Here is a 72089-nt window from a genome sequence, read left to right on the forward strand (position 1 = left end):
TTCAGCTCTGCAATCCCAAATGCAACCTCCACCCTCGATCGTGCCTCTTACGACACCCCCTTATCCTCAAAACCCAAATCCGATAAATGTTCATTGACCCCCAATTTATAAAATTCAAAAGTGTGGGGCTAAAGAATTTAGAGGTAAAAAGGATGATAATCCGAATAAAGTTGAATATTGGCTGGAAAATACTGTGAGGGTGCTCGATGAAATGATGTGTATACCAGAAGATAGGTTGAGATGTGTTATATCATTACTAAAAGAAAAAGCTTATTAGTGATGGACGATGTTGATAGTCGTTGTTCTGAGAGACCAGTTGAATTGGGAGTTTTCTAGATTGAGTTTAGAAAGAAACATGTCAGCCGTTTATACCTCAAGAAGAAAAATGAGGGAAATTATAACATTGAAATAGGGTGATATGGCTATTACTAAATACAAAAGTGAATTTTTCTAACTCAGCAAGTATGCCCGAGAATTGGTATCCACTGAGGTAGAGATGTACACCCAATTCGAATGGGGTTTAAATGAAGACATTCGAATGCTTGTTGAGGCTTTAGAATTGAAAGAATTTGTAGTGTTGGCAGAACAAGCTCAGAAATTGAGGAAATAAGGAATGAAAAGAAATGAGCCAAATTAAAAAGTAGGGATACTGAGAAATGCAAAATGATTAGATCATTCTTGACTCCTCCGTCCAAGCGAACTAGAGATTTCAAAAGTCAATCTTTTGCTTCTATAGGGAATTTGAAAAAAGACATGTTTAGGCAGAATTATCCAATATGACAAGCTACATCAATAGCTAGTGCTAGTAGTGTCTAGATTATGAACAAACCTGTTTACGATCATTGCGGCAAAAACCATTTTGGGAAGTGTAGATTGAACAAAGGATCATGTTTCAGATATGGTTCTTTTGATAATTTATTGAAAGATTGCCCAAGTAAAGTTGAGACTAATTTAGAATAGATTACAAAATCGATGACAACTCTACAAAGAGGTAGAAGACCGAGATCCGAAAACAATGTTGGAGCTAGTTGTGGTGGAACTAGGGATACAACTGTGAGATCTGAAGCACGTGCACCAGCTAAAGCCTATGTAATACGAACCAAAAAGGAGGCTACAACTTCTGATGTGATTACTGGTACATTTTCTCTTTTTGATGTTACTATACATGCTTTGATAGATCTTGGATCAATGCATTCATACATATACACTGCATTAGTAATCGAAAGAAATTTATTAGTAGAGTTGACTTACTATGATGTTAGAGTGTCAAACCTGTTGAGTCTAGAAATGAATTGCATGTTGAATCAAATGAACAGAAATGGATAGAAATGGTAAAGTTATAGAAATAAGAAATATTTGGAAATGAACATGGTTTTCTCTAAATGAAAATTACATGAATAATTAACTTATGGTTTTTTGAATTATTATTTAATTCATTAATTAAAGAATTGAAGTTTGAAAATGGAAATAAATTAATTGGTCATAGTGAATCTATTGAATGCAGAAATATTAAATATATTTTCTCATAGATTCTTTTACGGTAAAGTCATCATGATTTTAATGGAACTAGAATTGGGTTGAGAAAATTATTTAATTGGGAAATTAATTTAAAATTTTAAAATTTTTATTTTGGGAAATAGAAAAATAAGTATTACGTTGGATTGATTTATAAAATACTAGGTTAAAATTCTAGGAAGTACTTGTAATTTGACTCGATATGGGAAATGCCTAAAATTCCTTCATGATAATGCTAGGGACGACAAACCCTAGTTGTAACCTCCCAAACCCGGCCTAGACGATATGACTGAATCGTGAAAGTCAAATTGGATATCTAAGTGTCGAACCTACTCTAACGATAGTTAAAAACCTTCAAGTACTCTCTGATTATAAAATTGTGGTTTCTATTTTTAATTTTGGAAAAAAACGTTCATTTATTTAACCTAACCATGTTGAGGACAAATTAGCGAATTAGGTGTAGTTTTTGGAAAAAAAAAACCCATTACTCGACATTGCCTTTGAAAAACATTTTGATTAATTTCTTTGCAATGAGAAAAATTACTATTACTAACCAAACTATTAATAACTTAGCCCAATAAAATGCATAGTCCAATTTCAATGTATATAAATTCGTTAGTCTATCCTAATAATGAAAAACATGCATACATGAAAATCCCCAAAATAAAAAGCAGTCCCAAACCACAGCTTTAATAATTTTATAATCCAAAAACTGTATAATAATAATGAGAAAATAAAATAAAATAATAATGAGCTTAACAAGATCAGTGTGAGACTAAACAAACAAGCATTAATCATTCATACAAGCAATTTCACATGGAATCCAATAGCATAATCTAACATCAATAATAGTGGAATTAGTGAACATGATCATGACAAAATGCACATGTGAGATCCTGCCCATACCATCCGTTACACACCACAAGTTCCCCGAAACCCGTATGCCAAACTCCAACAAATGCGAGCATAGCTCGATGTGGTAAAACCACCGATAATCAATAATGTAGTGAAACTGTTGAATATCAAATAATGCGATATAATTGCCAATCCCCTCGTACTCCAAATACAGTGCACTGACTACGAATAACTGCAGACTTAATATGCTGCTTGTACTTCATGGAACTCCTCCGTCAACCACAAAATATCCTATCCCAATGCATATACAATATGTCATGTAAACTCATACATAGCCACAATTCAATACTTTTTACATCTAATTGACATTTTCAACAAGCCTTCAATAAATAAATACATTCAATGAATGGAAACAATGTTCCAAATTTTAGATTACCATTTTGATGGTGCCTATCAATATCATTCAGTTTCACATACTTAACGAATTTTATTATGCATGTATAACAACCTTTTCAATATATCATATCAAATGTCCCATGCAATTACATAATGACCAAACTCAATATTTTAGCAAATCATGCTACTCAAACAACTAATCTCATACTATATAACACAATCATGCATCATAATCTCAATCATGAATTCACAGATAAACTAGCAACTTTGCTTACACATCAATTATTTAGGCTCAAAATTTACCTGGTTCGGTCACTTGTAAAACTAATTATTTGGCTATTAGGCAATTCCAATCAGCAAGCTAAATCATCAAATATAATGTGATAATCAACAATTTCAAACAACCTTGCGAGTTTAGGACTCACACCTCATCTTTTGCTTTTTCACAACACACTAGAGAATCTTTTGATTTTCCTTAATAAGCCTTAAAACGAACCTAAGTAAAAAATTAGTATAAATTCCTTCAATTTGTATCTTAACCAACCCTTAAACACCCACTTATGGGTTCAAACCAATCATCAAAATTACTACTATTTTACGAATGCAAACTAGTTAGATTTCTTACACTATTTTGATGCGAATCGCACGAGCGAACATTTTTTGGCTTTACGGTTGATTTGGGGCGTTCAGGTCAGCACCTAAGACATTTACATACTAGAAAATCAGTAGGAAATGTTGATTAAAATCCTTCATTTAATCAATCTATAACCTTTACCCAATAACTATGTCGAAACAACAAACTTAGTTTACCTTTAATCCCACTTATGCTTCTCAATTTGAGAGATCCGAATGACCAATTGATCAAGAATGTTTTTCCCTAATTGATATGTAATTAAAGGATGATTAGGAGGGTTCAAGGACACAAATTAAGGCTATAAAAAAATGGTTAAGATTTAAGAAACAAAATATCCCCCTTCTTACACATAGGCGCACGCACCACTATCCATGGTGGCCAAAATTAGGGCTGATTTAAAAATGATTTAAAGATTTATTAAAATATGGAATCTTTAAAATCATTAAAATTCCCCCAAATTCTATACCTAGAAATTTAGGTTTTTAACTGGTAAGATTAATTAAGAAATTGAAGAAAAAAAAGATTTTACCTAAGCTAGTTGAGAGAAATGATAATGGCAATTTCTTTGCAATGTTTAGGATCGATATTAGAGTTCAAGATTTTAGATTCGAGGCTGATTTAGTTTAAATGAATGGAAGAAAAGTAATGGAGAGGATGATGCTCAATCTTTATGACAAAAGATTGAAAATCAATGGTGAATGGTGGTGGTAGGGCCGACGGCAACAATGGTGGGAGAAGAGAAAAGGAAAAGAAAAAAAATCAAGAGAAGGAGAAGAGGTTAGGGACAACTAAGGTAGGGAAAGAGAGGATTACAGGCTGATTATTTGTGAAAATTTTGTATTTAGACCTAGGTTTACTAGGCTTGGGCGGCAAACACACTTAAAAGCAAGAGATTTTTGCAAAAATAAATTTATTTGCAAGAGAAGGGATTTGAACTTGGGACCTCTAACTAACTTTCATGCTTACACATTTAAAACTAATCACTTAGCTAAATCCTTATTATTTTTTTATTATATATTTTTACATTTTTATTAACTTAAATTTTGAAATGTTACAGCTCTACCCCCTTAAGAAAATTTTATCCTCAAAATTACCTGATTCGAAAAGATTAGGATATTGAAGCCAAATTGAGTCATCCAGTTCCTAAGTAGCCTCTTCAATGCCATGATTTCACCAAAGTACTTTAACTAATGGAATTTTCTTTCGCCTTAGCACTTTGATTTCACGATCCAATATTTAAACTAGTTCCTCCCTAAATGTCAAATCCAGTCTAACATTAATCTCCTTAACTAGTACAACATGCAAGGGATCCAATCAATATCACCTCAGCATCGAGACGTGAAACACATTGTGAATACAATTTAAATCAGGTGGCAACTCGAGTTGATAAGCTACGGGGTCAATCCTTTTAAGCACTCGATATTGACCAATGGATCTAAAGCTTAACTTTCCCCTTCAACCAAATCTCAAAACTTTCTTCCATGGAGAGACTTTAAGGAAAACCAGATCCCCCATATTAAACTCAATGTCCTTACGCTTCAAATTTGCATACGGCTTCTGTCAATCAGAAGCTTCAACCTATCTTGAATTAACCAAATTTTGTCCTTGGTTTCTATAACAATCTGAACCAATCAACTTTCTTTCTCCTATTTCAGTCCAACATAAAGGTGAATGAAACTTATGATCATAAAGAGCTTCATAAGGTTCGTTCTTGATACTTGACTGAAAACTATTATTATATGTGAACTCCGCCATCGGTAGGTGTTCTTCCCTACTACCTTGGAAGTCGATAACACAACTCCTCAACATATCTTCCAATATCTGAATGACCCTTTTGACTGACCATTGAATTGTGGATGAAAATTCATACAAAAATCCAACCGAGTACCCAATGTCTCGTGCAACTTCTTCTAGAACTGAGACATGAATTTAGGATGTAACAGCCCGTTTTCAGTAAAATCAGAACAGTAGTTTTGAGACCAAAAATATAAAGTTAAAAAATTTATTTTATTATTATTTTATTTCTTACAGCATGATAGTAGTACCGCATAAAAATTTTGTTAAGAAATTTTACCGTTTACATGCTCAATTTGATAAAAGGACTAAATCGCATAAAGTGCAAAAGTTGAGTTCTAGTAGCTAAAAATATTAAATAACTGTAGAACCTTAAATTAAGAGTCCTTATATGGTAATTGGACCTTAAATGTTGATAGTGGATGAACATGGTTTGGCATTATTGAAATTTTGATTAATTTTTAAGGTGATTTTGGTAATTAGTAAATAAAGTTAAAATTTAATAAAACAAAAGACAAAGATGTCATCTTTTACCTTTCTTCAACCGATTTTCATATGAAGAAGCTAGGTTTGACCAACACAAATCCAATTGCATATCAAGATAGACCTCGTACAGCTTTAGATCGGGGCAAAAAAAAGTCTTGGATTAATCACTTTCGTATCTACGTATTCTTGTTGAGGTAAGTTCGTCTAATTAAATTGTGTATATATGTTTTCAAATGAAATATACTTGTGTTGTAAATTTCTATACATATACACCAGTTGCATGTCCAACAACATACGACAAATACCGAGCCTCATTTGAAACTTAAGAATTCGTAGGATACAAATGACAAGTCATTAGGGTTTACATGATTCGAATGTTGGTCCTGAATGTCCTACCGATGGCTGAGGTTCAGCATGTGTTGTGCATTTTCCATAGCTCGTGTGAGCAGTATCGTGTAGCTACGTTCTGACCCACAGCTCATGTGAGCAGGCCTATATTGATAGCTCGTGTGAGCATTCTGTAACAGCCCGATTTTGGGCCTAGTCAGAACAATGGTTTCAGAACCACTATTTCAGGCTGAAGAAATTATTTTTTATGATATTTTATGTGTTATAGCATGATCATATAAGTGCATGAAAATTTTGGTGAAATAATTTTAGCGATTTCATGTTTAATTGAGAAAAAGGACTAAATCGCATAAAGGGCAAAAGTTTTGTTTTGCTAGCTAAAGGTGTCAAATAGTTATAGAACATTAAATTAGGGTCTTTATTGAGTAAATAGACCATAAATATGTTAGTGTTTGATCAAGGAGACAAAAAAAGGTTGAAAAGTCAAAGTTGACGTGCATTCGATGACTTTTTTGGTAATAAAATAAAACAAAAAGAAAAAAATTGTTGAAATATTTTCATCTTCCTTCTTCCCCACTGAAAATACCAGCAAATAAGGGGTTTTGAAAGCTTTTAAAATTTCAGCAACTTATATCCCTTACAAGTAAGTGATTTAGATGCCTATTTTTGATAATTTTTGTACTTTTGGAACCCTTGTGGCATGAACTAGCTAATGGGAAATGGTTGATAGTATAGGAATTTGTCATTAAAGGATTTATGTTGTTTGCTAAATTTTTATGGAAGAAAATGAGTCTTGGTTGTGTAATAAACAACTTTTATGAAATGATTTTCATGGAAAACACCTAAAAGGGCCATTTTGTAAAAGTTATAAAATCGGTTGTAATTGTGTGAAATAGTGGAAATTTCAGGTTGTTATAAGAGTAATAATTGGTTGGTTAGGCTTGGATAATAATTAAATTCGATAAAAATCGATTTCTAGGCCTAAGGGTAAAATGGTCATTTTGTAAAAGTCTAGGGGCAAAATGGTCATTTTTCCAAAAATGTGAATTTTGATTGTCCAAATTTATTTAGTGATTAAATGAGTGAATTTCATCATGTTAGATCAAGAAAATCGAGATTTGGGCTTAAATCGAAAAAGTGCGTGGTTAAAGACAAAAAGAGAATAATTAGTTGAAATTGCATTTGAGGTAAGTCCGTGTGATTAAATGAGCATGATATTTATGCCATTGTTATTATACTTAAAAATATATCTTGCCATGATTGTGTTAAAGTTTATATTGATGATATTGTATATGAGAAAGTGATGTTAAATGTAAATAACATTTATGTGTTGATTGAATGCTTGGAGATTTGATGGAATATGATATTCCATTGAAACGAGTAAGTTGTATGTAAATAATACAACTACATTGTTATTATATGTGTTTAAATTGATATAGCATGAATTTCTTGGTTGTGGAAATGAATATGTATGATGAATATTAAGATAGTAGAATTCCCGTTTGAACCTTAAAGAACAATTCAGATATTCATGCCATGACATTTGGGTTATTTGTGTGCTAGTGTAAGACATGTCTGAGACATGGCATAGGCTTTGAGACGAGAGCTAGTGTAAGACATGTCTTGGACATGCATCAGCCTTGAGATGTAAGCCAGTGTAAGACATGTCTGGGTCATGCATTGGCTACGAGATGTGTCAGTATAAGACCATGTCTGGGACATGGCATCGGCACGGATATGTGAGAGCCAGTGTAAGACCATGTCTGGGACATGGCGTCGGCCTCGATGACGATAGTCAGTGTAAGACCATGTCTGGGACATGGCATCGACTTGATGGATGAGCCAGTGTAAAACCATGTCTGGGACATGACATCGACATTCTACCCCATGTTTGAGGCTTATTGAATATCTGGTAGTATTCGGAATGGTTCAATAGTGAGAGTTACGGTTTAAGCTAAATGAGAAAGGTTATGACCATATTGTGAGTGGTACAGTACTTACATAAAATTGATGAGATGTGAATTCAATTCATGTTATATTATTAGTAAGGAATGAATATGAGCATGTTGAGTAACACAGGTATGTATGCCAAGCTCATGAGAAATGATTTCAGTTTATGATGCACATTTAGTGAAGATGTAAATAGGTAATTCATGCTTATGAGAATGATTTTGTGATGGCCTTGTGATTATAGGTCTATACTTATGATGTATGAATATGTAACCTTACCAATATGGTGAAAATGAATTAATATGGTGTGATAAACGTAGTATCGTTAATTTACACTAAAACAGTTTTGGACAGCAGCCATAGTCCGACTTTAAAAATCCACCAAAAATTATGGAAATTGAGTTAGAGGCCGAAAAAAATATGAAATTAAAGCCTAATAAGTCTAATTTCACATAGAAGAAATGTGTAAGCAAAAGAGTTTCATATTATGAAATATTTTAATTGTTGTGAGACAGAGTCAGAATGAATTTGAAATCCCTTGTTCTGATTTGAGAAAATCATTGAAAGTTATAAAAAAATATTTATGAGTTATAATTTATATGATTAGAAATGAGTCTATTTTCAAGATAAATAGACGAGAACATCATCTGAGTCCCATATTATGAGATAATTAATTTTTAGTGAAGAGGGGTCAGAACTGTCAGATAATAAAAAATGGTAACTTTAAGGAATAAACTGTAGTAATTGGCTGAACCAAAAATTCTAAAAATTTTATGGTAAGAATATATATCAGTCTAGTTTTAGGGAAAATTAGCGAAACTTAATTTGGAGTTCCATAGCTCTAGATATAAATAATTTAGTGACTGTGAATCAAGAAAACAGCTTGACTGGAACATGAGTAAAAATGCAAATAGGGTTGTATTACTATGAGAAGCAAGTTGATAAATTGCTTATTATTTTCATACGGTCTTGCTAACCTATAAAGCTTACTCCCTTCCCTTCCTTTCCTTTAGTGTTTTCAGGTTAGCTTAGGGTTGGAGATCGTCGGAGACAGCATCACACAATCAAGTCGCTACCTTTGGAAGAATGAAGCATATATTAGAAATTTCAAGTGAGTGGCATGTATAGGGATCTAGTTGATTGACATGTATTATTTTTCTTTGGCCAAATGTGTTGGCTTATATTGAGTTATATGGATATGGTCATGAGATGTGGCTCATATTGATTTTGGCTTGTAAGGCTAGCTATTCATGTCATGTCTAATGTTTATAAAGTGGTTATATTTGTTTGTCATGCATGGTTAGTAATATGATATGTGTGTTGGATGTATGCTCTATGACCATTTGAGGTGGTCATAGCCATGTAGTAATCGCACGTTATAAACACAACGTGATAACGATTGAACTTGAGTGCTTGATGGATAAGTTGGTAACCATAGCATAATGGTAAAAGTAGTCATCAAAATGACAAGTCTTATGAATGTGAAATAAGGAATTTAGACTTGGTATTGCATGAGTAGATGCATTACTTGTAAGAGGACATGTTAATGTTAAGGATATGTCTTAATAAAGAGTGTTTAATCACTAAAATGATGCCATAATTTGCGATTTTGATATGCATAAGGTTGTAAGAGATTATGGGTTACATGAAGGCTTGGAAAATAGCCTAAGTGTTGGCCACACAGGCTGAGACATGGCCGTTTGTTTCAACCGTGTGAGGGACACGGCCTGGAGACAGGGGCGTGTAGCTCGGCCGTGTGGTTCGATGTGCATCCTGACATCATAAACAGAGAGTTACATGGCCTGAGGACACAGGCATGCCAAAGGCACACGGGCATGTGACCTTGTTTCATGGAAAAACTTTTTAAGTTTTCCTAAAACTTCTCAAAGTTCTCGATTTAGTCCCGAATAGATTCCAATGAATGTTTTGGGCTTCGTAGACCCAAATAAGGGATGACATGCATGTGTTTGAAATGTTTTGAATTAAAAGAGATTTTATGGCCTGATTTTTGCATGAATGTGTATGTTTAAGTCCGATAATGCCTCATACCCTGTTCCGGCATCGGAAATGGGTAAAGGGTGTTACACATCCTGATTCACAGCTTGTGTGAGCATACATGTATAGGATTTGACAGATTACAGTTATATGATTTAGCACACTATGTGTGAGCTATCCCGGGTATCCAACGGTATTCTAAGTTGTTCAACGGACATTATTCTGAAACGAAATGGTAAGGGTTCAATACAGATTATTACAGGAACACATATGAATTACATGGAAATGTTATTACATGGTATATGGAAAATTGAATTGGATGATACATGTAACATCCCATTTTTAATGAAATCAAAATAGTGGTTTCTGGACCACAAATCCAAGGCAGAAAAAAAATTATTTTAATATTATTGCATGGTTTTTATTTTGATAAGAATGTTATATGAAAATTCTGATAAGAAAATTTTATCAATTATGTGCTTAATTATAGAGAGGACCAAATTGCATAGAAGGAAAAAGTTGAATTCTAATTCAAAACTTGAGGTCCTTATATGGTAATTAAACCATTAAAGAAAAGTTAGTAAATATTTTTGGTGATTCATCCATGGAAAATTAGAAAAAGGTTAAGGACTAAATTGGAAATCAAAATAATTAAAAATGATAAATAATTAAATAGAAATATCATCTTATATCATTATCATCTTCATCCCCAAATTCCATGGAAACCCTAAGAAAGAGAAATGAAACTAATCAAAGCTTAATTGGGTAAGTATTCAAGTATCGTTTTTAGTAATTTTTATATTTTTGAGATCGAGATAGTTTAATCTATCTATTTTAAGGATTAATTTAAAAATTTATCAAAGTAACAAAGTTTTTCCATGGATGAATATGCTGAAAATTTGAAATTTACTGTAGAAAATGAAAGGTTGTTGATAGATAACAATTTTTACAAAGTAAATTTTGATGAAATTATAATTTAAGGACTAAATTGTAAAGATGTGAAAGTTGAAGAAAAATTATGAATTTTATGGAATACATGTGTTGTAAAATTTATATGAAAATTTCGGCTAGACTTGGAATAAGGATTAAATTGCATGAATTTCATTTTTCGAGCCTAGGGATGAAATTGGAATTTAAGAAAAGTATAGGGGCAAAATGGTAATTTTTCCCGTAAATTGAATCCAATTGAATATGACATGTGAGAAATTGATTATTAAATTCATTTATATAGATCCGAGCAACACAAATTCGAAGCTAGATCGAGGAAAAGAAAAAGTTTCGGATTAGTAGAATTTATTGTACGAACGACTATTTAGGTAAGTTCATGTAACCGAATTGTGTTTATTTATATGCTTGTATTGAATATGTTATGTGATTTTATAAATTGTAAATGTTTAAAGTATGAAATGAATTATATGCCCGATATAACTTGAATAAATGTCAAGTTCCGTTTGAATAATGAAATTCGATGAATATAAGTAATTTCCCATATTGAATGTGATAATGCATGTGTTGCAGACAGGATTTAGCTCGGACGAGTAATCCTGAATATAGCCCTCTTGAGCATCCTGTTATATAGTTCCTGTGAGTATCTTGATCGGTAGTGATTTTGCATGTGTTGCACACTACCGCAGCTCTGTGTGAGCGTCATGTTACATGGTTCGATCGGTTGTGATCCAGCATATATTGTGGACACAAAAGCAGCTCTACGTGAGCGTCCTGATATAAGCTTTATGGGTTTCCTGACATGGCTCGCTTGAACTCCCTGTTACCTTATCTGGTGCTCCCTGATATTAACTCTTCGGAGTTATTTGTTAAGCTCTATGAGCTCCCTAAATAAAACTCTTATGAGTTTCCTATTTAGTTCGGATAAGTGTCATGTTTCGTTGCTTAACTGAGCATCCTGATATGTGGCTCGAGAGTGTGCTTCCTGATTAAGTGCCCTAATGGGTACCCTTGATTATGAGTTGACGGTTTATAATTTTGTACACCTTGAGAGTACTACCTGAGTATCCATCGAAATTTCAATGATTCAACGGATAAATTCCTGAAATGAGAATCTATGAGATTAAATGAGTTATATCTCGAATGTTCCTACCATTTCTAAAAATTTGTAACATGATGAACTCATCCATGTATTTAATGTACATGTGAATTATGTGACTAACATACTTGTTTGAATGTATGTGATTTGTCAAATTTGCCAAATTATTGGGTATCATGTTCTTGTATGCTTAATTGAATGAATGTAATTGGTAAGTTTAATTCTTGTTATATGAACTTACTAAGCATTAAATGCTTACTAGGTTTGATTTTCTCTATTTTATAGTACTCGAGAGCTCGCAAAGGTTGGAGGTCAGTCGGAGCATCATCACACTATCTACTATCTCTTTTGGTATAAATAATAAAATTTATTTTGGTATAATGGCATGTATAGGTTAACTTGACCAAATGATGGCTTGTAAATGGATGTTTGTAATCTAGCCATTGGTATGGCTAGTGATGTTTGATTTTGTATATTATTACAAAGTTATATCATGTTAAAAAATATATATGTATGGTATGGTTAGATTAAATTAAGGCAAACCATATGCCTTAACAAAAAGGTAAGTTTAGCTATATAAATATAGGTGATGTTATGTTATACATGTTAATGATATTTGCTTGGTTTAATGCTTGGAATTGGTTGATACATGTGTATAAGTGTTTTAGTAGATTGATGGAAAAGTTTGGGTGAAAAATAAGGCTAGGAAATGGCCATATTTTGTCCATACTGGTAGACACACGGGCATGTGTCTTAACCATGTGTGACACATGGCCTGGTACATAGCCATGTGGATTGGCCGTGTGTCCCCTGCATCTTAAATTTGAGAAATAGAATGCTCAGAATTGAGTACACGGGTGAGTGTCTTGGCCGTGTGAACCCTGCACTTAATTTTTGTAAATTAAATTGACCACACAGTCTAGCAGACGGGCGTATGGCAAGCTGTGTGGCACAAGTCAGAGAGTTACATGGGGTCAAACACGACCTGCACGGGCGTGTGCCTTGACCACACGGGCGTGTGTGCCCTGCATATGAGAAAAATTTCTAAATTTTGCAAAATTTTTTTTGAGATCTCGATTTAGTCTCGACTAGTTTCAAATGTTTAAATTAGACTTTGAGGGTTCATCCAAGGGACAATATGATTAGTTTCTGATATAAACAGTAAATGACATGAATTACATGAAATTATTCTATAAAACTCTGGTAATGCTCTATAACCCTATTCTGGCGACGGATACGGGTTAGGGGTGTTATAATACATGTATATGAAACATAATTTATATGTTATACTCATCCATATTTGTTTGGTTTATGTATATGTTTACATGGCTAACTTGCTTGAGGTATATGCATAGGCATTGGCAAAATTATGGTTGGAATATGCTATGTCAGCTTACCTATTATGTAATGAAATGGTAAGTTAAGTTTTATGTTATATGAACTTACTAAGCTTAAATGCTTACTTTGTGTTATTTTATGTGTCTTATAGTGCATCGGAAGCTCATTCGAGTTAAAAGCTTGTTGAAGCTATATCACACCATCCATCGGCTCTTTTGGTACTTTCGGTTGTTTTGATTTTGGTTATAATGACATGTATAGTTATTTTAGCTAATGTTGGCCTACATGTTTTATTTGTTGAAATGGCCATTTGGTTTGGCTTGAGTTATGGTATTTTGGTGTTCAAATGAATTTATTCTTGGCATGTAAATATTGATCTTAATATGGTGGCTACTTGGCTTGATATGCTTGAATTATGGAAGATGAAATTATAGTTTGAATATGCATATTATATATGACCTGTAACATGTTGGAAATTTGGCGAATTAGTATCTTATTTTGTATGATTTATATGGTCATTTGATACTAGTGATAGAATGACATTTTGGTACCAAATGGTTTATGTTTTGGTAAGTAAATTTTATGGCATGTATTGATGCAAATATTGTTGGAAGTTAATTGATTATTTTGGCTAAATTGAGTACATGGATTTACATGTTTTAATGTTGTCAATTGAGGTGCCTTTGGGCATATTGGTTGTATGTGATTATATCATATGTGTATAGCTTGATTATGCATGATTTTGATGCCTTGTTATGACTTGTATATATGTGCATTTTTTGTTGTAGGTACATACCAAGATGGGTGAGAAAAATGGCTTGTAAAATGACCTATTTTAGTCCATATGGGTAGAGACAAGGACCACTACAGGAAAATTGACTTTTAGCGGCGTTTTTTTTTTGCCTTTAGTAGAGCGCCGTTAGAATTATTTGCGGCGTTTTCACAAGCGCAGCAAAAAATGCCGCTATAGAAAACACCCGCAACAATTTGTGGCATTTATTTGAAAAAAATGCCATAAAAGGTAACGACTTTTAGCGGCGTTTGTGGGGAAAGCGCTCCGCTAAAAGTCATGGCCTTTAGCGGTGTTTGCGGGGAAAGCGCCACTAAAAGTCATGGCCTTTAGCGTCGTTTGTGGGAAAAACGCCGCTAAAAGTCATGACCTTTAGTGGCATTTGTGGGAAAAGCACCGCTAAAAGTCATGACCTTTAGCGGCATTTGTGGGAAAAGCGCCGCTAAAAGTCATGACTTTTAGCGGCGCTTTTGTTACAAACGCTGCTAATTTTGGCAGATTTGCAATGTACATTTTTCACCAATATCCAATCCTTCCTGCATTAAATCCAACCAAAAACAACAAATATAGCATTGAATCCAATCAAATACAAAAAATGTAACATAAAAAATACAACAAAAAACATTAAATCTAAATGATACTTCAAATTCAATGAAAGATATATGATGTAAATTAATGGATGAAGTATAACTTAAAATATTCTTACAATAATGTTAAATATGACAATGTTAAAAATATTCTTACAACTAGAAAACAAATGTCTAAGATGGCGGCTTTTGCGACTGGTGAAACATCTACATCATATGCTGAAGCTGGAGCTGGAGCTCATCTTACTTTTTGCTCTGCTTTGCTGCCATCGCTGCTGCCGCTGCCTCCCTCGCTTCTGCATCCGCTCTAAGTTGTTGCTAGAGTTCTTCATATTTTCTTTCAACCTCGGCAATTTGCTCAACTGTGCTCGCTTGCATCTGAGCTATCTGGTCCCTAAACCTCTGAACTGCAGCTCGAGCTTGACTCCTGGAAGACATGTATTGCTGGGAGCCGAATCCAAAATATTGGGTCGGGGTAACACCAGATCCTTGAAATCGAACCTGACCATACCTTTCAAGACCCAAAACTTCAGTAATAATTCTGTTATCATTGTTCTCAAGATTAACAGAATTATCAGTCGAAGCAACCGCTTCATACTCCGCCTTCTTCTCCTTTAGTTTCTCCTAATAAATCAATCAAAGAGTTAGAAACAAAATATATAATAAAAAGGAATGCAACATAACTTAACATTATTTAAAACTACTAACGACGAATTAAACCATTATAATTAAACATTATAAATATTTATAATAAATCAAATTTTATTAAGTAAATATCCCATAATTTCTCCAGCTTTGGATGCCATAGGAGTTCCATCTTTCTTCTATGAGTAATCTCAAAAAGCTGAAGGCGTCCAACTTTTTGACCAGACGAGACTTCCTACAATATAGTAGTAAAATATTATTTAATAGTAGAAAGTCATTAATATTTGATAGAATTAATAAATTCATAATACCTCAGCCTCAGCTACAGAAGCAAAACTTCTCGACCCTGCCGTGTGCGTGAATTTTTGTTTTTGCCTGCTGCTTGTTCCAACTCGCTCACGGTCCTACATAATGTAATCATTATTACGTATATAGTAAACACTATATACCAAAAAATTTATAAGAATTTGGAAGTACGTAATACCTCTCATTTCTTTGAATTCCAGAATCTAGCCGCATCTTCCCATTGGTACCTCAGTATTCCCGGCGGGACATTTCGCAATTTTTATTCGAGGCTTATGTCTTTCTTAAAATATTGTTTTTTCAAAGTGCTTTTATGGTCTCTCCAGAGACCATTTTTTACCTAATGCCTTCTTGATATAGTCATCCGAGACCTCTAAAGCAAATCTCTCCTAAAAAAACACATGTTTAGAATGTAAATATAAATGAAACTTAAACCAAAGTATTATAAATAACAATTAGATGTTTTGTTACCTTAATATTATCGAGAGCTTGATTTTTGTTGCTATCAGGCATGTGATGCCATGATTCGTAGTTGATGGGCAACATATTGGCATTTCGTGCTATAATGCCCAAATAGCCTGCTAAAAGTCGAGCTTCAGATCCAACAGGCTGACCATAACTGTTTCTACTTACTTGGACACGCTTGACAGGATTTAAGTCGTATAAATCTTTAAGTAGCGTACGTCCTTGACCTCTGCGCCTCCCACCACTTTCAGCTGAAAAACGATATGTTATTATTTATATTAAAAATGAAAAATAAGTCAATAATAAAAGTCAACACACATGTAAAATAAACTTAACATTACTTTAAAATTCTGTAGGCTCGTCAAGTGTCTCTGGCACATTCAAAGATCCAATAACTGTCTGCTGTTCACTATTTGCTTCTTCCAAATTTGGAGTATTCTGGACAATACTTAAATCTCATAATCTTCTTCTACGCATTTTTCCTGCAATACACATAAAATAGTTGAAATTTTAGTTACAAATCACAACAATAATAGTACATATAAAATAGTTAAATTATATAACATGAGCAATATTAAAATTATAATATTACATATAATTAAAAAATCATAAAATCTTACTACATCATATTTCGTAAATATCTTCATCCACATCCTGACGAATCCATTGAAATTGTGTACTAGTACTAAGGATATTTTCATTTAAGTTTTGTTCTGGAAAAGGAAAAGTTTCTGATCTTTTGACGATGTCATCTCTACTTCCATTGCCCATGTCAAACAAGTCTCTAGGAGTGTTTCAGAGTACAACGTACCAACCCTCATCAGTTGGATCTTTCGAGTAAAAAACTTGTTTCACTTGAGAAGAAAATACATAGGGCTCGTCTATCAATTGTTCTCCAGTGTGAATCAATCGAGAGAAATTCACCATTGTAAAACCAAATTGATCGTTTTTAATTCTGCGAGCAGTATTAACATCAGCCCAATCACATCAAAATAAGACAACTTTTCATTTTCCATAGTAATCTAACTCAATAATATCAGTAAGAAATCCGTAATACTCCACATTTCCCTCAACAGGATTACTGTCCCTAGCACTAGCATAACTTGTAATTGAAGAATTAACAACTATTCCACAATTTTGAGTTCTCCTCAATCTCTCGCGATATTTTGTATGAAATCTGAATCCATTGATGATGAAGGCACTATATCTTTTTGCTACTCTATTCGGGCCTTGGGAAAGCCATTTAACTTCGTCATTAACGTCCTTCCCACTCCAAACCTATTGAATCGAAAGTAAATTGAGTAATTATAAATGTTATGAGAAAACATTATTATTTGTCAATAAAAGGTTGAGTTGCATACCGTTTGACTTAACCATTCATGAAAAGATTCTGTGAATAACTTATTAATCTCTCGTTGTTGTAATCTTCGGAAGCGTGAACGAGATCTCAAGATTCGTTTGCACTCACTATGTTAAAAAGAGGTTTAATTGGTTAGAAAATAAACAAATAAAAAAGATGAATATTTATCATATGCTAGAACTTACTTGCATAATGGTTCAATTGAATCATGATGAAAAAGAACATATCTATGTGCTTGTACCCAAGATCTTTCTTCTAATTTTGCAATTTCAACTTTACCGATTAATTCTCCATAACTTTGAAATAAATAAGTTTCGGCAAAGTTGGGATCATTGAGCCCAGCATTTCTACTTTGTCTATTCAATCTTGTTTCAACATCTTCTAAATATCTAGAATAGAAGGTCATACACTCCTCTACCAAGTAGCCTTCAGCAATTGATCCTTCTGGATAACGCTTATTTCGACAATAAGACTTCAATTTGCTTAGGAACCTAAAAACGATATACAACATTATCAAAAGTTGTAACTAAATGTATAAAGGTGAATGAATGAATACTTTATAAATAAATTAGCACATTTCTATCGGATACATCCATCGATAGAAAACCGGTCCTCCAATTATTGCTTCACAAGGGAGATGGATTACCAAGTGCACCATAATAGTGAAGAATGAAGGTGGAAAGATCTTCTCCAAATTACATAAAGTCAAAGCGACTCAATCCTGTACTTTCTCAAGTTCTTCAACATCCAAAACTTTGCCATAAATAGCTTTCATTATATTGGAAAGTTTAATTATACAGAACGTAACCTTTTTTGACATACAGCACCGTAAAGCAAGTGACAGTAAATCTTGCATCAAGATGTGATAATCATGTGATTTTAAAGAATATAATCTCCGATCTTTAAGACTCACACATCGAGATATATTTGATGCATACGCATCTGAGACCTTTATATCCTTCAACACCGTGCAGAACACTTCTTTCTCTTCCTTCGACATTGCAAAAATTAGAGGCGACAATTGATATTTCCCATTTGGAAGTACTTGGGGATAAAGATCACGCTGAATTCCCATGTCAACTAAATCAAGCCGACTCTGAAGATTGTATTTTGATTTTCCATTAACATTCAAAATTGTCCCGATGATGTTCTCGCAAACATTCTTCTCAATATGCATAACATCAAAATTGTGTCATAAAATGTGATGCTCCCAATAAGGCAACTAAAAAAAATACTTTTTTTTTCCACAAGTCCGCCTCATTAGGATCATCTTCTTCATCAGATTCAGCATCAGATTCATCCCTTGATCTTCTCCTTATTTGTATGTTGGATGGTTGATTCATCTTCCCATAACTGAAATCCATATCTTTTAACATGAACAAGATTTCAGATCCAATGGTCTGCTCAGGAGCTTCTTTAAACTCTTCAGTGCCATCAAATAAAGTCATCTGAAATCTAAATCTATGATTTCTATCCAACCACCGACGATGCCCCATATAACAGAACTTCTTCCCATTATATAACCATTTCGAACATGTTTGGGTAGCACAACAAGGGCAAGCATAACGTCCTTTGGTACTCCAACCAAATAAATCAGCATAAGCTAGGAAATCATTAATTGCCCACAACAAAGTTGCACATAAGTTGAAGTTCTCCTTTCTCAAAACATCATATGTCTCAACCCTCTATCATAATTGTTTTAACTCTTCAATAAGTGGCTGCAAATAAATGTCGATATCATTTTTAGGACCATTCTCTCTAGGAATAATTATAGATAATATAAAAGAAGATTGCTTAATGTAAATTCATGGAGGCAAATTGTAAGGAACAAGCACTACAGGCCAAGTACTGTAGGAAGCATTTATGATTTTAAAAAGATTAAAGCCGTCAGCTGCTAGCCCAAGCCTCACATTCTGAGGATCGCTTGCAAAGCTTGGAAATTTGGTGTCAAACAATTTCCAAGCTAAAGAATCAACAGGATGCCTTAATAATCCATCATCGGTCTGTTCATCATTATGCTACCTCATAGAATCGGCTGTCTTTGACGACATGAAAAGCCTTTGAAGTCTTGGTATTAGGAGAAAATATCGCAAAACCTTGACTGGCTTCTTTCTTAACTGTGCCCCACCTTCATCCGTATTCACATTTTTTGTATTCCTATTTATCCAACGAGACTTACCGCAAACATGACAAGACTGTTGGTTTTTCTGATCATCCCAGTACAACATGCAGTCATTTGGGCAACTATGAATTTTATCGTACCCAAGGCCCAAATCTTTTATTAGTCTCTTCATATCTTGACAAGACTGGGAGATTTTTGCAAACGGAAACATCTCTCTCAGAAACTCTAGCAGCATTGTAAAAGAGTTTCTGGTCCACCCTCCTAAACATTTTAAGTGGAATAGACAAATGCAAAAAGATAATTTCAAATATTTTGATCCTTCGTAAAGTTCTTCGTTCATTTCATTAAGTAAATTGTAGAACTTCGTCGCTTCTTCATTTGGCTCCTCATCTGGTGCACTTGTTCCCTTTTCGCAAAAAACATTTCCACCAATATTGCAATCATCGGATGCAATAAAGTCAGGTGAAAACGATTGCTCACCATGACTGTGCATATTAAATGCATCCCGCAACATACCTTCCATGTTATCTTGTCTAACATAATGATGATAAGCAGTATCAGGATAAGTCGGATTAATCGTTGAAGAAGTTCCACTAGATGTACACTCTCCATGGAAAATTCATTTTTTATACCCCCGAATAAAACCATCAACAATTTGATGTTCATAGAAAACTTCACGAAAATGCCAATTGATGTTGCCACACTTCTTACACAGGCAAAGAATCATATTCTCTTGGCTTGCATTTTGAAATGAGAAATTTAGAAAAGTTTGTACTCCATTTCGATAGGCGTTGCTTACCCTTGACAAATTCATCCAACTCCTATCCATTTCGCAGTTCTTTAAATCTAAAGTTGACAATAAATTACACGGGTAAGTTGTTTATTTATAAGTATAATTAAGTTATGTAAGTTATGATATGATATATATTTATGTATTATGTATGTTATGTAAATTATGTAAGTTATCTGAATTATGTAAATTATGTAAGATATGATATATATTTATGTTGATGGGATTGTGATTGTGTTGATGGAAAAACACAAGGGAAGTGAAGAATTGGTTATTAGATTAAATTTACAAGTTTAGGGTTAATTATTTATTTTGAATTAACTCCATCATGTGTGCTGAATTATGGTTATTTTTTATTGAGTCACATGAATGCTAAATCAACTCAGGAATGAATGGGCTAATTCGTTAAAATAGATTAAAAAAAAATTATTTTCCAAGTAAGTCAAGTCTAATTTTTTTAGCAATATTTAAAAATACAATTTAATTTAATTAGGTAATTTAAAAATAAAATAAAAGTAGAAAAAATATTTTTTTGTGATTAAATTAAATTAAAATAAAATATTTAAAATAAAATTTTAAATACAATTTACTTTAATTAGGTAATTTAAAAATACAATAAAAGTAGACAAAATATTTTTCATGATTAAAATAAAATAAAATAAAATAAAATATTTAAAATAAAACTTTAAATACAATTTAATTTAATTAGCTAATTTAAAAATAAAATAAAAGTAGACAAAATATTTTTTGTGATTAAATTAAATTAAAATAAAATATTTAAAATAAAATTTTAAATACAATTTACTTTAATTAGGTAATTTAAAAATACAATAAAAGTAGACAAAATATTTTTCATGATTAAAATAAAATAAAATAAAATAAAATATTTAAAATAAAACTTTAAATACAATTTAATTTAATTAGGTAATTTAAAAATAAAATAAAAGTAGACAAAATATTTTTCGTGATTAAAATAAAATAAAATAAAATATTTAAAATAAATATTTAAATACAATTTAATTTAATTAGGTAATTTAAAAATAAAATAAAAGTAGACAAAATATTTTTCGTGATTAAAATAAAATAAAATAAAATATTTAAAATAAAACTTTAAACACAATTTAATTTAATTAGGTAATTTAAAAATAAAATAAAAGTAGACAAAATATTTTTCGTGATTAAAATAAAATATTTAAAATAAAACTTTAAATACAATTTAATTTAATTAGGTTATTTTAAAAATAAAATAAAAGTAGACAAAAAAATTTTCGTGATTAAATTAAAATAAAATAAAATAACATATTCAAAATAAAAATTTAAATACAATTTAATTTAATTAGGTAATTTAAAAATAAAATAAAATATTTAAAATAAAGCCATATTTGTGTTATTATCCAATTTACGTTTGTATGAAAAATAAGAATAATAATAATTGATATTAAAAATAAAATAACATAATCAAATCTTTATCAGGTAATTCAAACAAATTTATAGGTGGAAGCTGTATTGTTTAGTGAATGAAATGATTTCTATGGCATCAAATTCAATTTTGCTTCCATATTTCATTTCAAAACTATATATTATAAGAACATGGTAATAAAATTTTACCAAAAAAGGAACATGGCAAACTGAATGGCAGATAACAAAAAACGTAAGGCAGAAAACTAGATGGCAAATGTAAAGTAAGTAAAATGATCCAATATTTGAAAGGAAAATCAGCAATTAAATCTATACAAAATCGGAGCCCCTGAAGATTAATTTTTCCAAAAGCATCATGATGAAACATACCTTAATAATTTCAACAAGCTGGTCTACTCTACTCTCACCAAGAAACAGAGGCTAGAGTCAGAAAAATAGTATTTGTTAAGTAATTTAAAGGAAAATGCATAGAAATAAGTTAAGTAATTTAGCAACGAAACATGTACCTAGAACAGATGTCAATGGCTGTGGTGTATTTATTTACACCAAATATTAATTTAGGTGCTCGATAGTACTTAGAACAGATGTGAGATTATAAGAGTAGCACCAAATATATTTCAGTTCAAGCAAATATAAAAACTTTATCAATATCAGTACCAAATATTACTTTGAAGATTAAATGACAGCTTCCGTTAAACCAATAGTTGCGGGAGGAGCAGGTAGCAATAACTATAATAATATTGTTTTAAATATATCAGTACCAAATATTGATTCTTTTTCATTAAAAATCCAGACTTATGTTTTAAATCTATATATCCTTAGAGTTCTCGATAGCAACAGCTTTTAGAATTTGTGAATCAACTTGTGCAGTAGGTGTAAGAAAAAATACTTTCACTGCATGTTTGTTACATTTCTTTTTATGTTATACACATACATAAATCAAATACAGCATGGGATTAAAAATGAGTAAAAAGAAATACCTGCGGGAAAATATCCATCAAGCATTTATAAACCTTTTTAAACCCAATAGTGAAAAGCTATTAACCTGCAAATAAAGTAACACAAATTTACATGAAATCTGTAATCAAAGTCAAAAATAAATTAAAACCACAAAATCAAAACAAAAGGAAGTTGTGCTTACAATTTGCAGTTAAGTTTTTCAGTACTAAGTTACCAACATGATATGGTTTCAATCTCTGGCCATCCAACTGCTCATCAAGAAATAAGAAGTTAAATATATTAGTAATTCTCTAGAAAACAACCAAACTGGAGCAGTTTCTGCTATGTTCAATCTAGTGGAAAAATATAACCCCACAAGGAGTATCGCAGTAGATATGTTAAATATATTAGGCAATGATATAATATATGTATTATGTTGAATATACTAATTTTATTTAAAATAAATCATATTGTATTACCATATTATAAGATGCGTCGTTTTCATACTGTTGCCACATCTAACTAATCCATCCTTGATTATAAGAAATTTGTGGGGTTTAGGCATACAATAGAATCCTACTGGAAAAGAATCTAAGAGATAGTTAAAGCAAATCCCATATCGGATGGGTTTTTTTTAATTACTAGTTTCCGAGTGTTTATTTATTATTTAATAAAATTATTTTATTTCTTATTTCTTATAAAATTAATTAATATATAATATTCAAAAAATAAGGATTTTAAATCATAATTAATTAATTGTATAACATTAAAAAGCAATTTTAAATTATATGAAATATAATCAAATTAAACTTTATAAATATTCTTAACACTTCATTTATATTTTAGAATGAGATTATATATAATTTTTTTAAAATTTTATAATAATTTATTTTCATAAACAAATAACTATTGAGATTATTAAATCGTATTATTAAAAATGAGAAATGAATTGTAGATGAATTGAAAAACTTGGACCTCCAAAAAATAATTAAAATACAAGTACATGTAGATAACTCAAAATATCCAACTTCCTAAAAAAAGTAAAATAAAATTTAATTTTAAAATAAATACTAATAATATTATAAATATATTTTTAAAAAATAACTTCCTAAAAACTTAAAATAAAATAACCTTTTGCTTTGATCATTTTCTTCATCATTTTCGGTCAACATTGAACTTCTGAAAATATAAATAATATTACAAATATATTTAAATTTTTTATTTTAATCTTTTGCTATAATTTTTTATTCTTGCCATCATCTTCTGTTTTGATCTTTTTATTCAATTTTTCATCATTGTCATCATCTTTAGTTAATATTAGACTTCTTACATATTAATTACCTAAAATATTATAAAATTATAATAATAAATAATAATAAATTGTTGTTGTAAATTGGAGATATTATAAAATTATAATTATAATAATAATTAGAAGAATAACATAAAGAAAATTAGAATGAATAAGAATGTACAATTATAAAAGTAAAACTTTCAACAATAAAATAAAAGGAAAAATAAATAAGAGTGACTTTAAATGATAATAATTGGTATATAAATATAGCCCTAATTAAAAGATAATTAATTTAAAACAATATATATCATTAATAATGAATTAATATACTTATGTAGTTAAAAACAATAAAAATTGTATGTAAAATAAAAATAAAAAAATTTATTGATGGGTGCCAAATTCACCAAAATAAAAAATCTTACATTTCAAATAGAATTTAAATTCAGTTAGAGAAGTAGAATCTATCTCACAAATATCGAATTGATAAATTTTATGATTTCTCGCAAACAAAAATGTGTTATGGGCAATTTTGTGCCCAAGACTTGTGCAAACCTACGTAAATAAGGTAAGGGGTTGAAACAAATAAAAATAATAATAATTGCGAAATAAAATATAAAAATTCAAATAAAAGTAGATTAAACTAGAAGGATAAAAACTCTAACCTCATTTGTGACTTTACTTTCGGTTTCTGAGTTGATCACGGATTATAGATGTCTTCCCATTTGATGATAAGCCTATTAAAGTGATCAAGGAATAGTCTTAGATCACAAATTCTTTCGTAATAGCAAATTAATCATGAAAACAACCCAACAATTAATTCTTATCAAATGAATAACTTTGAGATCAACTCTCACAATATAATTCTTCGATAACCTTGTGAATGAGAAGACTGTGACTCTAATTAATGACCTCAATTACATGAATCATTTAAATTAGATAGTTAGTTTTCATGACATCACCCAACTGTGTATCTAATCGAATCACGTTAACTGCATACGTAATTAAATCGCACTAATTTATTTTTCGGTAAAATAAAACAATGATTACAAATTAAATTATTTTTACCAATCATATATTTTTCAAAACAACGAACAAGTGACCCTTCTCGAAACAATGCCAAAAAATAATCCTATATTTTTAATAATCTCGAGAAAAGAAAAAATGAATATTAAAATAAAGAGAAGAGGAAGTATAATTTTAGATCTCACAATTCAAATACTGCACCGTGAAATTTTTGTTGGCTTTAAGCTAGAATAGAATTTAATTATGCAATAATAGAAAAATAACAATGAAAAATAAAAAAGAGCTTTTACAAAATAAATGGAGCACGTCTTCTCCTCTAATAGTTTAATTTAAAAAAAAAGAAAAGACTGAATCCATTTTTCATGGGTTGTTTTTCAGGCTTATACCCGTGTGAGAACTTGGCAATAATATTTACTATTTATCTAATTAAATAAAGATGAATCTAATCTTGGTTAAACTTTCAACAAAATATTTTTATAAATTCTAAGTTTAAATAAAAGTAATTAATAATTTATTAATCTTACTTATAGGTTTAATTCAATTTCAACTCAATTATATAATTCAAATAAATAAAAATTGTTATTTTTTTAAAAAAAATTTATCTCTTTTAATATCAACTTGGTAATAAAATGAATAACAAAGGATATTCTCATTGATTTAAAAGTTTTTCTAAACTCGTGCTTTTATTTTCTTAAAATGAAATTTCATTAATTCATTCTATGAATGAGACCATACAATTCGAGGAAAAAACAACAACAAACATTCGTCATAAGTGATGAATGACAAACTCCATCAACACAACAAACTCTTTAGCCTCACAATCAATATAACATTATGACATGTTGACAATTGACTATGTCACAACTCAAGCACGACATATCTAGAGTGATTGTAAGCAATTAATATGATAAGAAAATCAGCTCTGAATGGTCTAAAGTGGCGGGCAAAAGTCACCAAAAGAATCGAGCATCCACTAAACTAGAGAGGATGGTGAAAAAATTATCCCTAAAAATCATTTGCAAAAACAAGACTAAAAAAGTGCTACAAGAGTAAACAAAAACTTCTAAAAGTCACGGAACAAATTATCAATGCCAACATGATTCCATGCACTTCATTTTCTTCCTCGAAAGAGGCAATAGCATTGAGATCGGCCCCTAGCAACCACGGCTCATCCTCCTGGGGGCCTAAAGATGCAAGATGGGTCTACACAGATTTCTATTTCACTACATTAGGGCTTGCATAGATAGTAGTGAAGAAAATATTTTGCTTCATACCTTAACTGAAACATCAGTAGTGAATAAACTAATTTGAAACCTCGAGAACATCTAGCTTCAGTTTATGCCTCCAAAGAAGCCAAATACCACCCGAAAACCCCTTCACTTCAACCTTATATGAGCAATCAAAACTAGTTCTCCATATGATATCATTAGCTTTTCTACCACTCACTTTTGTTTCCATCAAAAACAAAATATCAGGTTTTTGTAATTGCAGAAGATTCTTTAAAACAACACCAAATTTGGAGCTAGCAACTCATTGACAATTTCAACAAATAATTTTAAGGTCCATAAAAAATAGAAAAAGAAAAATCACACTTATTGTGATGTTGATGATGGCCCGCCTTGTGGAAATTCCAATACACCTTGTTCAACAAACTCTCTCTAACACATTCGATCATTCACAATTAGAACCTTCATCAACAGATTCATACCAGAACCTTCAATCTCCCCAAATGCCACTTCTATAGGGACCTCATCCACAAGTTCTATTTCGAGAGACATGCTCGATTCATCAAGCTCCTTCAAAAAAAAATTCAACCCATTTTGCTACATTGGAGTTAAGGAGTGGAACTTCAACTCTTTTGGTCACACTGGTAGTAAGAAAAGATTGCTCATGGTTAGACTTAAAGGAATCGAGAAAAAGCTTGATCTATATCCCTCGGAGCTCCTACCAAATTTAGAGAAGCAACTTAGATTTGACCTTGAGGAAGTGCTTACTCAAGAGGGACGCTTATGGCAATAAAATGCTCATTGTAAATGAGTATGTGATAGGGATTGAAACACTTAAGTTTTTTATTGCAAGTACTATTAGTCGAAAGAGTTCTAATTTGATTAGCATGTTGAAGACGATTCTAAAATTTTACAACAAATGATCATAAAGTTATTCAAGTCTCTTTTCACAAATGATTTATCAACTTGCAATGGCTCTCTCCAACGAGGGTTATTCTATAAAATGTCTGAGGCTGAGTTTGAATCCTTGAAGGTCACAATCACGAATAAGGAAATCCAGAAGGTTGTTTTCAAGATGGCATATTTAAAAGCTCTTGGAACTGATGGGATACGTGCAATATTCTATAGGAAAAATGGGCTGTGGTTAGGTATAGTGTTTGCGAATTTGTGAAGAATATTTGGAATAGTGGTAGGCTTGAGAGTTGGCTTAACCACCCATTACTAGTTTTGATTTCGGAGTGGAGAATCCTAAATCCTTTGCTCAATTTCAACTAGTTAGTCTTTGCACAGTGCTCTACAAAATTGTGATTAAAGTTATAGTTAATAGATTAAAGACATTGATGCAGAAATGAGTTATTCCAAATCAGTCAAGCTTTGTTCCTAGAAGGAGCATAACGGACAATATTATTGTTGCTCAAGAAATCATCCATTCCATGCCAGGAAATCTAGAAAGAAAGGATGGATGTCTATTAAAATTGAATTGGAGAAAGCCTATGAGATTTTATTGGGGCTTCATTAAGGATATGTCAGAGGATATTAGAATTCTAGGTACTATTCAAGAACTTATTATGCATTGTGTTAGTTCTTCGACCATGCAAGTTATCTAGAATGGGAATTTGTTTGGTGTCTTTACCCCATATTGTGGAATAAAGCTAGGTGATCTTTTATTGCCCTACCTCTTTGTTCTTTGTATGGAGTGTCTGGCTCAAATGATTAATGTTGAAGTCTAGAAATGAAGATGAAAACTTGTAAAACTATTTAAGGATGGCTCCAATATCTCCCATATCTTTTTTTTATAGATGATTTAGTTTTGTTCAGTGAGGCATCTGTTAATCAGATGTCAATTATGAAAAGAATGTTTAAGAACTTTTGTGTTAGCTCTAGACATCGAGTCAATGCACAGAAAACTCAGATCTTTTTCTCTAAAAATGTTCCTTACGAATTAAACGAGAATATTAGTTATGGACTTGGTTTCTCCCATATGGATAATTTGGAGAAGTATCTAGGTGTGCCACTTCTACATCAAAGAATGACAAAAGATATGTACCAAAACATTATGGACAACATGAAGAAAAAGTTGGCAAGGTGGAATGCTAAATTGTTTCGCTAGCAGGTAGAATCATGTTAGCGAAAGTATTCATGGATTCTATTCCTATTTATGTTATGCAATTGACGGTTATTCCAAAGGGATTTTGCTCGAAAATGGGGAAGATTATTCATAAATTTGTCTGGGCACACACCGAGGAGAAAAAAAGGATAAATCTTGTCAAGTGGGATGATCTATGCAAATATACAAAAAATGGAGGCATTGGATTCAAGAAAATTGGCTACCAAAATAATGCTTTCCTAATGAAAATTGGCTTTAAATGGAAAGTGTTGTATGGAATGTAAGAAAGGGTTTGAATGTTGATTTTTGGAGAGATAATTGGGTGAAAGAATGGGCCCTTTTATGGAAATTTGTACACAACCCAATTATATACCCATTGACCACGTACCCGTAATGGATATGGTATCGTGAAGTGGGGATTGGAATTGGAATGTGATTAAATCTATTTTGCCGCCTCTAATGGTTTTGAGCATTTTAACCTATAAACCTTATTCTGTTCATGACATGGACGATTTTGTTGGATGGGATAATGTAAGAGGTGTACATTTACAGTTTGTTCAACTTACGTGTCAATTTGTTGGATAGAGAGGGATAGGAGTGATAAAATTTGGCATCAGAAGTGGCACTTACCTGGACCTTAAAAGGGATGGGTTTTCCTTTGGCTTACATATTTAAATAGGGTCCTTACTAATGATGGTAGAGCGAAAAGGCACCTTACTTCTGATGCAAGTTGTAAGGTGTGTGGAAATTTGACAAAAACCATTAATCATGTTTTGAGGTTTTGTTCCCCAACTGTGGCGACATGGTTGGTGGTGATCAAACCGAATAAAAGACACTTTAACATAAGGATTGGTTCAATATTAACTTATTAAATCTCAATTATTTTACTTGCAATCCTATTGTTTAGCGAACCCTTTTTGGTGTCATTTGTTGGTATTTCTGGATCAGAAAAATAATTTTGTTTTTAATGTAGATTTTATTGAATGTGATAGTGTCTTGGAGAAGAGCTACAAAATGAGAGATTTTTATCTTCATTCTAACCATGGGATGGCGAATTGTTTAAGGCATAGACAAACAAAATTTTGTAGACTAGTTAGGTGGATTCCACCTAAGGATGGATGACATAAGGTGACCATCGATGGTGTCGTTAGTAATGTGTTTCAAAATGCTTAAGTTGGTGGTTTAATTCACGACCAACATGGCAATTGGATTGCTGGATTTTTTAAAAGAATTGGTTGATGTTTTTTACTCAATGCTGAGCTTTGGAGTGCTATTGAGAGACTACAAGTAGCTTGTAATCTAAAGTTAAGAAGGGTGGTGTTTGAGATGGATAATATTGCAGGTATTCATTTGAGTCAAGCAACTTCAGTAGAACAACATCACTCAGCTTGGTTACAAGTTATTAAAGATCTATTCCAACTATCTTGGATGGTTCGGTTTACACATGTATTTAAAGAGGGTAATAGGGTAGCCAATAGTTTGGCGTCAATGGCATCCTCAAGGCTTCTAGGTAGGTATATCTACATGCAATCGTCAGATGAAGTTCTTCAACTGCTACACGATGATTGCTATAGAATAGCTTGGCCTCGCCTCGCCTAGTTATTGTTTTTATCCATCTTTTTGTACCAAAAAAAAATTCTAAAAGTGAAAACTTATTAAATAATGAAAAAAAATTAAAAAAAACATATAAAATTTAAGACAACACGAGTTCATACATACATGTCAAGCTGACTCTGAAAATGCAGTCTTGTTAACATCAACTTCCTTAACCTTAAACTGATGATACCCAAAATGGAGATCTATTTTAGAAAATACAGAAGCCCAATGAAATTGATCAAACAAGTCATCAATCCTTAGAAGTGGGTACTTATTCTTCACTGTTAACTTGTTTAACTAACAATATTCGATACACATCCTCATGGTACTATCCTTTTTCTTTACAAATAATATCGGTGGCCCCCATGGAGACACAATAAGATGAATGAACCCACGATCAATGAGTTCCTAAATTTGAGCCTTTAACTTCATAAGCTCCCTCGATACCATATGATAAGGAGCGATGGACACCAGAGTTGTAGTTATAGCAGAAGTTTGATATCGAACTTAACTTTCCAATTCGGAGGCAAACTAGGTAATTTCTCGGGAAAAACATCCAAAAATTCCTTAAATGTTCAGATGTTCCCAATAGAAGAGTCCACAGAAGTTGAATCACTTACAAAAGCCAAATACGCTTCATATCCTTTCCAAACTAATTTTTCAGCCACAAGAGTGGAAATCACATTAGATAAGTAATCTTGACGCTCACCGATCATAACCACCTCCACATCATTCTCAGATTTCAGAACTACCCTCTTAGCAGCACAATCCAAACTGACTCGATGCTCCATAAGCCTGTCAATACCCAGAATTAGATCAAATTATCCAAACGGTAGTTCCATCAGATTAACCGGAAATACAACCCCTTGTACCTCTAATGGCACATTCCTATACAGTATATTAACCCCAAAAGATTGGCCCAACGAACTAAGAACAGTAATTTCACTGAAAGTGCTCTCAATTGAAACCCTCAAGTTTACAGAAATAGAACTAGCTACATAAGAATGTGTTGACCCTATGTCTATTAGTGTAAAATAAGGGGCATCATAAATAAAGAACGTACCCGTAATCACATCAATGGCATCTCTGTCCTTACGACGTCTAGCAGCATAAACCAACGCAGGCTGCCTCGCCTCAATCTGATTAGCACCTCTACCCAATGCTCTCTGCCCCTTACCCATTTCATTACCACCTGGGCTGGACCACGGCCTCTAGGCGGCTATTAAATTGCCCGTTGAGGTTGAACAAAACCCTAAACTAGAGCTTGCATCTAATCAAAACGCTGTGGGAAATCTCTAATACGGCGCTCCATCGACTCACATCACAAACACACTTCTAACCTTGTCCAACACTTGCCCGGATAGTGTCTACCACAATCCTTACAAGGCTGAGCCACAGTAGGATCAATTGGCCCCCAACTCTAGTAAACCCGTAAGACCTGGCCCTTTTTTAGGCCTTTGAAAAGAACTAAAGGGCTTCAAATCCCTCTTATTCTTACCTCTATCAAGGTCACTATTCTCACACTCTACGTGCTTAACCTTTTTAGCAATCATCGCCTTGTTTACGAATTTCTGCTCCCTCTGCGGAGTAATCAAAACTCTTAGATTATCCTTTAAACTATCCTCAAAGCGAACACATTTCTCATACTCAGTTGCCACCATCTCATGAGTGTAATAGCTTAATATAAAAAATTCAGCCTCATACTCAGCCACAGTCCTATCCCCCTGAGTGAGGTTTGCAAACTCGAGTCTACGAGTATCCACATAACTTGTCTCTACATATTTACTCTGAAAGATAGTATTAAAATACTTCTAAGAAATTCGATCCAGCTGAGTACCCTCCTCAACTGTTAACCATCACTGATACACCTCATCATGAAGCAAAGATATTGCACCGTTCAACTTCTGCTCAGAGATGTAATTGATATTGTTCATTATCCTCTCGGTGACCTCTAACTAGTATTCGATCATAGTCGAGCAGCTCCAGTGACGTCCTTAAACAGCTCAGTACCATTAGACCAAAGTCATTCAGTTACCAACCCATGGCTCCCAAAACCAGAATAGGCTCCAACGGCCCTCTCCAACACTCTAAGCATAGCTTGGGACAATGCGTCGTCCCCAGTCGAGTGACTATGGAACCTAGTCTCAGCAGTAGGTGTAACTGGTGTCTCACTTGTATCTAGATTAGGCATACTGCCCATTGATGACTACTCAGCTCAAGTCCCTTTACGGAGTTCGCTACGCCCATGAGTACTATGACTACATATTCCACGAGAACTCATCATATTCATAGCTTTATCTATATTACAAAGTTTTATGTATCAGTTTCAGTGTTTATTAGCAAGTATTTTATGCTTCAAATAATTATCAGAAGTAGTTTTATAAATTTAAGAAATTTTCAGTCTTTAACTAACTCAGTGTAGTTTTAATTGTTTCAGAGTTTTCTAACTAAATTATTTCTAAACTAGAAGTACTTACAGGATCGGCTCCGGAAACTCGATATTTTACAAACTTACATTTCAAAATGAAACTAAACTTTACTCAGAAAATAATTTTTACAAATATAATTGTGAACCCAAAATTGTCACATCTTGAGTTTTACATCCTGGCTCTGATACCACTAAATGTAACACTCTAAACTCAGTCTAAAAGTTATGGCCGAATTCAGAAGTGTTACGAAGAAAAATTATAAACCCGACTTCTTTCTTTTTAAAATCATCGTAAATCGTTGTTACTTAGTAAGCCCATTTTGTTTGGAAAGTCTGTTGTCATACTTATTTAATTAAAACTGTTGTTTGTTTATGTCTTTCAAATAAATCGAATGTTTTGCAGCGAAGTTTCTTAAAATGTTATATCTGGTAAACTGGGTTTGTTTTCTTGAAAATAGTTAATTTAAGAAAAACAGTCATTTTCATAAAAATTGTTTTATCAATCGTCATGCTAGAAAATCAAAATAAAAATTCGAAACCAAAAATAGTCTCAAAAGTCTAGAGAGTCCAAATTATACAAAACTCTCAAACCAGAAATTTAAATAAGCCAAATTTAAGTAAATAAAATTTTACAGCAATGTGGACACAACTGAGCTCCTGTCGCACCGACTCGCCTAAGTCTGAGGGTTACTTGAAATTATCAGCCGTACAAAGAGTGAGTTTTCTCTTAAAACTCAGTGTGTAACCCATACATATATAGAAATTTAGATTTGATCACATAGCTGAACAAATACAAACATACATTTAATACAAAATTGTATCAGCACAGTACATATGCGGATAAATAAATCCTACTTCCATCCTCTACACGCCAACTCCAACCATCCTAACACACCACATGGGGTATAAAACACTCACTCAACCCTGCACACCACACAGTACCTGTAATGGCCTAAATTCAAGGTTATCGGAACAATAGTTTCGTAATCATAGATCCAATTTAAAGAGAAATTTATTTCAATATTTTTTCTTGAAAATTTATATGATAGGAAAATCGTATGAAAATATTGATAGAAAAATTTTACTAATTTAGTGATTAGATAGAAAAAGAAATTATTGAAGAAATTGGGTAAAAATAAGGTATTGAGACCTCTATCTCGTAAAACCGAGTCAAAAATAATTTCATAAATATTTATGAAATGTTATTAGTGTGGTATTAAAATTTCGTTAGGAAATTTTAATGTTTGGGTAGTCAATTAAATAAAAAGGACTAAACTGTAATAGGTGTAAAAGTTGCTAGAGTGATTAAATAGCTTAAGAGTCTAATGAGAAAGGATTTAAAAGGAAATTAGACCCAAAAGTTATTTGGGCTGGACGGAAAGGGTATGAAATCAGCAGAAAAATTGATAAATTAAGGGTAAAATTGGAATATTGCAAAATTAACTAAATAAAACTAGGACTAAATAGGAAATATCTAGATTTCTCTTCATTTCTCTTCAATTCCAGCAGCTAAAAACGCCATAGGAGGGTTCTCTAAGCTGTTATTTCATAATTTTTGCACCAAGTGAGTTAATCCTTGCCTTTTTCTTGTAATTTTTGTGTTTCTAAGACTTTTACAACTAGGTCCTACTATTAAATTCATTAGTTTTTTATTTCATGTATGAAATTGAAAGTCACCATGGTTGATTTCTGTAAGTTTATGATGAAATAGAATGAAATTAAAGCTTTAATTTGTTTATGAGATGATTTTATTAGGCAATTTCAATGGAAATTGATTTTTAGGACCTAATTGTGAAAATGTTTGGAATTAAAGTATATTGCTGAAATTCTGATTCCTAAAGGTTGTAAACTAGTTTAAGGTGATAGAACAAAATGTTAATTGAGAAAAATCAGCTCAATTGAGAGGCTAATTGAGTAGGGACGAAATTATCATTTATTAAAAGCTTAGGGGAAAAATGGTAATAAACAGCTTGCACTAAAACAGTTTGGACAGCAGCAGTAGACTAACTTTGAAAAATCACCATAAATTGTAGAAATCTAATTAGATGATAAAAAAATATGTAATTAAAGCTTATTGAGTCTAGTTTCTCATAGAAGAAATATTGTAAGCAATGGATTTGTAAATTTTGAGATATAATGAATTTTGTGAGACAAGGTCAGAATGAATTCGGGTTCCCCTGTTCTGACTTTGAAAAATTATAAAAAATTGAATAAAAATAATTATGGGCTTAAATTTATATTTCTAGAATCCTTAATGAGTCTATTTTTAATAGAAACAAACGAGAACATTATTTGAATTCTGTATGAAGAGATAATTAATTTTTAGTGAAGAAGGGTCAGAACTGTCGACAGCAGAACAGGGGTGACTTTGAAGAATAAACTGTACTAATTGGATAAACCAAAAATTCTGAAAATTTTATAGTAAAAATATGTATGAGTCTAGTTTCAGGGAAAATTAACGGATCTTAATTTGGAGTTCCTTAGCTCAAGTTATAAATAATTTAGTGACTATGACTCAAGTAGACAGCTTTGAATGAACTATAAATAATAGTTGAATTATAGAGAATGTTGCATATGAACATGAAATGTATTAAATTGATAATTAAATTTATTTATTTAGATCCAGAAGATTCAAATACAAGCTAGATCGAGGAAAGGAAAAAGTTCGGGATTAGTAGATTTTTACTGTTTACAAACAAGTATCAAGGTAAGTTCATGGTATTGACGAGCTCATCAATCATAGTATATATTATTGGTACATGGAAATTATTGTACTAACTTGAATGTTGAGTTTGTGCATATTAGGGTAATAATGCATTGAATGGATATATGGATGTTTATTGTATTGTATTGAAAATATTAGGTAAGTATAATTCTTGTTACATGAGCTTACTAAGCACAAAGTGCTTACCCCGTTTCCTTTTTCCCTATTTTGTAGTGTTAAGAGCTTGGAGGTCGGATTTGGTCGGAGACACATCACACTGTCAACCTCAGGATTTCGGTATATAAAGAAACTTTATTTTGGAAATCAATGGCATGTATAAGCTAACAAAGTAAATGTTAACGTGAAATGAATGTAAAGTTAGCCATTAGTATGGTTAACAAACCTGGTTTTAGATATGTGATGACGTTATCTTATAAATATGCATGAATTTATCTTGAAAATATGTTGAATTGATTTGGTTGATGTGGATTGGTCTCGATTTAATATTGTAGGGAAGATTAGATATTTATAAAGGGGCTATATTGAATATAAAAAAAAATTAATTCGTAAACTCCGGTAATGCCTCGTACCCTATTCCGGCAATGAATACGGGTAGGGGTATTACAGTACCCTTATGACACTTTCCAGAATAATTGCAGCAGTGCTACCAGTATAATAACAAGTTAACGCCTCACACAAAACACTTCATCCATATAATACATAACCCGCCCTATAGTCAGAAACAAATACAATACCGAATATAACAGAATAACAGATGTCAGGATATATATATATCATACAGCTCGTACAACAGATATTGAACATGCTTATACATAACAAATCAAACATATAGCATCACATTACATGCATTTAGGCGTTATTTACGTTGAATTCATACTAACAGAATAACAGATTTCATGCTTTAAGGCTTATATAACACACATCGACCCCACAGAAGGCCCACATATATGACCTTAGGAAAAAATTTTGAAATTTGGACCCACACGCCCGTATGGCCCATACGGCCCACACACGCCCGTGTGGCATTAAAAGGGCCCAATTTCAGCTTTCGTCGTTCGTTGTTTTTAGATTTCTCGTTACACACCTTATTCGACTTCAATACCCAAGCAATCACGGGACCCTCAGCATTTAAAAACGAGGTTCAAAACATTAACTTAACGACGATTCATGATACTAATTCAAAGATAAGTATAATACACAATGCCCTTAAATAGCTCTCCAAGTACAATTAAACACTTACCCAAGGACAGATAGCCACCATGCGATTCAAGTTGTTGGGGAAGCGCCAATCGTCTCACAATTCTCCCCTAATAAAAAATCAAAGCGATTAACTAGGAGAAAAACGCACCACACACACCCCTCTTAAACAAAGTCAACGAATGGAACTGTCCCCACAATGAACAAAAGAGAGAAGAAAATGAGAAAAAAAATTACTGACATAGAATGAAGCAGCAGCAAAACAATACACAACCTCCACAAAAATTGCAAAGCACAGAAGACAACAATTCAAGGGAAAACAAGAAATTTGAAGTAAATGGATGAAAAAGAATAAAGCCAACTCTTGAAACTTCTTCCACTTGAAACCAACGTGAAAATAAATTGAAAAGATGAGGGCATGAAATTTTAGAACGTGAAAAGAAAATGACGGCAAAAATCTTGAGATATTTTCTCTCTCTTTTAAAAAAAAAGAAATAATAGATAATTCAAACAAAAAAATCAACTTTTAAGATAATTGAAAATATCATGGATTTACCCAACAACCCAATCAACTCACACCACTAATCCCACTAACCACCTGATAACTACCCATTTTCTAAGAGTTTAAAACTCACACCAACTCCACCCACTTAACAACAAACTTGAGACAAGTAAAATAAAATCACTTCACACCCCTACCAAAATTCAAACCACCCACACTAACACCACTCAACTACGGCAACAAGTGCTTATTTACAGCAGAATTTGTAAAAACAAAATTTTAATAAGTCAATGCGTTGCACATATTGCAAATTTTTTCGAGTCCACAGACTCCAACAATTATAATTTTTTCTTCTTGCCTTGAGACATATTATTGTATGTTGCATTAAGCACGAAATAAATGCTCTCAATGGCTAGAAGCACCCTCCAATGGCTCAAAACATCCATAATTTAATAATAGGGTATAAATATTATTCAGTGACACTCACATGAAGACAAGAAACAAGTATACAAAGATCAAGAGCTAAATTCTAATCTATTCTCATTATTATTTTCACTTGTACACACTTGTGGGGTTAGTTGTGATTCATTCTTTGAAGTATTGTATTATACTGTATTTTGAGTGTGCGTAATTGTTATATATCTACATTTTAGAGGTGATAATTCATTCTCAATTTTATTTCTTATTTTTGTGAGGATTTAACTTAAGGTTTTAGTTAGAAATCCTTAAGGGGAAGTGGCCCTATATTGCATATTGAAAAGATAAAGGTTGTAAGGTTAAACTTTGTCCTTGAAAGGTTCAAATTAATGAATTTGGAAAATCTTTAGTTGTGGTGAGTTAAGGTATTGAATGTAGACAATTGGGCTCGAACCACTATAAATTCTTGTGTCTCTTTTGATTGTCATATTTGCTTTAAATCTATAAAACAACAATTCACCCCCTCTTGGTGTATATTAAGTCTAAAATACATCAAATATAAAATTAAAGTGGTTTTACACCATTCCGTAACTTTTTTAATATGATTATTAATGATTTAGGGATAGACAAGCCCCTGAACTTTGGCCAAAAAATTAATTAAGCCCCTTTCCAAAAAATGCACCTAATGCCTTTAAACTTTTAAAAATTAATCAATTAAGTAATTTGACCAATGTTTCCATCTTTGAATGTTAAAATGATGATGTGATCATTAATGGTTACCAAGTCAATTGTTAGGCTGCTAAAGTGGTGGTCCATGTCATTTACCAATGTCATATTAGTGAAAAAAAATTTTTAAAAACTAAAATTATTTTAAATAATTTTAATTTTTTAAAAAAATTATATAAATTTGTAAAACATAATTAAAAAAATGAAGAGATGTTAAATAAAATTAAAAAATAAACAATATTAAAAATATTAATAATCATTTAAAAATTTATTCCACAATGTTATTATAATTCTTTAAAAATATGAGATATGCATGGATGTTTTAATTTTACTTGTACCTTTTAACTGTATAAAAAAATTTAAATATATATAATTTTTTAGTTTTATTAATTCTGCTCATAAAATTTTAAAAAAGTATGAATGTATTGAGATTATTTTATTACATGTGTAGCACTTTGTATAGTTCACCATAAGTAATAATTATTAAAATTTATTAAAATAAATAAACTATTTTTTTTATGTGAAAATAAACTAATTGTATGAATATTTCAACTAAGTATATTATTTCATTTTTTTATTTACTTGAAAACAAACAATTTGGAAGAATTTTAATATTATTAAATTTTAAAAAATGGTCTCAGATATAGCTTGATAGTGAATAATCTAAAAGTTATCAATTTTTTAATAATTTTAAAAAATCATTCGATAAGAATATGGACATATAGTTGGTCAGATTAAGATTATGGATTTAAATTTTAAATTTTTTTTGAATTTTTTTATTTTTTAATAATATTTTACAAATCTATTATTTTTTAGAAATTTTAAATTTTTTATAATTTTAAAAAAAAAATCAATAAGCAGACCTGATACGAAGGAAGAAGCGAATGTTTGGCTTTCGGAGAAAATCAAGGCCATATTGCAGTCAGAAAATGCTGATGAACTGAGGGGATGGATGGATAGTGCATTGGGAGAGAATTACTCTTTTGATGTAGTTGTTACATTGGCAAAGCTCCCAAGAGCTTGCACCGAAGAAATGAATCTCCCAAAGGTGATCATCCATTGATCTGCGAAAGCTCTTTCAAACCTCTAGTAAGGACATCATTTACCAGTATGTGAATTACCCGTTAAAAGATCCAAATTTCTACTATTAATTTCTATTTTCAGCCATTTTGAAATGTTCAGGTAGTCCTGTAAATTAAGAAAATCAAGTAAAGAAGGCAGCACAGTTCAATTTTTTATGTATGTTTGCCACACTGTGAGAACCAACATGACAACAGCATAAATTTGAGCAGCGATAGCCCAAGGCTTGCTGAAATAGTTTTGCACATAGTATGCTCGCCATCGAGGCCACATCCGTTTACAATGACAATCGAGTTTATTACAAAGTTCGGAATAATAGAATTCCTTGACAAAAGTATCATTATAAAGATTATTGAAAAACTGGGTTGCATCGTCGGGACTCAACCAGTTGTCGAAGATCTCCCTCTTGCACAGTATCTCCATGTTGTTGGTGGTGTCAATGAGGTTATCGAGGAGCTTAGCATAGCAAGTGAATATAGGTTGACATTTAGGCAAACATTGCTCGTACGCGATCAGGTTCCGGAAGATCGTTTCAGTCGTCTCTTGGATCAGCAATGATGGGATTGTGAGACAACCATCTCTAAACCTTATGTCCAAGACGCTGTCTAGTTCTGGTACAGCTTTCATGAATTTTACACCTGCGTCTTTGAGCATAGTGATGGAACGAATCGGCTGCCAGCTGGATTCGTTTTTTTTTTCTGATTCTTGGAATGGTAACACCAAGGATGATCTTAACAAATCAAGAATATGCTTGATATCTTCGTGTTTGAAGCGGCTTGTATTTATAGGAGGGGGATGAGAAGTGAAGGTATTAGCAAAGAACATGAGGGCGAGCTCAATCAAGGACTTGGTTTCACAAGGGAGCCTAGTTTTTTCATACAAGAGATCAAGCACTAACCAGGGGATTTGATTCTCTAACAAAATCAAGTCATGGTGTAGATATTGCAGCATAGATGACATGGAGAAAATCGGGTCGTCCGGCTCTGGCTTCACCACTTCCGCATCTTTACGAAACAGCTCGATAACGAAGACACCATCTAGCAGCATTGTTTTAACGAACTCATCACCCAATTCTGCTGCAAAATCACGGCCTGCATAGCAAGAACTGGCCTCTTCCTTAATCATCTCAACAGAATCAATCCAATCAGATAAAACATTCTGTTCTTCAATCTCTTTGGATTGTTCGGACATCGTTTCATAGCGACTACCGATCACCCTGACACGGAGAGCCTTCAAGTACTTGACTTTGATTTTCTCAGTGGCTAACAAGTTTTGTTTTCCATGGTGCATTGGCTCAATGGAGAAACAATTGGGGAGAAAAGAGGTCTCTTTGTGCCTGAACTGTATGGTTGGGGTTTTGAAGATGCAGTAGCTTAGGGGCATGGATAAACAAGCATCGCTTAGCTCAACCTTCAGAGAACACAATGATCCAACATTAATGACAACGTTTTCATTTGATCTTCCACTTTGTGCCTCCATTTTCCAGCCTGCAAAAAGAGATTAAGAAGTTTTTTTTTTTAAAAAAAAGGCAATATGAGTTAATAATAGCTTGTATCTATCATGGATTTACTATCAAGTTATTGTTTCAAATAGATGGCAGACTAAGGGAGTATACTGGAAAAGAATCTAAGATATAGTTAAAGCAAATCCCATATAGAATGCTCTTTGTTTTCTTTTCTAAATCATAGTGTGGAGTAGATGCGTTGCTTCATGATCGAAAAAGATGGTAAATATTAGTTGTGACAATCTGGCAGTCATTGGGTCCATTCCAAACAGAAATTTATTTGCTTTGAATTCTTTATAATTTCGAGAAAGAATGAGAACATACAAAGACCCTGTAATTACTACTTGTGGGTATTTTATCAAAACTGAACCCCGAAAAATCGAAGCTTACCATCGTCCAACAGTAATGGAATTCTATCTGGTATTTTACCCTAATTCTTGCAGCATCAACGAGCCTTTCCTTAGTAACAAAAAAAAAAACAAATAAAAAAAGCCTACCAAAAAATAGCTAAATCAATAACAAAAACTAATAGTAATGCACAAATATCAGTAAATACCTTAATTCTTACCTTGAACTGTTTTCTTCAACCCCAAAACCAACTTCTGAAACTCTTGCATTTCTTAATTTGATTTTCTATAGATGTGAAATCAATGGTCAGTGGGAAGGGTGAATTTTAGGGATTTCAAATTGGGGAAGAAGGGGTTATTTTCGGATGTCTAATTGGGGAAAAAGGGGTGATAATACTTTAGGGATTTGAGACTAAGGACAAGAGGGGAAACGAACTGGGGAGAGTTGTGAAAATGTTTAAGTGTTATCGTGTGGGTAAAAAAGAAACAGCAAAACGAGGATGTTTTGCCCAAAATAATTTAGCATTTGCGGCGTTTTTACCATAACGCCGCTAAAAGGGTAAGTTATTGCGGTGTTTTACCGAAACGCCACTAATAAACCAATAAAGAATCTTTAGCGGCGTTTATACACTAGCGCCACTAAATCCAAACCTATTGCGGCGCTTTACAAAAAATGCCACTAAGAAATTCTATAAAACGGCGCTGTTTAGTTTAAAACATGATGATCTTTTGCGGCGTTTTTGACTATTGAATATCTTTTTGCAGTTAAAAATTAAAATTATTTAATATATAAATTAAAACAATATAAATTAAAAAACAATCAGTTATATACCAAAAAACTTTAAATTTATTTTAAATAATAGTATTTTAATTTTTTTATTTAAATAAATAATTTTTTAAAATTTAACTAATATTTAAAAGAACTAGATAAAATTTGAAATCTTGAAAATTATTGAAAATTTGAAATCTTTAAAATTTGAAATTATTTAATATATATAAATTAAAAAAAATCAGTCATATACCCAAAACAAACTTTAAAATTAATTATTTTAAATAATAGTATTTCAAATTTTAATTAATTTTTTTAACACTAATTATCCTAAACCCATAAACCCCTAAACCCTAAACCCTTAATCCCTAAACTTTAAACCATAAAACCCTAAACTATGTCCACTTAACCTCTTAACCCTTAACCCCTAGACCCTCAACCCTTAAATCTTAACCCCTAAATCATAAACCCCAAATCCCTAAACATCAACCCTTGAACCATAAACCATAATCCCTCAATCCATAATCCATAAACCTTAAAATATTAACTCATAAACCATAAACCCCTAAACCTTAAACCCTAAACTCATAATCCCTAAACCCATGCATAATCCATAAACCTTAAAATATAAACCATAAACTCTAAACCATATACCCTAAACCATAAACCATAAACTATAATGATAATTAATTCAATATTTTAAAATTAATATCATCTCTTTTATGATTATATAAGAATTTATTTAATATATAAATTGACAAACAATCAATCATATACCCAAAAAGCTTTAAAATTATTTTAAATAATAGTATATAAATTTTTTCATTTTAACATATATTTTTACATGTTTTTATTTTCAAATTTTTTCTACGTGTCATTAGTTTAGGGTTTATAGTTTAGGGTTTGGGATTTAAAGCTATAGTTTATGGGTTTAGGGGTTAGGGGTTGGGAGTTAGGGTTAATGGGTTAGGGTCTAGTGTTTAGAGTTTTAAATGTTTATGGTTTGAGACTTAAGGTTTAAAGGTTTAGTGGGTTAGGGTTTAAAGAAAGCCATAACATTGATTTTAACAACTTGGTAACTTAAGTTATCAAATTGTAACTTTTCATAATTAACTAACTAATATGAAATTAATTTTCTCATAACTAAGTGAATGGTGTTGTAACACCCCTTACTCGTATTCCGGCTCGGAACAGAGTATGAGGTATTACTAAGTTTTTTAAAAAAAATTTCGACAGCATTTTTGCTTAATTTTGCTTAAACCTCCTGCAAATTTAAATCACAATCCAATATATATATATCAACCAAACTCATTTATAATAATACTCACAATTTAACTATTAATGAACACCACATTTTAAATCAAACCATAACATATATTTACATGATGATTCCATATTTCATAGGTCGTCTATACATGCCATAATTTTCCGGAACGATAGTAGCAAAATACCCCAAGTGTGAAGGATAGTGTGGATGATTGTCTGACTTCGTTCCAAATTTCCGAGTTGTCGGAAGTCACTATAATCAAGGGAAAAATAAAATCGAGTAAGCATATAGCTTAGTAAGTAAACACATGATAAATAAGTAATTACTCACATAACTACACCAAAATATAAACTTATTCATGAATAACTTCATTGTTTAGGCAATTTCCAGCAAACTGTTTTTCTGCGTCATAGTCGCTAATTTATTTTTATCCGGAGCTACAGGGCTCAAAATTGAGTTTCGTAAATTTTCCCTGAAACTAGACTCAAATACCATTTCACCATAAAAATTTCAGAATTTTTTACCTAGCCAATTAGTACAGTTTATTCATTAAAACTTCCCCTGTTTCACTGCCCAACGGTTCTGACCCTTCCTCAAAAAAATTCACTTAACTCTCTGTAAAAAATTTTAAAAATGGTTTCGCTTGTTTCTATTAAAAATAGAGTCAATAAGGAATCCAGGAATATAAATTTCACACCATAATTATTTTTTTACAATTTTTGGTGATTTTCCAAAGTTAGAACAGGGGATCCCGAAATCAATCCAGCCCTGTTTCAGTAAAATTCAGATATCTCCAAAAATACAACTCTTTTGCTTATTCTATTTATTTCATATGAAAATAGACACATTCAGCTTCAATTTCATATATTATTCAGCTTCCCATTCATTTTCCACCATTTATGGTGATTTTTCAAAGTTACCCATCTGCTGTTATTCAACACAGTTTATAACTAAATCGTTCCTTTTTTCGTTTTTGATATTTTCTCCCATCTCATACATGGATCGATTTAGTATCCAACTCAATATTTGCCCCATAAAAATTTCCACCATATGGCAATATTCACCTTCCACACTTTTTCGTTGAGCACTCGGAATGTTAACCGTTATTGGTGGATCTCGCACTTAGCACCACCACTTAATCGGGGAATCAGCACTTAGCAACCCCTTGGGGAATCAGCACATAGCAACCCCCTTTTTATTTCAGAGATACGGTGGATATCGCACTTAGCACCACCAATGAACCGGGGAATCAGCACTTAGCAACCCCTCGGGGGAATCAGCACATAGCAACCCCTTTCACATTTCAAAGATACGGTGGATATCGCACATAGCACCACCAATGAATCGGGGAATCAGCACACAGCAACCCCTTTATGTACAACATACTTCGGCTTATTCCGAGTGTTCAACCCATAAATCATATATTGCAACCCTTTACCACCTTTCCCGATTTAACAACATTTTTAGGATATGACCAAACATTTATTTTAATTCCAAATAAATCTCAACATATATCAATTAATGTCAAAATAATACATCAAGTCACGTGTTTACTTACCTCGGTGCAAAATATCGTAATTTTGCACTTCACTCCACTATCTTTTCTTTTCCTCGTTTGAGATAATCTTCACGTCTTTCTTGATCTATAATAGCAAATTTAACTCATTTAATGTTCACATTCATTAAAATAATCCACCACCCAACTTTTTAAAAAATTACAATTTTGCCCCCAAACTTTTGCATAATTAAACTTTTGTCCCCAAGCTCGGAAATTAAACTTCATCACTTATTCTTAGGTTTTATGACATGCTGAACATTTTTCCCTTCTATGGCAACATCAAATTCTCACTCTAACATACACTTATGAACAATAATTATTTTTACCGATTATGCCTATTTACCCGTTTTCGCTTAAAATCGCTTAGCAAAAGTTGTTTAACATAATTTATAGCTTCATATTCCACCATAAAACAGCAAAATAAACACATTTCACCTATGGGTATTTTTCCAAATATGAGCCCTAACACGAATTATTGCTAGAATAAGCTAAACCGAGTTACGAGGATTCCAAAAATGCGAAGAACATTAAAAACGGGGCTAGGATGCACTTACTATGAGCTTGAGAAAGCAAAGAAACCTTAGCTATGGCTTCCTTCAAATTTCGACAGCAACTAATGAGGAAGATGATGATTTTTGTCATCTTTTTCCCATTTTATTTTTTTATTACCAAATGACTAATATGTCCCCACTTAAAAAAAATCTATTTCTCTCATTTCTTATGTCTATTTTTGTCCATCAACTAACTAATGGTCTAATTACCACATAAAGACCTCCAATTTAAAATTTCATATCAATTAGATACTTCTACATATAGAACTCAACTTTTGCACTATTTACAATTTAGTCCTTTTGACTAAATTGAGTGCCCAAACGTCGAAATTTTCGAACGAAATTTTTACGAAAATTTTCCGTGAAATTGTAGACCATAAAAATATAATAATAACCATATTTTCCCTCGTCGGATTTGTGGTCCCGAAACCATTATTCCGACTAGGCCCAAAATCGGGCTGTTACAACTCTCCCCCCTTAAGGATTTTCGTCCCCGAAAATCTTACCGGAAAAGAGATTTGGGTACTGTTTCCTCATAATTTCCTCCGGTTCCCACGTAGCTTCCTCCATCCCATGTTTTTGCCACAGTACTTTTACTAAGGATACACTTTTATTCCTTAACTGCTTGACTTCCCGAGCCAAAATCTTTATTGGTTCTTCCTCATAAGTCATATCTGGTCTGACCTCAATCTCTGTAGGGGAAATTATATGTGAAGGATCCGAACGGTAACGTCGCAACATCGACACATGAAACACATTATGTATCTTTTCCAACTCCGGTGGTAAAGCTAACCGATATGCTACAGGGCCAACTCTCTCGGTAACTTCATATGGTCCAATAAATCGTGGACTTAGTTTGCCTTTACGACCAAATCTCAGAATCTTCTTCCATGGAGACACCTTCAAGAACACCTTATCACCTACTTGAAACTCAATTTCTTTTCTCTTTAAATCCGCATACGACTTTTGCCGATCTGAGGCAGCCTTTAAACAGTCACGAATTATTTTCACCTTTTCTTCAGTTTCTTTCACCAAGTCGACTCCATGAATCCGGTTCTCACCGAGCTCAGTCCAATATAAAGGAGTTCTACACTTACGCCCATATAATGCTTCATACGGTCCATTCGTATACTTGACTGATAGCTATTGTTATAAGCAAATTCAACCAATGGTAGATATTTCTCCCGACTGCCTTTCAATTCTAAAATACAACACCGGAGCATATCTTCAAGAATTTGAATCACTCTTTCCGATTGCCCGTCAGTTTGCGGATGAAACGCAGTACTGAAATTCAATTTTGTACCCAAGGCTTCCTGCAACTTTATCCAAAACCTCGAAGTAAATCTCGGATCTCTATCCGATATAATAGATTTAGGCACCCCATGTAATCTCACTATTTCAGCAACATATAATTTTGCCAACCTGTCAAGTGAGTAATCAATGCGTATCGGAATAAAATGAGCCGACTTTGTCAATCTATCAACAATTACCCAAATAGCATCTTTCTTCTTTGGAGTTAAAGGCAATCCTGTCACAAAATCCATCGTAATACTATCCCACTTCCACTCTGGAATCGTTATCGGTTGAAGTAAACCCGATGGTACTTGATGCTCAGCCTTCACTTGTTGACAGATTAAACACTTTGATACAAATTCCGAGATATCCTTTTTCATGCCTGGCCACCAATACAACTTCTTCAAATCATTATACATTTTCACACTACCCGGATGAACTGACAAGTCACCACTATGTGCCTCACATAAAATGGTCTGAATTAACTCATCATTTCTTGGTACACATACTCTATCCCGGAACATCAAGCAATCATCTGAACCAATTTGAAAATCTGAGTCAACACCTGCTTCATACTGAGCTCTCTTGGCTTGCAATTTACTGTCATTCTTTTGAGATTCCCGAATTTGCTGAAGAAATAATGGTCTAGCTCTCAATTCAACCAACATTGAGCCATCATCAGATAAAGTTAACATCGTACCCATAGCTCTCAAAGCAAATAAAGATTTTCTGCTCAAGGCATCAGCAACCACATTAGCTTTCCCGGGGTGATAATCAATCACTAGCTCATAGTCTTTGATTAGCTCGAGCCATCTTCGTTGCCGCAAATTCAAATCTTTTTGGCTCATCTAATACTTCAAACTCTTATGATCAGTGAAGATTCGGCACTTTTCACCATACAAATAATGACGCCAAATTTTTAAAGCAAAAACAATGGCAGCCAATTCTAAATCATGCGTCGGATAATTCTTCTCATGCGGTTTCAATTGTCTCGAAGCATAAGCTATTACTTTTCCCTCTTGCATTAACACACACCCAAGACCATTCAACGATGCATCACTGTAAATTACAAACTCCTTCCCGGACTCAGGTTGCACCAACACTGGCGCCTCAGTCAATAATGCCTTCAACTTTTCAAAACTCTGTTGACATTTATTGGTCCATTCAAACTTGACATTCTTCTGCAGTAACTTAGTCATAGGAGAAGCAATCATCGAAAATCCCTTGACAAAGCGTCTGTAATACCCAGCTAAGCCCAGAAAGCTTCTAACTTCTGTCACATTCCTTGGTGGCTCCCAATCAACAATTGCTGAAATTTTGCTTGGATCAACCCGAATACCTTCACTTGAAACTATATGTCCCAAGAATCCAACCTCACGAAGCCAAAACTCACTTTTGCTGAATTTAGCATACAATTTCTTTTCTCTCAGAATCTGCAACACAGTTCTTAAATGTTCTGCATGCTCAGATTCATCCCGAGAATAGATTAAAATATCATCTATGAACACCACCACGAACTTATCCAAGTACGGCCGAAAAATTCGGTTCATCAAGTCCATAAAAATAGCTGGAGCATTTGTTAACCCAAAAGGCATTACCAGAAATTCATAGTGTCCATACCTTGTTCTAAAGGCGGTTTTCGGCACATCAGACTCTTTAACTCTTAACTGATAGTAACCAGACCTCAAATCAATCTTAGAAAACACTGTTGCCCCTTTTTAATTGATCAAATAAATCATCAATTCTCGGCAAAGGATACTTGTTCTTTATAGTCACCTTGTTGAGCTGACGATAGTCAATACAAAGTCTCATAGAGCCGTCCTTTTTTTTTCACAAATAACACAGGAGCACCCCAAGGAGAAAAACTCGGTCTCACAAACCCTTTATCTGTCAACTCTTGTAACTGAGCTTTTAATTCCTTCAACTCAGTCGGAGCCATTCGATACGGTGCAATAGAAATCGGTGCAGTACCAGGTAACAGATCAATAGAAAACTCAACTTCTCTAATCGGAGGTAACCCAGGCAATTCCTCTGGAAATACATCTGGAAATTCACAAACTACCGGCACTGATTCAAGCTTCGACCCAGTAATATCAGTAATCACATCGGGAGATGAGGCATCCTCTCGAGCGCGTATAGCATAAGTCCTGGCAGGCGCTTTAGTTTCTGATCCTCCAGCTGCATCTTTTATCACACTCTTACCACTGGCTTTACTTCCCACATTTCTCGGTGGTCTGCCTCTACTGACAACATCACCCGATCCAGCTCTTTGTAATCTTTCTTCTTCTATTCTCTCAAGGCAGTCTTTTACATAATGCTCTTGGGAACCACATCTAAAACAAGCTCGTTTAAATCCCCAACACTCACCAGTATGTCGCCTGCCACACTGTTGACATTCAGGTCTGGTGTTTCCTACATTACCCACACTTGCCACTGAGGTAGCTCGAGTTGTAGTTCCGGAATATGACCTCCCTCGGTCTCTGCGTGAATACCCAACTGAACCGGTTGGTCGTGGATCCATCCCTTTAAACTTCTTCGGGTGAGATTGAAATGTTCTGCCCATTGACCTCTTCCTTACATCTCGAGCTTCCATCTCTGCCCTTCTCTTTTCTCTACTCAGCTCTTCAGCTTTGCAAGCACGATCAACTAATACCACAAATTCTTTTAACTCTAAAATTCCAACATGTAATCTGATGTCTTCATTTAGCCCCTCTTCAAATCTTTTACACATAATAGCCTCCGTAGGCACACATTCCTGGGCATATTTACTAAGCCGGACAAACTCCCGTTCATATTCTGCTACTGACATTCGGCCCTGTTTCAATCTGAGAAACTCTTTGCGCTTCTGATCAATAAACCGTTGGCTTACATATTTCTTTCTGAATTCTTCCTGAAAGAAGTCCCAAGTAACTCTTTCTTTTGGAACCACCGTTATTAATGTTTTCCACCAACGGTATGCCGAATCCTTCAATAAAGACACAGCACATTTCAAACATTCCTCAGGAGTACAAGATAATTCATCAAATACCTGGATAGTATTTTCAAGCCAAAACTCGGCTTTTTCCGGATCATCATCAACATTGGCCCTGAAATCTTCAGCCCCATGCTTTCGAATTCTATCAACGGGTGGTTTACTTGATCTCACCAATTCAGCACTTCGTGGAGCTACGGGGACCGGCGGAGGAATAGGAGGGGGTGGAGGAGGTGGAACATTCGGATTTACACGGACATATTCTGTATACCAATCACTCATCATTCGGAGGAAGGCTTCTCGAGCCTCATCCTGTCCATGTGTCTCATGTCTACTCTCTTCATGCGCGGTCCCTTGTGCGGGAACCAGCGTGTTACTTTCAACATCATCTGCCATACTTCGATTAGGATCCATTTACTATATAAAACAAAATTTTAAATTGTCAGAAATCATCACACTATCACAATATATTGATGGCATGTATAGACTGACTTTCACACATATTTTATTGGTCCGAGAACCGACTAAACCGTAGCTCTGATACCACTAAAATGTAACACCCCTTACTCGTATTCCGGCTCGAAACAGAGTATGAGGTATTACTAAGTTTTTAAAAAAAAAATTCGACAGCATTTTTGCTTAATTTTGCTTAAACCTCCTGCAAATTTAAATCACAATCCAATATATATATATCAACCAAACTCATTTATAATAATACTCACAATTTAACTATTAATGAACACCACATTTTAAATCAAACCATAACATATATTTACATGATGATTCCATATTTCATAGGTCGTCTATACATGCCATAATTTTCCGGAACGATAGTAGCAAAATACCCCAAGTGTGAAGGATAGTGTGGATGATTGTCTGACTTCGTTCCAAATTTCCGAGTTGTCGGAAGTCACTATAATCAAGGGAAAAATAAAATCGAGTAAGCATATAGCTTAGTAAGTAAACACATGATAAATAAGTAATTACTCACATAACTACACCAAAATATAAACTTATTCATGAATAACTTCATTGTTTAGGCAATTTCCAGCAAACTGTTTTTCTGCGTCATAGTCGCTAATTTATTTTTATCCGGAGCTACAGGGCACCAAATTGAGTTTCGTAAATTTTCCCTGAAACTAGACTCATATACCATTTCACCATAAAAATTTCAGAATTTTTTTACCCAGCCAATTAGTACAGTTTATTCATTAAAACTTCCCCTGTTTCACTGCCCAATGGTTCTGACCCTTCCTCAAAAAAATTCACTTAACTCTCTGTAAAAAATTTTAAAAATGGTTTCGCTTGTTTCTATTAAAAATAGAGTCAATAAGGAATCCAGGAATATAAATTTCACACCATAATTATTTTTTTACAATTTTTGGTGATTTTCCAAAGTTAGAACAGGGGATCCCGAAATCAATCCAGCCCTGTTTCAGTAAAATTCAGATATCTCCAAAAATACAACTCTTTTGCTTATTCTATTTATTTCATATGAAAATAGATACATTCAGCTTCAATTTCATATATTATTCAGCTTCCCATTCATTTTCCACCATTTATGGTGATTTTTCAAAGTTACCCATCTGCTGTTGTTCAACACAGTTTATAACTAAATCGTTCCTTTTTTCGTTTTTGATATTTTCTCCCATCTCATACATGGATCGATTTAGTATCCAACTCAATATTTGCCCCATAAAAATTTCCACCATATGGCAATATTCACCTTCCACACTTTTTCGTTGAGCACTCGGAATGTTAACCGTTATTGGTGGATCTCGTACTTAGCACCACCACTTAATCGGGGAATCAGCACTTAGCAACCCCTTGGGGGAATCAGCACATAGCAACCCCCTTTTTATTTCAGAGATACGGTGGATATCGCACTTAGCACCACCAATGAACCGGGGAATCAGCACTTAGCAACCCCTCGGGGGAATCAGCACATAGCAACCCCCTTTCACATTTCAAAGATACGGTGGATATCGCACATAGCACCACCAATGAATCGGGGAATCAGCACACAGCAACCCCTTTATGTACAACATACTTCGGCTTATTCCGAGTGTTCAACCCATAAATCATATATTGCAACCCTTTACCACCTTTCCCGATTTAACAACATTTTTAGGATATGGCCAAACATTTATTTTAATTCCAAATAAATCTCAACATATATCAATTAATGTCAAAATAATACATCAAGTCACGTGTTTACTTACCTCGGTGCAAAATATCGTAATTTTGCACTTCACTCCACTATCTTTTCTTTTCCTCGTTTGAGATAATCTTCACGTCTTTCTTGATCTATAATAGCAAATTTAACTCATTTAATGTTCACATTCATTAAAATAATCCACCACCCAACTTTTTGAAAAATTACAATTTTGCCCCCAAACTTTTGCATAATTAAACTTTTGTCCCCAAGCTCGGAAATTAAACTTCATCACTTATTCTTAGGTTTTATGACATGCTGAACATTTTTCCCTTCTATGGCAACATCAAATTCTCACTCTAACATACACTTATGAACAATAATTATTTTTACCGATTATGCCTATTTACCCGTTTTCGCTTAAATCGCTTAGCAAAAGTTGTTTAACATAATTTATAGCTTCATATTCCACCATAAAACAGCAAAATAAACACATTTCACCTATGGGTATTTTTCCAAATATGAGCCCTAACACGAATTATTGCTAGAATAAGCTAAACCGAGTTACGAGGATTCCAAAAATGCGAAGAACATTAAAAACGGGGCTAGGATGCACTTACTATGAGCTTGAGAAAGCAAAGAAACCTTAGCTATGGCTTCCTTCAAATTTCGGCAGCAACTAATGAGGAAGATGATGATTTTTGTCATCTTTTTCCCATTTTATTTTTTTATTACCAAATGACTAATATGTCCCCACTTAAAAAAAATCTATTTCTCTCATTTCTTATGTCTATTTTTGTCCATCAACTAACTAATGGTCTAATTACCACATAAAGACCTCCAATTTAAAATTTCATATCAATTAGATACTTCTACATATAGAACTCAACTTTTGCACTATTTACAATTTAGTCCTTTTGACTAAATTGAGTGCCCAAACGTCGAAATTTTCGAACGAAATTTTTACGAAAATTTTCCGTGAAATTGTAGACCATAAAAATATAATAATAACCATATTTTCCCTCGTCGGATTTGTGGTCCCGAAACCATTATTCCGACTAGGCCCAAAATCGGGCTGTTACAGGTGTAGTTAATTTATATTGTTTATAAAGTCGGTTTCAGATATGATCAAAATAAAATTGAAATCAAAATAAAAATAAGACCTTATTTAATTTGTTATAATTTGGTCCTATCCAAAATAGATAGTTACCTATCCATATTAATCTGTTACTTTTTTATTTATTTTTCAATAAATAATTTGTTATATTTTTAATATATTAAAATTAATTTTTTCTCTTTTACAACTATATAAGAGATTATTTAATATATAAATAAAAAATACTAATTAATCTAAACCCTAAACCCTTAACTACAATCTCTAAAACCCTAAATCATAAAACATAAACAATCAACCCTAAACCCCAACCCTTAAACTCATAATTCCTAAACCCATAATCCATAAACCTTAAAATAGTTTAGATCTATAGCGGCGTTTTTCAAAAAGCGTCGCTAATACTCAATCTATTGTGGCATTTTCCACAAAGCACCGCTAGTGCCAATGAAGCTCAAAGTAAAACGACGTAGTTCTTCTTAATCTTTTAGCGGCGTTTTTGAAAAAACACTGTATAGGTCGACCTATAGCAGCGCTCTATTAAAAACGCCGCTAATGCTCGATCTATTGTGGCGTTTTTGAGAAAGCGCCGCTAATGCCACTAAAGCTCAAAATAAACGACGTCGTTCGACTTAATCTTTTAACGGCATTTCTATAAAAACACCGCTAAAGTTCGATCTATAGCGCCGCTAATACTCAATCTATTCAATTTTTAGTGGTGTTTTCTATTCAAACGCCGCTAAAAACGCCGCTAAAAACCTGTTTTGCTATAGTGGGCGTGTGTCTCAACTGTGTGTGACACACGACCAAGCGACATAGCCGTGTGTCCCCTGTAGCTTTTAGAAGGTTACAAGTCAGGCTGTTACATGGCCTGACACATAGCTATGTGAGGTTATTTTGAAGGGTACACGGCTTGGCACATAGGTGTGTTTCTTGGCCGTGTGACTCAAGTCAGTGAGTTACATGGGCACGGACACGGGTTGGCGTTGGGACACGATCGTGTGTCCCTACTTTGAATGTCTACACGACTTGGCCACACTGTCGTGTGACTCCTGCAGTTTTTGAAAAAATTCAAAGTTTTTTGAAAAAACTTAGAGTTTTCGATTTAGTTTCGACTTGTTTCTAATACGTATTTAGGGCCTTAAGGGCTCGTATAAGGGACAATATATATGATTTTGATTAGTTTTAATATGATTATTGATATGTTTTGAAATGTTTGAAATTTATGTTCGTTTGATTTGAAAACTTTGGTAATGCTCTGTAACCCTGTTTCGGCAATAGATACGGGTTAGGGGTGTTACATAGGATCTCGATCTGAAATAATTGAAACTGGTATGCTATGCAAACTCACTATCTCGGAAATATAAGTCTTAGCTAACTTCTATAGAGAATAATCAGTGCGTAGAAGAACAAAATGGGTAGACTTTGTCAATCTATCTACCGCAACCCAAATCGAATCTTTCTTAGTAGGTGTCAAGGACAACCCACTAACAAAGTCCATTGTTACTTTCTCCCACTTCCACTGTGGAATCTGAATCAGTCGAAGCAACCCTGACGAAAATTGGTGTTCAGCTTTAACATACTGGTAAGTCAAACATTTGGATACAAATTCAGTTACTTCGCGCTTAAGACTCAGCCACCAATACACTTCCCTCAAATCACGATACAATTTAGTACTACCAGGATGCATAGCATAAGGACTGATATATGCTTCTTAAAGTATGGAATGTCTTAAATTTCGATCGTTAGGCACACAGTACCTCCCTCTAAAGCACAAAATTCCTTCGGAATTAACCCAAAGTCCTCAGTAGATCCATCATCAACCTGTTTAAATCAAGGTGTAAAGTTTCATCCAAGATACCTCCATCATCAAAGAGACTCAAGCGAGTGAACATAACCCTCAAATCAGACATTACCTTTCTGCTTAAGGCATTGGCCACAACATTGGCCTTTCTGGGGTGATACTCGATCGTACAGTCATAATCCTTTAACAACTTAATCAATCTTCATTGCTGTGATATCCCGAATTAAGGCCTAATCGGAATAGTGGTTTTGGGACCACAAATATGAGATAGAAATAATTATTTTATGATTATTTTGAGGTCTATGATATGATTTCATGATTGTGTGAAATTTTCGTGAATAAATTTTATGCATAAAGTGCTTAATTTGAAACTAGGGACTAAATTGAATAAGTTACAAAATTTGCATTCTAGAAGTTTCTAGTATTAAATTGCTTTGAAATATTAATTAGGAGGTCTTAAATAGCAATTTGACCAATTTCTAAGTTTATGGACAAAAGTTGGACATGGATGAAATTTTTGAAAGTTTAATAAGGAAGGGCATTTTGGTCATTTTGATATTAAATGAAATAAAATGGGAAAAATAACACAAAAATGATCATCTTCTCCATAAGTTGCTGCCAAATTTTGCTCTCTATCGTAGCTAGGGTTTCAACACTTTTAAGCCTTGATTGTAAGTGATTTCTATGCCCGTTTTTAATGTTCTTTACATTTTTGAAATCCTCGTAGCTCGGTTTACCTGTTTCTACCAATATTTTGAGCTAGGGTTTATATTTAAAAAATTACCCATGAATGATATGCATGAATTTTGATGTTTTATGGTAGAATATGAAGCTTGAGATTGTGTTAAACAACTTTTGCTAAGTGATTTTACGTAAAAACGACTAAAATAACATAATTGGTAAAAATACCTAATGTTCATAAGTACATGTTAGAGTGAGAATTGGATGTTGATGTAGAAGGGAAAAATTATCAGCATATCATAAAACATAAGAAAATAGGATGAAGTTTAATTTACGAGATTTTGGTCAAAAGTGTAAATATGTGAAATTTTAGGGGCAAAATTGTAATTTTACCAAAATATGATTTTGGGTTGATTTGAATAATATGAGTCCTAATTAGGCTATATTTGAAATGATAGAGCAAGGAAAATCAAAATTCGGGCTAAAATCGGTAAAATATCAAGTTGTGGACAAAATGGTAAAAATGACCATTTTCGTATACGAGGTAAGTTCAAATGTAAATATTGTAATATAACCGTTATTTTAAATTATTTAATACCATTTATACGATATTATGATTGTTATCATGCAATTCTATGCTTTGTGGTCATTGTTGGACAACATGCAAAAATTTTATGAATTATGTGAAAAATGTGAAAGACTACCGAAGTATCGTCATGGGTATTCCAAGGAGAACGAGGGAAGTCTCGTTGAACCTTAGGAATAGATTCGGATATTTGGGCATCCGAACTCGTTGAATTGAGTCCGACTTCACTTATGGATGCAAACGTCCGAACTCGTTAAGTTGAGTTGAGTCCGAGTTCGTGAGATGTAACTAGGCATCCGAGCTCGTTGAGTTGAGTCCGAGTTCACTTATGGATGTGAACGTTCGAACTCGTTGAGTTGAGTCCGAGTTTGTGAAATGTAACTAGGCATCCGAACTCGTTGAGTTGAGTCCGAGTTCACTTATGAATGCGAACGCCCGAGCTCGTTGAGTTGAGTCCGAGTTCGCTTATGGGCGGGTTACATGGTAGCTTGGCTATATATGTGGCACTTATGTGCAAACTTTCCATGTATCCGAGTTATATTCCGATGTGTTCAACAGGTAAAATTCTAGTGAAATGGAAGAATACTCAAGATGCAAGTGACGCATTGGTAAGTGTTGTGGAATGGGCACTTTGGACAGGTATGTACTTAACCCTCGGGTTGAGGCTTGATACGACAACAATAATGTAGTAAGACGATGAATGATGAATAGAAATGTGATATATGTTTTGGTGATATTATGCTAATGTTGGTTGGTATAATTGCTTTGTTAAGTTATTTGTTATTTTCATGTGAACTTACTAAGCATTTATGCTTACTCCCTCCCTTCCACTCCTTGTAGTTTTGACAAACAGGTTTGGAGATCAGGACGGTCGGAGGCACGCTCACACTATCAACGGACCATCTCAGTATGGTGGCTTGCATATTTTGGGAATATGGCATGTATAGCATTATAATCCTTTTGTGTATATAATCTTATGATATAGCTCATGGATGGAATGGAAATGTTTGAAAATGATTAGCTATTGGAGTGGCTAATCGAGATTATATTTGGTAACACGTATGCTTTATGTGCTAACTAATCTATGGAAATCCATAAAATGATGAAATTGGCTATAAAACAGAATCACACAGCAGCAATGATGTGAGTTTGAAAAATCACTAAAAATAGTAGAGATAGAATTAGATGATGAATGAAATATTAAATTTTATCTTAATGGATCTATTTTCATATGGAAGAAACAAAATAGGTAAAATAGTTATATTTTATGAGATATTTACGTTTTGGTGAAACAGGGTCAGAGTAATTTCTGGATTCCCTATTCTGACTTTAGAAATTCACCATAATTTGTGTAAAAATAATTAGGACTCAAAATTTATATGTATGGATTCCTTCTTGAGTATATTTGTAAGTGAAACAAACGGCATAGTCATTGGATTTATGTACAGAAAGAAATTTGATTCGCAGTGCATAGGGGTCAGAGTAGCCGAACCCTGAAATAGGGGAGATTTTAACTAATAAACTGTACTAATTTGCTTGACCAAAAATTCTAGAAAACAATTAGTAGATATATATATGAGTCTAGTTTTAGGAAAAATTTACGGATCTTAATTTTGAGTTTTGGAACTCAAGATATGAATTTTTAAGTGACTATGATGCAGTTAGCCAGCTTGTCTGGAAATTTTAAAAATAAACTGTTTGAGCTGTTTAATTAATGAATTAAGTCCGTTAATACTTGTGCTCGAATCCGGTGATGGTCTCGGGTATGGGGGCGTTACATTTAGTGGTATCAGAGCTATGTTTTAGTCGGTTCTCGGACTAACCTAGCATGTGTAAGAGTCTAGCTATACATGCCACGAATCCGTGATAGTGTGATGCCTCCCGACGCGTATGAGCACCGTCTTGTTTAGACAGAGGTACTCTCCAACCGAGCTGCACTGACCATGTTCAATGTGATGCGAAGCTGTTTGAATAAAGTTACGATTATAATGAGTCTCGATTCAGAAAAGTATGAACAAAAGTTTATGATATATATATATGTGATAACACGTGAGATGAAAGTTCATGTTGTGATAAATATCCATACTTGCTTAATGCTCATATGATGTAGTGTACTTGGCTTACTTGATAAGATGAACGGGATAACAAGAAATTCGTAGAGGTATGAGTAAAGGTTCCTAATATCATGATATGAATGAAAATGTCATTGCCTTGATTGAACGTTGAATGTTGATGAATGTCAATGATATTTTTTATGAGATAAATGATTATAATGAAATGAATTTATCTATGTTAAATTGTTTGGACTGAATTATATGATTGTAATGATATGTATATGATGATGCACAAAATGAAAGTTGCGATTGTGATGCAAATATCTATGTTTGTTTTGCCCTTATATGATGTCATGAGTATGATTTGTTTTGAGTAAATGAATGGATAAGTCAAGCTATCCAGAAAACATAGGATGCATGCATAAGTATACTTGTCTTAATGGGATAACTAGAAAATTTGTGTAAACCAACATGAATGATGCATTGCCTGAATGAATGATATGATTTTGATGATATTGTTATAATGATGGAAATTGTGTCATATGTATATGTATGAGAAAGTCGAGTCAGAGGCCCTACAACCCCTCCCCCTTACCGAAGTGGAGCTTATAATGGAATTTCATGAGATTTGTACTGAATAAGTTTCCGGTTGAGAAACCAAAGAGTTCAGTGATAGAATAATCATAAACACGATTAGAGACTAAGAATGAGTTGGTAAATAAAGTTAGAGCTAGAAAAGTATTAGGTTGATATAAAGATTATTGGAGCTATACACTGTCCCAGTTAAAGAATGAATTTACTTTGGTAAATTGAATTACTCAGGTACAAGGTCGAGAAAAGTGTAAATCAAAATTTATTCAGAACTGGTCTTCTTTAGTGAAAGGTCTAACATGAAATTTGTGATGGCAGAACTAGTTGTGGGAAATGATATTTGAAATGTGTAATATCTGAGTGTGACAGTTACGGCTGAGTTTCTTCTGAGATGTTCTATGTATTTATCCGTTCTCAGAAAAAAAAATTCTATGGCTGTTGATCTTTTGAAGAAATTCTTGTTATATGGGAATGTTTTCTAATCCTGGTGTTAGATGGATGCATTGGTAGTCCGATTGGTTTATAATTTGTATTACTGTATTTCCTCGAGTATTTTATTACATTTCGTTTGATAAGAATTGATGAGAGGATATGTATGATATTATGATACTGTTTCTTCTACTTAATGCTCCATTTGATATATATGTATAGGAAGATACATTGTTCTTGTTATATTTGATTCCAGTGGGATTAAATGATGTTTTCTTCTGGACTTCTTTTCTCTGAGTAATTTTCGAGATCTTCGATATTTTCCTATGAGTTAGGTTTTTGATTTTCCAGCATAGTATCGTTTCTTGGATTTCTTTATTCTGGATTTTTCAATCTTGGATTTCTTTATTCGGTTTTCTTGTTATCTTTATTCTATAATTTGTCAATTATGACCTATGTTCGAAGTGCGCTCTTCAGCTCGTGATAATCATGACAAGCATGACTATACTTTTGATTTCATCTTGGTAATGTGGTGATTTTAATATTGGAATTTCTTAAATTTCTGTGTAAGGATTTGACAACAGTAAAGGCATAAGTGATAAAAGTGCGAGTTTCAGTCGGTATGGTGGATTACTTCTCTCAAGTAAGTCAATTATAATTAAAGACTTCAATTGAGATATTTTGGCTACTTGAGCTAATGCAATTGAGATGGTTTTGATTAGCGTAAGAAATGAATAGTAAAGGGCTGCATGATGAATTGTTTAGTAACTAGAAGAAAGGATTACTTGAAATGTCATTCAACAGTGTTTAGATCGGCTCAGGTGTTTAATCTGTGTGAATTATTTATTTGAAAGATTTCATATGACAATTATGTCAGGATCATTTTTTTCAAGCCTGATAATAGAGTTTCATTTCTTTACGAGTAAAAGGCAAATAGTCTGAATGAGAAGTGTATATCTCTTAGAAAATTTTGATATAAGTTGAAGCTACTAAGAATGATAAAGTTTTCATCTTACGAAAGCTGAAAAGTTTATTATATGTTAGCAAGGTTTGGACAGATGAGAATGTCGCTAACCAAAACGTCTGAACTGGACTAGTCTGCATTGAGTAAAGATTTCCTAATTTTCAGTAATGCACTATTGTATGAATGGTGATGTGTTTCATGAAAATAAGGTAATGTGATAGTTTGGAGCATTTGATATCACAGAAAATTTGAGTTGTTGATGGGGTTAAAGCAAAGTATCAGGATCTACTAGAATTATCTTTGCCAATAGTGATATTAGGATGAGAATGAGAAGGATTATTTTTGAGGCTATATCAGAATTATTTCCGTAGCGGAAAGAGGAAAATGTGATAGTGAGTAGTAAACTAAAAGAGTACAGTGAGGATCAACTTCTGATGTTGAATTTTAGATTCGATCTGATTCCTGGTATTATTATTCCGAGGCTTATACAGAAAGAATTGTATGAAGCTTACAGTGAAAATTTGCCTATTCATTCAGAGAGTAATGACATGTACTGTAATTTGATTCAGATGTTATTGGATTGTGATTTATCGATTATGAAAATTTGTATAATTATTTTGGAAGAGTGCAGGTCCCTTTGATTGTTGGATTTCTTGGAATTCTAGTCTCCATAAACCAAATTGAGATCTGGGTTTTATGTCAAGATGACAAGGGAAACTGAGAAGGGTTGAAAATTTAAGAACAATTTAGAAATGAGTCCGTAGGCTTTCAGAATATATGAGAAATTAAAGAGATATATTGGAGGCACCGCCTGAGTGAAATTTCTTCGGCACTGAATATGAAATTGAGGAATCTAAATGAAGACCACTTTTCCGGTAAGATTTTCGGGGATGAAAATCCCTAAAGGGGAGGAGAGTTGTGATATCCCGAATTAGGGCCTAATCGGAGAAGTGGTTTTGGGACCACAAATCCGAGATATAAATAATTATTTTATGATTATTTTGAGGTCTATGATATGATTGCATGATTGTGTGAAATTTTCGTGAAGAAATTTTATGCATAAAGTGCTTAATTTGAAGTTAGGGACTAAATTGAATAAGTTACAAAATTTGCATTCTAGAAGTTTCTAGTATGAAATTGCTTTGAAATATTAATTAGGAGGTCTTAAATAGCAATTTGACCAATTTCTAAGTTTATGGACAAAAATTGGACATGGATGAAATTTTTGAAAGTTTAATAAGGAAGGGCATTTTGGTCATTTTGATATTAAATGAAATAAAATAGGAAAAATAACACAAAAATGATCATCTTCTCCATAAGTTGCTGCCAAAATTTTCTATCCACCATAGCTAGGGTTTCAACACTTTTAAGCCTTGATTGTAAGTGATTTTTATGCCCGTTTTTAATGTTCTTTACATTTTTGAAATCCTCGTAGCTCGGTTTACCTGTTTCTACCAATATTTTGAGCTAGGGTTTATATTTAAAAAATTACCCATGAATGATATGCATAAATTTTGATATTTTATGGTAGAATATGAAGCTTGAGATTGTGTTAAACAACTTTTGCTAAGTGATTTTATGTAAAAACGACTAAAATGACATAATCGGTAAAAATACCTAATATTCATAAGTACATGTTAGAGTGAAAATTGGATGTTGCTGTAGAAGGGAAAAATTATCAGCATATCATAAAACATAAGAAAATAGGATGAAGTTTAATTTACGAGATTTGGGGAAAAAGTGTAAATATGTGAAAGTTTAGGGGCAAAATTGTAATTTTACCAAAATATGATTTTGGGTTGATTTGAATAATATGAGTCCTAATTAGGCTATATTTGAAATGATAGAGCAAGGAAAATCAAAATTCGGGCTAAAATCGGTAAAATACCAAGTTGTGGACAAAATGGTAAAAATGACCATTTTCGTATACGAGGTAAGTTCAAATGTAAATATTGTAATATAACTGTTATTTTAAATCATTTAATGCTATTTATACGATATTATGATTGTTATCATGCAATTCTATGCTTTGTGGTCATTATTGGACAACATGCAAAAATTTTATGAATTATATGAAAAATGTGAAAGACTACCGAAGTATCGTCATGGGTATTCCAAGGAGAATGGTAAAGGAGTACGAACGAGGAAAGTCCCGTTGAACCTTAGGAATAGATTTGGATATTTGGGCATCCGAACTCGTTGAGTTGAGTCCGAGTTCACTTATGGATGCGAACGTCCGAACTCGTTGAGTTGAGTTGAGTCCGAGTTCGTGAGATGTAACTAGGCATCCGAGCTCGTTGAGTTGAGTCCGAGTTCACTTATGGATGCGAACGTTCGAACTCGTTGAGTTGAGTCTGAGTTCGTGAAATGTAACTAGGCATCCGAACTCGTTGAGTTGAGTCTGAGTTCGCTTATGGGCGGGTTACATGGTAGCTTGGCTACATATGTGGCACTTATGTGCAAACTTTCCATGTATCCAAGTTATATTCCGATGTGTTCAACGGGTAAAATTCTAGTGAATGGAAGAATACTTAAGATGCAAGTGACGCATTGGTAAGTGTTGTGGAATGGGCACTTTGGACAGGTATGTACTTAACTCTCGGGTTGAGACTTAATACGACAACAATAATGTAGTAAGACGATGAATGATGAATAGAAATGTGATATATGTTTTGGTGATATTATGCTAATGTTGGTTGGTATAATTGCTTTGTTAAGTTATTTGTTATTTGCATGTGAACTTACTAAGCATTTATGCTTACTCCCTCCCTTCCACTCCTTGTAGTTTTGAAAAACCTGTTTAGAGATCAGGACGGTCGGAGGCACGCTCACACTATCAACGGACCATCTCGGTATGGTGGCTTGCATATTTTGGGAATATGGCATGTATAGCATTATAATCCTTTTGTGTATATAATCTTATGATATAGCTCATGGATGGCATGGAAATGTTTGAAAATTATTAGCTATTGGAGTGGCCAATCAAGATTATATTTGGTAACACGTATGCTTTATGTGCTAACTAATCTATGGAAATCCATAAAATGGTGAAATTGGCTATAAAATAGAATCACACAGCAGTAGTGATGTGAGTTTGAAAAATCACTAAAAATAGTAGAGATAGAATTAGATAATGAATAAAATATGGAATTTAAGCTTAATGAATCTATTTTCATGTGGAAGAAACAAAATAGGTAAAAGAGTTTTATTTTATGATATATTTACGTTTTGGTAAAACAGGGTCAGATCAATTTCTGGATTCCCTGTTCTGACTTTATAAATTCACCATAATTTGTGTACAAATAATTAGGACTCACAATTTATATGTATAGATTCCTTATTGAGTCTTTTTTAAGTGAAACAAACGGCATAGTCATTTAATTTCTGTACTGAAAGAAATTTGATTCGTAGTGCACAGGGGTCAGAGTGGCCGAACCCTAAAATAGGGGAGACTTTAGCTAATAAACTGTACTAATTGGCCCATCCAAAAATTCTAGAAAACAATTAGTAGATATATATATGAGTCTAGTTTCAGGAAAAATTTACGGATCTTAATTTCGAGTTTTGGAACTCAAGATATGAATTCTTAAGCGACTGTGAGGCAGTTAGCCAACTTGTCTGGAAATTTTAAAAATAAATTGTTTGAGCTGTTTAATTAATGAATTAAGTCCGTTAACACCTCGTGCTCGACTCCGGCGGTGGTGTCAGGTATGGGGGCATTACAATTGCCTCAAATTAATTTCCTTCTGGGTAAGGAGATAATTGAGAGTCTTGTGATCGGTGTAGATAATACACTTCTCACCATACAGGTAATGTCTCCAAATTTTGAGAGCACCCACGACTGCCAACTCCAAATCATGATTGGGGTAATTACATTAATGTGGCCTAAGCTGTCTCGAGGCATAGGCTACCACTTTACCGTCTTGCATTAGGATACAACCAAGCCCAACATGTGAAGCATTACTATAGACAACATACTCCGTATCAGATTCCGATTGAATTAGGATGGGAGCATCTGCCAACACAGATTTCAAATTTTCAAAACCAATTTGTTGTTCGTCTCCCCATTCAAAAGGAGCATTCTTCCTCAACAACTTAGTCAATGGTTCTGTAACAGCCCGATTTTGAGCCTAATCGGAATAATAGTTTCGGGACCACGAATCTGACATACTGAAACTTATTTTTATTACACTTTAAGGTCTACAGTTTTACGGAATGATTTTGTGAAAATTTAACTCGAAAATTTTGACATTAGAGCACTCAATTTAGCAAAAAGAACTAAATTGTAAAGAGTGCAAAAGTTGAGTTCTACATGCTAGAGGTGCCAAATTGTTATGAAATTTTGAATTGAAGGTCCTTAGATGGTAATTAGACCATTTGTTAAGTTAGTGGACAAAAATGGACATGAGGTAAGACAAATTTCATGTTTTAAGTTTTGGGCATTTTGGTCATTTGGCTAATAAATGAATTAAAAATTAAATTAAAAGCCAACTTTTGCTCATCTTCCACCTTGGCCGAAAATTTCAAGGGGAACCATGTTTAGGGTTTGTTCATCTTCCAAGCTCGATTGTAAGTCCGTTCTAGCCCCATTTTTAATGATTTTTATGTTTTTGAGATCCTTGTAACCTAATCTAGCTATTTCAAGGATTAATTTTGTAATGACCTAAATTCAAAATTATCGGAACAGTGGTTTCGTAACCACAAATCTGATTTAAAGAGAAATTTATTTCAATATTTTTGCATGAAAACTGAAATGATAGGAAAATCGTATGAAAATATTGATAGAAAAATTTTACCAATTTAGTGATTAGATAGAAAAAGAAATTATTGAAAAAATTGGGTAAAAACAAGGTATCGAGACCTCTATCTCGTAAAACCAAGTCAAAAACAATTTTATAAATATTTATGAAATGTTATTAATGTGGTATTAAAATTTCGTTAGGAAATTTTAATGTTTGGGTAGTCAATTAAATGAAAAGGACTAAATTGTAATAGGTGTAAAAGTTATTAGAATGATTAAATAGCTTAAAAGTCTAATGAGAAAGGATTTAAAAGGTAATTAGACCCAAAAGTTATTTGGGCTGGACGGCAAGGGTATGAAATCAGCAGAAAAATTGATAAATTAAGGGTAAAATTAGAATATTGCAAAATTAACTAAATAAAACTAGGACTAAATAGGAAATATCTAGATTTCTCTTCATTTCTCTTCAATTCCAGCAGCTAAAAACGCCATAGGAGGGTTATATAAGCTGGTATTTCATAATTTTTGCACCAAGTGAGTTAATCCTTGCCTTTTTCTTGTAATTTTTGTGTTTCTAAGACTTTTACAACTAGGTCCTACTATTAAATTCATTAGTTTTTGATTTCATGGATGAAATTGAAAGTCACCATGGTTGAGTGCTGTAAGTTTATGATGAAATAGAATGAAATTAAAGCTTTAATTTGTTTATGATATGATTTTATTAGGTAATTTCAATAGAAATTGATTTTTAGGACCTAATTGTGAAAATGCTTGGAATTAAAGTCTATTGCTGAAATTATGATTCCTAAAGGTTGTAAACTAGTTTAAGGTGATAGAATAAAATGTTAATTGAGAAATATCAGCTCAATTGAGAGGCTAATTGAGTAGGGACGAAATTATTATTTATTAAAAACTTAGGGGAAAAATGGTAATAAACAGCTTGCACAAAAACTGTTTGGACAGCAGCAGTAGACTAACTTTGAAAAATCACCATAAATTGTAGAAATCGAATTAGAAGATGAAAAAAATATGGCATTAAAGCTTATTGATTTTAGTTTCTCATAGAAGAAATAGTGTAAACAATGGATTTGTAAAGTTTGAGATATAATTAATTTTGTTAGACAAGGTCAGAATGAATTCGGGTTCCCCTGTTCTGACTTTGAAAAAACATAAAAAATTTAAGAAAAACAATTATGGGCTTAAATTTATATGCCTAGAATCCTTAATGAGTTTATTTTTAATAGAAACAAACAATAACATTATTTTAATTCTGTATGAAGAGATAATTAATTTTTAGTGAAGAAGGGTCAGAACTGTCGATAGCAGAACAGGGGTGACTTTAAAGAATAAACTGTACTTATTGGATAAACTAAAAATTCTGAAAATTTTATGGTAAAAATATATATGAGTCTAGTTTCAGGGAAAATTAACGGATCTTAATTTGGAGTTCCGTATCTCAAGTTATAAATAATTTAGTGACTATGACTCAAGTGGAAAGCTTTGAATGAACTATAAATAATAGTTGAATTATAGAGAATGTTGCATATGAACATGAAATGTATTAAATTGATAATTAAATTTATTTATTTAGATCCGGAAGATTCAAATACGAAGCTAGATCGAGGAAAGGAAAAAGTTCGGGATTAGTAGATTTTTATTGTTTACAAACAAGTATCAAGGTAAGTTTGTGTAACTTGAATTATATTCTTAAATGCTTGAAATGTATGTTATTGATTTGAATATCATTTGAATGTTCATTGTATGAAAATTAATGAAACATTGATATATTTGATTTAATGGGAAGAAATCCCGGTTGAATGAAAGGAAAATTCGATGGATCTCTGAAAAGGAATTGACGGTAAAAAGGATCTAGCCCGGACGGGTGATCCTATCCTGATATAGCCCTCCCGAAGAATATGTGTAAAATGGATTTATCCCGGACGGGTAATCCGAATTAGGGTCTGAATTTAGCCTGGACCGGTAATTCAGATCCAAGCTCATTAGAGTAATTGTCGTTGCAGGGGATTTAGCCTGGACTGGTAATCCCGACAATACTCTATGAGTTTATATTGCAGGGGATTTAGCCTGGACTGGTAATCCTGCTGCAAGGTTGAGGTTCGCGGGAGTGTGCTCTCTGAAATGGAAATGTGCGCACGTGAATATGAATTGACGGGCCCGGAATTGGACACTAAAAGTGTACCTCTGAAAATCCATCGAAATTCCGATAAATTCAACGGGATAAGTATAAAAAATAACAAGGAAATGGAAATTATGATATTGATGAGCTCATCAATCATGGTATATATTATTGGTACATGGAAATTATTGTACTAACTTGAATGTTGAGTTTGTGCATATTAGGGTAATAATGCATTGAATGGATATATGGATGTTTATTGTATTGTATTGAAAATATTAGGTAAGTATAATTCTTGTTACATGAGCTTACTAAGCACAAAGTGCTTACCCCGTTTCCTTTTTCCCTGTTTTGTAGTGTTAAGAGCTCGGAGGTCAGATTTGGTCGGAGACACATCACACTGTCAACCTCAGGATTTCGGTATATAAAGAAACTTTATTTTGGAAATCAATGGCATGTATAAGCTAACAAAGTAAATGTTAACGTGAAATGAATGTAAAGTTAGCCATTAGTATGGTTAACAAACCTGGTTTTAGATATGTGATGACGTTATCTTATAAATATGCATGAATTTATCTTGAAAATATGTTGAATTGATTTGGTTGATGTGGATTGGTCTCGATTTAATATTGTAGGGAAGGTTAAATATTTATAAAGGGGCTATATTGAATATAAAAAAAATTTAATTCATAAACTCCGGTAATGCCTCGTACCCTATTCCGGCAATGAATACGGGTAGGGGTATTACAAATTTGAAAGAAAATCAAAGTCTAAACATAAATAATATTTTTGAATTTTGATTTCTAATGGTAGAAAATGTATGTTAGATGTAAGATAAACAACTTTTGCTAAGTGATTTTTGATGAAAATGTCAAAATGACCAATTATTAAAAAAGTTATAAAATATGTGTAAAAGTGTGATTAAATGAAAAATGTGAGCTGTTATAAGCATTAAAGAGGGTCGGCTAGGCTTGGGTCTTGATGAAATTGAATAGATTTCATTTTACGAGCCTATGGACTAAAATGTAAATATGTCAAAGTTTAGGGGTAAAAATGTAATTTTTTCATAATGTAAGTTTTGGACTGAATTGAGTAAGTTTTGGAGTTTTGGACTGAATTGAGTAAGTTTTGGACTGAATTGAGTAATGTGATTAATAAATGATTTAAATTTTTTATTATAGATCAAGAGAAACGAGGTTCGGACCTAAATCGGGGGAAAAACAAATTATTTGAAGATTAGATCCATTTCCTACTATTTTTGTACTGAGGTAAGTTCTTATGTAAATAATGCAATGTCTTAATTATGTTTTAAATACTTTACTATTGTATAAATTATTATTGACCACTGAGCGCATTCGACAAAGTTACGACAATCGTGAAATCCCAATTGAATCTTAGGAATAGATAGGATACTAATGTCATGACATTAGGGTTATTTGAGATTACGTGTAAGACCATATCTGGGATATGGCATCGATATGAGGATTCGTGTAAGACCGTAGTTGGGCTATTGACATCGATACGAGATCCCATGTAAGATCGTATATAGCATATGGCATTGGTGTGGTACTATGTGTGTAAGATACCCGAGTATCCTTTAGTATTCCAAGTGGTTTAACAGGAAATGCAACGAGAATATCAAAGTTGTGAAAGACTATGATATGTTGTAAATTGGTACATGTATGTACATAAAACTTATACTTAATGAGCTCGATATGTGATGAATCCCTCAGTAAGGTTGTAATTGAGTAAGTTTGATTATGAGATTTATAATGAAATGTATGTTAATTTACTTCAAGTTAATTTTATGTTAAATGTGAGTTTATAATGCTTATTATTTTCATGGAAACTTACTAAGCTATATAGCTTACTCCCATTTTCTTTTCCCTTATCTTATAGTGTCACCAAGCTAACTCGGGGATCGGAGATTGTCGGAGATCCAGTCACAGTATCAATTTAATATTTTAGGTACCAATGATTACAAAATTTTGAGTTATGGCATGTATAGGGACTTGGTCATTTTGTTATGTGTCATAATTGAATTGGCCTAATGTGTTGGCCTATATTAGTTGATAATTTATTTTGTAAATGGCCATATGGTGTTGGCTAATATTGGTTTAATTATATATATAAATATGCATGTGATGATGTTTTCATGGATGTAGGAAATTGCATGATTTGGAAGGGTGACAATTTGGCTTGGAAAATAGCCTTATTTTTGTCCACACAAGTAGACACACAGACGTGTGTCTAGGCAGTGTGTGACACCCGGCTTGCCCCATGGGCGTGTATTCCGGTCGTGTATCCCTTGCACCTTAATTGTTGCAAAATAGAATGCTCAGTATTGAGCACACGGGAAGAGACACGGGCGTGTGTCTCAGCCGTGTGGATGACACAGCCTCAGGCACAGGCATGTGCCTTGGACGTGTGAAGTTTGCACCTATTTTATGAAAAATTATGAAAATTTAATCGACCACACGGTTTAAGCACACGAGCGTGTCCTTTAGCCGTGTGAATTCAATTTGTTCTTGGATGACAAATAGAGAGTTACACGGGTTAGGGACATCAGCGTGTGCGACCACACGGCTTGCCCACACAGGCGTGTCCCACGCCACACGGGCGTATGGCTCTTAAAACATGAAAAAAATTTCTAAGTGTAGTGAAATTTTCTAAAGTTCTTGGTTTAGTCCTGAACCGCTTCCAATGCATGTTTTGGGCCTCGTAGGTTCGTTTTAGGGACGATGTGAATGTAAATGAAAAGTTTTAAATTTGGATGGAAATTTTGTTTCGATTTTGTATGTTTGCTTATGTTTAAGTCCGGTAATGCCTCGTACTCTATTCCAGTGTCGATTACGGGAAAAGGGTGTTACAGGTTCTTCTATTAATGAAAAACCCTCAACAAATCTTCAATAATACCCAGTAAGACCCCTAAAACTCTAAATTACTAAGACATTCCTCGGTTGCTTCTAATCTAAGATAGCTTCAACCTTTTTCGAATCTATGCAAATACCCTTAGTCGGTGCCACGTAACCTAAAAACATCACTTTTTTCAACCAGAATTCACACTTACTAAGTTTAGCAAACAATTGCTTTTCACGGAGTATCTGTAAGACCACTCTCAAATTTTCATCATTTTCAGTTGCTGTCTTAGAATACACAAGGATGTCATCAATGAAAACCACAATGAATTGATCAAGGAAAGGCTAAAAGACACAATTTATAAGATTCATTAAGGACACTAGAGCATTAGTCAACCCAAAAGGCATGAGATGAAACTCGTAATGTCCAAAATGAGTCCTAAAAGTAGTTTTGGGAATATCGGATTCTTTTACTTTGAGTTGATAATACCCAGATCTCAAGTTAATTTTGGAAAAGATAGTTGCACCTCTGAACTGATCGAATAGGTCGTCAATCCTTGGTAGAGGATACTTATTCTTGATCATTAATGTATTCAGTTGTCGATAATCAATACATAAATGTAAGGTACTATATTTCTTTCCACAAATCCATGGCGAAATACTGGGTCTAATGAAACTCCTATCCAACAGTTCTTACAACTGCACCTTCAACCCCTTATGCTCTTTGGATGCTATGCGGTAGGGAACAATGGACACCGGTATTGTTCCTGACAACAATTCAATACCAAATTCCACTTCTTGATCCGGAGGTATCCCCGACAATTCACCAGGAAATTTCCTTAATATACAAATGCTATCAATTGAAGGATCAACAGTGCTAGCATCTCGGACATAAGCCAGAAACACTTTACACCCCTTTCACACCATCTTTTTTGCTACCATAGTAGAAATCACATTGGATAAATGGAAGCAAAGTAATGGAGAAGATGATGCTCAATCTTTGTGAAAAAAGAAAGAAAAAAAATGGTAAATGGTGGTGGTAGGGGCAATGACAACAATGGCACGAGAAGGGAAAAGGAAAATAAAATAAAAATCTAGAGAGGGAGAGGAGGTTAGGGACAGCTAAGGTAGGGGATGAGAGGATTAAAGGCTGATTATTTGTGAAAATTTTGTATTTATACCTAGGTTTACTAGGCTTGGACGGCAAACACACTTAAAAACAAGGGACTTTTGCAAAAATTAATTTATTTGCAAGAGAATGGATTTGAACTTGGGACCTCCAACTAACTTTTTTGCTTATACATTTAATAACTAACCATTTAGCTAACACCATATTTTTTTTATATATTTTTACATTCTCATTAAGCTAAATTTTGGGATGTTACACTAGTATAGTTAATTAGGGTTACCGCTACCCTACTCCTAGTTAGACTAGGAGTTCGTTTTTATATTGAAATAAACTTATACAATTCAACAAGGGTTTCACCTCTTCTCCCTATAAATAGATGGCACTAGTAGGACTGTTAGCTCAAATAATCAAAGCGAAATTGCCAAGAGGGGGTGAATTAGCTTTTAAAAAAAATTGTGAAAGCTAGAAAGAAAGAATAGAGAAATAAACATAAGAATTTAGAGTGCTTCGGCCCCAATTTCCTACTCCACTACCTTAGCTTTCCACTACTAAGGATTTTCCCAAATTCACTAATTTGACAACCTTTGAGGACAATGTTTAACCTTACAAACTCCCTTAAGGTTTTTACCCAAAATCTTAATATACAAACCCTCTCAAATATATATATAAAGAAGAAAACAAAGAAATAATCCTTACAAGATTGATGTGATTGCATATTAAGCTCAATTACAATAAAAAAAACACTTGAGCAAATAGAATGGAAATAAAGCTCACAAGTGTATGAAGGAAAAGTATGGAAATATTTGGCACAAAGGTTGTATTAATTGATCTTTAAACTTGAATATTTTCTCTTCTTGTTGGAGGACCTTTAGAAGTTGGTATTTATACCCTCTAATTCATTTTCAACTGTTGTGGTTGTTGAGAAAATAAAGAGAGCCATTGGGGATAAAAATATCAGATCATTAAATTCACCTGCAATAAAAAGTATTGACACTTTTTCTATTAGTATTGATACTAGTAGCATTTAATTCCAACATTAACTGACTATTAGAATTTTTTTCCAACAATACCAAGAATGATTTATCAATACCTGATAAAAGGTATTGATATATTTATAATGGGTATCGATACTTTTTGTCACCTTTTGAAAGATCATAAAAACATAATGCAAAAGTGGTATCGATATAAAATTTGCCATCGATAAATCAATAGGTATCGATATAATTTTAAAATTATCGATATTTATTATTTTTGTTCAATTTTTTATTCAAGTCAAAAAGCAGTTTTGGTACCGATAAAAATTATGGTGGTATCGATACATTTTTGAAAATATCGATACTTTTTGTAAGGAACAAATTTTCAATTGATTTGAGATTGTTTCAATCAAGTTCAAGTGTTTAAAGTTGATTTTCAACTTTGTCCAAAATTTTTTAAGTGTTCAAAACATTTTCTAAGATGTTTGGAAGTCTTAAAATAATTTTATGCTTTGAACTTTA

The 72089-nt window shown here is 33.1% G+C and overlaps 1 protein-coding gene and 1 long non-coding RNA gene across 5 annotated transcripts; both read right to left on the reverse strand.

The window, feature by feature from the left end:
- Positions 1-35673: 35673 nt before the first annotated feature.
- Positions 35674-36857, reverse strand: LOC121231830 (uncharacterized). The gene is made up of 2 exons (XR_005929923.1): positions 36610-36857; positions 35674-36478 (listed from the first exon to the last, which is right to left on the reverse strand). It is a non-coding gene; the product is annotated as an uncharacterized lncRNA (long non-coding RNA).
- Positions 36858-39222: 2365 nt separating this feature from the next.
- Positions 39223-41424, reverse strand: LOC107892174 (UPF0481 protein At3g47200). Of its 4 annotated transcripts, none has more exons than XM_016817182.2 (3): positions 41166-41419; positions 40988-41051; positions 39223-40580 (listed from the first exon to the last, which is right to left on the reverse strand). In XM_016817182.2, exon 3 carries the CDS (start codon positions 40570-40572, stop codon positions 39241-39243), a length of 1332 nt encoding a protein of 443 aa, XP_016672671.2. In that variant the 5' UTR covers positions 40573-40580; positions 40988-41051; positions 41166-41419; the 3' UTR covers positions 39223-39240. The 4 variants fall into 4 exon arrangements, with proteins under 4 accessions (XP_016672671.2, XP_016672672.2, XP_040972714.1 ...); XM_016817183.2 differs by having other exon boundaries at positions 40988-41056; XM_041116780.1 differs by having other exon boundaries at positions 40988-41090.
- Positions 41425-72089: the final 30665 nt, after the last annotated feature.

The sequence above is a fragment of the Gossypium hirsutum genome, chromosome A01 (genome assembly GCF_007990345.1).
Source record: "Gossypium hirsutum isolate 1008001.06 chromosome A01, Gossypium_hirsutum_v2.1, whole genome shotgun sequence".
Taxonomy (NCBI): domain Eukaryota; kingdom Viridiplantae; phylum Streptophyta; class Magnoliopsida; order Malvales; family Malvaceae; genus Gossypium; species Gossypium hirsutum.

Coding starts and splice junctions, on each gene's coding strand:
- LOC107892174 (XM_016817181.2), bottom strand. CDS start 41,214: ATGCAAGAGTTTCAGAAGTTGGTTTTGGGGTTGAAGAAAACAGTTCAA. Junction 40,581..41,165: donor GTTGAAGAAAACAGTTCAAG/GTAAGAATTAAG, acceptor CTCTTTTTGCAG/GCTGGAAAATGGAGGCACAA.